This window comes from Heloderma suspectum, chromosome 6 (genome assembly GCF_057233095.1).
Source record: "Heloderma suspectum isolate Gila_16-S chromosome 6, 16-S_ref, whole genome shotgun sequence".
NCBI lineage: Eukaryota > Metazoa > Chordata > Lepidosauria > Squamata > Helodermatidae > Heloderma > Heloderma suspectum.
In genome coordinates this window covers 58,996,258-59,068,193 of record NC_139463.1, presented here as the reverse complement: position 1 = coordinate 59,068,193, position 71,936 = coordinate 58,996,258, and the positions used below count along the sequence as shown (strand labels likewise).

General features: G+C 47.8%; 1 protein-coding gene across 1 annotated transcript; it reads right to left on the bottom strand.

The window, feature by feature from the left end:
- Nucleotides 1-28,841: 28,841 nt before the first annotated feature.
- On the bottom strand, nucleotides 28,842-46,220 carry LOC146340950 (vomeronasal type-2 receptor 26-like). Its single transcript, XM_084808241.1, has 6 exons — nucleotides 45,792-46,220; nucleotides 37,778-38,066; nucleotides 34,172-34,945; nucleotides 33,283-33,492; nucleotides 30,511-30,637; nucleotides 28,842-30,295 (listed from the first exon to the last, which is right to left on the bottom strand). The coding sequence occupies exons 2-6, from the start codon at nucleotides 38,021-38,023 to the stop codon at nucleotides 29,394-29,396; spliced, it is 2,259 nt and encodes a 752-aa protein (XP_084664367.1). The 5' UTR covers nucleotides 38,024-38,066; nucleotides 45,792-46,220; the 3' UTR covers nucleotides 28,842-29,393.
- Between the last annotated feature and the right edge of the window lie 25,716 nt (nucleotides 46,221-71,936).

Here is a 71,936-nt window from a genome sequence, read left to right as displayed (position 1 = left end):
GAGATGGGGGGTGGGGAGAAGAATACTAGGGGGTGTGGGGAGAAGAATGCTATGTATTTGGGGTGAGAGCTTGCTTGATTCTTCCTCTCAGTAGCCACAGTTTTCACTACATGATCATCACAGAAGCACCATTGGTCTCCACTGCTTTTACTCACTTCTTCATGCTCTTTAAGGTTAATGATGGGCATGGAAGAATATTTATGGGGAATGTCTCTATTGGGAACTTTAGACTGGACCAACAGCCCTTCTTCTAGGCTCACCCTTTGCTTCCAGGATCAGACCACTGGGAAACCACCAAGGAACCTTTGATAAGATTGCCAACTCTCAACGATGATGTTACCTGCCATGGCTAAAGATTCAGCAGCCTCTTGCCTCCCCCTGTCAATACATGCTTGGATCCAGATGAGGACACAGCATGTAACGTGTGTGCAATGGAATAGACAGCATTGTAGATGCTGTATCTGGACATGGTCATTTCAAGCATATGGCTCGACAGGTCCCGTACCTTCTCCTCCCCAGTGCAGTTCCTCGATCCCCTCGGAGAGATTCCTCCTGGTTTCAGAAAGTGACAGTTAAATGCGTTTTCCCACCATTTTTGGAGAAAGACATACCCTTGTGGTTGGTGTGGATTTAAGGTCCAGAGAAAATGTGTGAATTCTGGCACATCCCTGCTGTGGAGTCTGAAGTGCAAAGCACCATGGAAGAGTTTGGCCTGGTTTAAATTTTGTCCTTTAGCAGAAGTTTCCCGATGGGCTGTCAGGATCCAAACCTTCCTAAAGGGGGTCTTGGTCTTTTCTTCATGAATAGCCAAGAAGACTCTTAATATGTGTAAAACACTGGGGTCCGCAAAGACAATAATCACTTGGGGTTCAAACCAAGCACTAGGAATAGATCCAGATAGTGCTTGTTGTATAAGGACAGGGTTTGTTGGCTTAAACATGTCAGTGAAGGCCACACAGATGTCCTTCTGCCTGAGCATTGGTGTCAGGGTCTGGATGAAATTTTCACCACTCTCCTCAGTAAAGGCAACCAGACCAATCCAGTTCCAATGGAAATGCAGGAGCAGCCGGACAAGGCCCACATATTGAGCAATTATTGAGCAATTTCGTTACTATCAATCCAGTAGAAGCAAGGAAATTCTGTTCTTTCTCCCTGAACAGGGTCAGCCAAAGCATAACCGAGCTGAAAGACAGATTTCCTTATTAGTCTACTGCAGTGAATTTTGTGCTCCTTTGAAAGCTGACACATTTTCAATGGCATAACCTTCCATGGACTGCTACAACCAACTTCAGATGCATGAAATGTGAGCCAGAAGGCAAACATTCATTTGGAACATAGGCACCTAATATGAAATGAAGCTCTCTTTATGGTCCCCCCTACTGTGGATATTAATCAAAAGTCAGGGCTGCCCTGGAGGTGACCTTGGCACCATGTTGCTATACTGAAGCAATAGGTCTCCTTATAAGGGTGGTGGGGATTTAGGGTCCCCTCCATAGGATAGTTTGGTCAGACAGTTCCATTGTGTGTCAAAATCCATTAGGACACACAAAATGGAAAACGTGACATAATCAGAAAGCCCGTAAGTTCCTCTGCTCCAAACACGTTCTGTTTTCATCCTAAGCCGTGTGGCTAAAAGACTAGCTCTTTTATATGGAAATGTGTCCCAATACATAAGGCATTGACAATTAATGAAATGCAATGACTGACTGCAGCAAAATCAAGAAGGAGTCTTGTGTCACCTTGTTCAAGAAAACAAGTACAGAAGAGGAGCCATGCTGCATCACACCAAATCTCCATCAAGCCCACCATTCTTTTCAAACACTGGCCAACCAGCTGTCAACTGGGAATCCTCCAGGTGGATACAAGTGCAACAGCGCCTTCCGCCCATGTTTTCAAACAACAGGTCTACAGAGGCATACTGCCCCTGATCCTGGAGGAAGCACATGGGCATCAGGACTAGTAGCCATTGATGGCCTTCTCCTCCAAGAATGTGTTATGTTTTCCATCTTCCAGTCCTCTGGTACAGAGGCTGATCTTAGGGACATGTAGCATATTTTGGCTAGAAGATGAGCAATTTCATATATGGGGTTTGTGAGAATGCCAGGATGGATACAATTTGCCCTGGTGATCTATTTGCTTTCAATTTATGTATAAGGTTGAGAGCGTCACCTTTTGTCACCACTATTTGCCTCAGTTCCTCAGACATCCTTCCTGCAAACATCAGTTCAGGCACAGGCATCTGTCCTATATCTTCTGCAGTGAAGACAGATGAAAAGAATTCATGCAGCTTCACCTCAATTTCCTTGTCCTCCTTTAGGAGGAGGTTTGTTTGTGAATCTTTAATGTGTTGCAAGACTCCATTTTTTTCTCCCAATCCAAAGCATTTTCTTATGTAACAGACCCAGTGCTGATTGGGACTAGTCAAACAATAGCCACCTGAGACTCCTGGCTACAACTGAGGTTATCATGGGGCAGGTTAGCCAAGGTCAGAATGCCTCCTACTCTTCCCATCGAAAATCAAGGCAACACACCCACTGCAAGGGGGAAAAAGGCTTCAGAGATTGGCCTCTCCATCCTAGAGTTCCTGAGGTCTGCAGATCCCCCACATCTCTCCCCAAATGAATCCCCTCACCTGTGGGATCTTGAAGATGCCCATTAAGGAAGCAATCTCCCTTGAGGATTTGGAATCGAGACCCCCAATAATGGAGAGCAGTTGATCATGTCTGTGACATTTATAATTAGGAAACATTTGCCCCAACGTGGAGAGGAGAGACAGGCTGTTCAAGTGGATCCATCTTGCGATGTTGCTGTGGTCATAGATGCGAAAACCAAGGGTGTGGTTGGGGAGGAGAATTGTGTCCTTGTGGATCTCCTTCATGGCGAACGCCAAGGCCAGGACTTGCTGGTAGTGCTTGAATATCATCCTGCAGTGATGGGAGTTACGACGGGAGGCGAGTGAAGATACAATATAGTATAAGGTGGGAGGGAGACATTTGTTGCTGCTATGATTATCCAACTGCGAGTCTGAAATGTTTGCTCATCTACTTCAGCTCACCCAGAAATCAACCTTCCCCACGCTGTCTTACATGAAGTCTGCGGAGGGTGGAAGGGTGGGCATTTCTAGGTCACTATGAAACTCTTCACATGAAGCCCAACCATTGTTTCACTCTGCCTACCTCCTTGCACCAAGCAGCCTCTAGGGGCAGGTCACCTGTTCTCCCAGTTCGCAAGGAAGCGGAGATAAGATGGCCCACCCTCCCCAGGTCACCCCCGCCCTGAGCTCGATTCAGAGGAGGAGACTGCAAAGCCAGCTTCTGGCTCAAGACTCTGAAAATTATTTATTCCAAACTCAGTTACAAGGAGGACAGAATCCAGCGACTGCAATGGTGGTGGAACAAAGTATGAAGTGTCCTCCCAACCTATTGGTTGAATGCACAAATCCCAGCTTCCAAAGGCCCCATCTCTGCCTTATACACACGCACACACACACACACACACACACCTTTCCACATATTTCACCTTGCAGCAGCAGATGCAACAGCAGAGGTTGGCTCCCCAAGTCTGAAAATTATAGTTCCCAGGGTTTCTGTGCCACTACCATAGCACCATCGATCTTGCCAGAAAGGGAAAGAGGAATTGTGCTTGGCCTTAGAATGGGGTCATACATAGCTCAGTGCCACAGAGCACATACTTTGCATACTTTGCATGCACAAGGTCCCAGGATCAATGCCCGGCTTCTCCAAAAAAGGCAGGAAAGCTTCCTGACTGAAACCCTGGAGAGCTGCTGCTGCCAGTCAGTGCTGACAATACCGGGCTAGATGGACGAAAGGTCTGACTCGGTATTCTTCAGCTTCCTATGTTGCTATGCAGCCGGAGACGCACCCCCATGGATCTGCTTCTCATTACAGGTTGAAGCCAAATTAGGATCAGCCTGGAAGGAGCCCTCTAAGCTGAGAGCAAAGCCGGCAAACATCGGTCCCAGATCCCTCTTGTGGAAACTTACAAAGCAGAATTGCGGAGTTCTGGTGGTGCTAAATCTCTAAAGTCTTGAGTCTCTTTATAATAATTCATGCCAACCGGTAAATTCCCACCGACAAGGAGGTCTCCGGGGCTGTGATAGGCTTGAAATTCCTTAGGCCTGGTCAAGAGGCAGGTGGTCCTCAGCATCCTCTGGGTGGCCTGAGGCACCATCCAGAGCAGCAGCAGCGAAATCATCAGCGGCACAGAGACACCTTCCCTCCTAGGTCAGCAACCAGGCAGACCCTGAAGAAGAGCTGAATTTACAGGCCTCAGCAGGGGAATTCGAGCGTAGCCAGAAGTGATCAGCCCTCAAGTGATCAGACACCACCCCGCCCCACATGGAAGGGCCCAGGACATATTTATACGAAGCATGTTTTCTCCTGGATGTCTTTGCTATTGCTTGGGTAGGCAGAAATCCATGGGGGTTCATCAAAAATTACTGGCCTTACCACAATTCCAGAGTGGCAAAATAACCTCAGCCTCACAGCACTGAGCTCCCTTTGCACAGTGGAGGGAGGAGGGAAAAGTTTTAATTGCTTTTCTGTGGAGCACACAGGCTCTGTGTGCTCCACAGATTGGACTTGAGTTGTCAAGTTCTGGCCTTGGGCCTGTGTGGAGCTGAGGACCTAAATCCAAGACTGAGTCTGATCTTGTGCCAAAGTTCATTAGCCCAGATAGGTGACTGGGGAAAGGGAGGAGCTGGGTGTGGCAGAGTCGTGCTCAGTGATGCTTGGAGCCACCATAGTATGGGAGCTGTGTGTCTAAGCTTAAATGCATGTTTGTTTCTCTTGCAGGCCGGATGGAAGTTTCTGCGTTAGCTGAACAGTCCATCTGCTAGGTTCTTTTGACAGTTTACATATGATCGTTAAGTTGACATATTGCTGTCTCGGGATTTATCTTTTCCCTCCCGGTTAAAAGATTGTCAAGTTCATTAGTAAAGTTTTCTTGTTCCTACTTCAGCTGTCTCTTCGTGTTACTGGACAACAAGAAACAGCATGTAGGCAATTTGGAACTCCATTTTCCTTTTAATTCCCTTTGGCTGGGGGGGAAATAACCAGTAAACAACCATCAAGGGAGTTTGTCAAGCAAAGCGTACATACATAGAGCACATTAGGGACAGAGTCTGAGATGGGCCCCTTCATGGCCTGGGGAAAGCAGAGACCGGAGGATAGGGATGTCACAGAATTCCGCCATGTATCTCGGTGAGGCTGAACGCCAGTGCATTCGGCCCCCCGAAATCCGTGGTGGAATGAAGCCCCCCTGCCCCCCCACTCCGCTTAAGGCACACAAAATGAGACACCTACCTGCTGCCATTCGCCCTTTTTGCAAATGGTGGCCGCATCAACGGCGACCGTTTGCTTCTTCATTATAGCCGTGATAGGCTACGTAAATACTTATGTAGCCTATCACGCCTAATGCAGGGATGCCATTTGCATCCCTGCTGAAGCCATGATAGGCTAGGGATGTCACAGAATTCCACCACAGATCTTGGTGAGGCTGAATGCCAGTTCATTCAGCCCCCTGAACTCCGTGGCAGAACGTCCTGCCCCCCGCCCCCCCACGTATCTTCCCCGGGATGAGACTTACCTGGGGCGGATCTTCTGGGCAGCGGCGGCTTCGGTGGCAGCTCCGGCTGCCACCGCCACCATTTGCAGTCTTGCAAAAAAAACCCAACAACATTCACGATGTGATAGGCTATGTAAAGATTTACGTAGCCTATCATGGCTGGGTTAAAAAAAAAAAAACACCTGTGTACGCAAACGGCGGAGGCTACAGCCGCCGCCATTTGCGTTCCTTATTTTTGGCAATCTTAATCTACGTAAATATTTATGTAGACTATGACGGCGAAAATAAAGGGGAACACAAATAGCATAGTGGGCGCTATTTTTGTCCCTTTATGATTCGCCGTTTTAGCCTACGTAAATATTTATGCGGTTTTTGGGGTTTTTTTCCCCCAGAGCCCTCTGCGGCTGGAAATCCGGAAATCCGGCTGCAGATGGCTCTGGCCTGGCTGGGCCAGGCTGGCTGCTCCGCGGAGATGCCACGGAGCACAGCTGGTCTACGGCCGCCACCATTTCCATACCTGTGCAGGCTGCCCAGCGGCTGGATGTCTGGGTATAGGCAGCCCTGGCAGGTGGCTCCACAGAATCGCCGCAGAGTGGAGCCAGCTGGAGAGAATTTCGGGGGGCGGGACAGAGCGCCTCCCTCCCCCACGAATGTCACCCTTCGAAATATAAGTGACTTTTGTTCATTCCTACCAGAGGAGAGAGCCATTCTCTTGTCTGAGGAGAAACCATTCTGAGAGAGACTCCTAGGGGGATTACGGAAGGCCAGTGAAGCATGCTAATTCACATGCAGAAGAGGCCTCAGCGCTGAGACACCAAAGGCTAGGGATGTCAGAGAATTCCTCGACAGATCTCGGTGAGGCCGAATGCCAGTGCATTCAGCCCCCGAAATCCGTAGCAGAACTGCCTGCCACCCCCCTGGCACCCGCGGATCCCCCCCGGGATGAGACTTATCTGGGACGGATGTTCCGGACAGCGGTGGCTCCAGCAGCAGCTTCGGTGGTGGCGGCGGCTGGTCTTCCAACCGGCTGCCACCACCGCCATTTGCAGTCTGTTTTTTTTTTTTTTTAACATAGATGTGATAGGCTATGTAAAGACTTACATAGCCTATCACATCTGGGTTTAAAAAAAAAACACGCGTATGCAAATGGCGGCTATGGCCGACACCATTTGCGTTCCTTATTTTTCGCCATCCTAATCTATGTCAATATTTCCGTAGACTAAGATGAAGAAAAGAAAGGGGAATGCAGAAAGCACCCACTACGCTATTTGAGTTCCCCTTTCTTTACTTCGTCTTAGTCTACGTAAATATTGACGTAGACTAAGACGGCGAAAAATAAGGAACGTAGCCACCACCATTTGCGTACGCGTTTTTGTTTTTTTTTAAACCCAGACATGATAGATTTAAAGACTTACGTAGCCTATCACGGCTGAATACAGGGACGCAAATGTATAAAAATAAATATTTGTATAACAATAAATAAATGTATAAAATAAATATTTTATATTTAAATATGCGCATTTTAACTCCTTTTATAATGTAGAAATCAAAGATGGGAAAATGGCGGGTGCTCACCAGACAGGATCATGGTGAGTCCACGAGAGTGTGACGGGCATGAGCAGGCATGAGTGGGGGCGAGCAAGGACAGTGTCTCGGCAGGCGCAGTCCAGGAGTTGCATGCGGGGGGAGCCCGACAAATTCCCGGACCCAGTCAGGCACCCACAACATCCCTACAGAGGAAGGCTTTCACCTACCAAACATCCCCGCACATTCTCCCTCCCCTGGGCAGAGGGGCTCTCATCTCAGCTGTGCATGGGGAAAGAGGAGGGGAGAAAGCCAGATGCTCTTCAGAGCAGGAAAGCGGCTCCTTGACCTCCTTCCCAACTTTGGTGGAAGGCTCAGGAGGCTGGCCGGGAGGTTCTAGTCTCAGCTGGCTTAGGGCCTGTTTCCATGAGGGATTTTCTCTGAACTGACTCTGTGTTGAGGTTGTTCAGGGTATGTGACATTATTGCCATCCAGCAGCCACTCTGGAGTTTATCAGGGAAAAACCGGATTTCCCGAGACTGCTTAAAGTAGGGATGTCAGAGAATTTCTCCATGAATCTCAGGGAGGCCGAATGCCAGTGCATTCGGCCCCCGAAATTGGTGGAGAAGCGGTCTGCCCCCCTGCTCCCCCCGGGACACATTTGCGGATGACACAAAATTGGGCCGGATAGCTAATGCCCTGGAAGACAGGAACAGAATTCAAAGTGATCTTGGAAGATTTCTTGGATATCATCCTGTCCTGTAAGCTTGTCTTCTTCTTACATATCTTGCTGTATTTCCATCTGGGATGAGGCATCTTGTCACTTATCTAATGGCCCATCTGGCCCAGTTATGCTGCTAATTGTTTTATTGCACTCGCTTGAATGTAGGGATGTTAGAGAATTCCATCACTGATTCCAGGGAGGCCGAATTCCAGTGAATTCAGCCCCATGGAATCCATGGCAGAACGAAGCAGTCCCCCCTGCAACCCCATGAAATAGGCCCGGAATGGAGCCTACCTCGTGTTGGCTGTCTGGTGCTCCGCGAATGGCGGCCGCATCTGCGGCCACCATTCGCCTCCCATCGAATAGCGTGATAGGCTACGTAAGTATTTACATAGCCTATCACGGCTAACACTAGGATGCCATTTGGGCCCCTGCGGAGGCCATGATAGCCTATGTAAGTACTTACGTAGCCTATCACAGCAAAAGGCAAGAATGCAAATGGCAGCCACTATGCCATTTGCGTCCCTGTCTTTTCTTTAGCCGTGATAGGCTATGTATATATTTATGTAGCCTATCACGGCAAAACAGAGGGATGCAAATGGCGTAGAGGCTGCCATTTGCGTCCCCTCTCTTGCCGTGATAGGCTACGTAAATATTTACGTAGCCTATGACACCTCAGCGAAGGAACGCAAATGGCGGCCGCTACACCTAAGGATGTCAGAGAATTCTGCCACGGATCTTGGTGAGGCCGAAGGCCAGTGCATTCGGCCCCCCGAAATATGTGGCGGAACGGCCTGCCACCCCCAACCCCCTTGGATCCCCCCCGTAATGAGACTTACCTGGGGCGGATCTTCCCGGCGGCGGCAGCTCCGGCGGTGGCTCCGGTGGCGGCTTCGGCGACGGCAGCGGGCGGTCTTCCGACCGGCTGCCACCGCCGCCATTTCCAGTTAAAAAAAAAAAAACCTAATAAGCTACATAAAGATTTATATAGCCTATCCTGGCTAGGTTTTTTTTTTAAAAGTGATAGGCTATGTAAATGTTTACGTAGCCTATCACGGCTGACTGCAGGGATGCAAACGGCAGCAGCTATGGCTGCCGCCATTTGCGTCCCTGCTAGCCAGCGGCCGGATGTCCGGCTGCTGGTGGAGCCAGCTGGCGGCTCCGCAGAATCGCTGTGGAGCACAGCCGGCCGGACAGGATTCCGGGGGGGGGGGGAGGAACGCCTCCCCCCCAACCATAAACATAATTCGCGAAAGGTAAGTACCTTTCGTACATCCCGACTTCCGACATGCTGCCGCCGACGCCGCCATTTCCACTCTTGTAAAAAAAAAAAGAAAGAAAGAAAGAAAGAAAGAAAGAAAAAGAAAGACGTGACAGGCTACCTAAAGATTTACGTAGCCTATCATGACTAGGTTTAAAAGAAAAAAAAACACGATGTGATGGGCTACGTAAATCTTTACGTAGCCTATCATGGCTGGGTGGGTTAAAACAAAAACAAAAACCGGGTACTCAAATGTAAATATTTATGTATGCTAAAACGGGGAATCAAAAAGGGATGCAAATAGCACACGCTACGTTATTTGCGTTCCCCTTTATTTTTGCCGTCATAGTCTACGTAAATATTTACATAGATTAAGAGGGCAAAAATAAGGAACGCAAATGGTGGCAGCCGTAGCCGCCATTTGCGTACGCGGGGTTTTTTTGTTTTTTTTTTACTGAGAGCCCTCCATGGTTGGAAATCCAGCTGCAGATGGCTCTGGCCTGGCCAGGCCTGGCTGGCTGCTCTGCGGAGCTGCCGTGGAGCACAGCCGGCCACGAAGGATTCCAGGGGGGAGGAATGGAGCACCTCCCCTGCCACCATCACCATAATCCACGAACAGGTACATGACTTTCGTACATCCCTTCGAAAGACACCTTCCGCTCTCAAGCCATAGAACTGCAACATTCTTTATGGCCCCCATGACATCCACTTCAAACCCACCTCTGTAACCCACACGATTGCATCAGCGTGAATGGTGAAGTCCTGGTCAGGCGGAGCTTCCGGATCCACCTGTCCGACTTTGGTGTGAGCTAAAGATTCATTTGGGAAGAAAATCACATTCACAATATCATATCTCTCTCCCTTTTTAAAGAAAGAGACTTCATCTCCAGCACTGTTGTTAAACCGGACATTCCTCAAAGAGGCAAGAATCTGAAATGGAAGAGAGAATTATAAACAGGGTAATTGTGAGTGAGTTCTGGTGTCTTCTGACATTCTGTGACTGCCATCAAGTTAGAGACTTCTTGTCTTTACTCCATTGTTTTGATGAACACTGAAGGTGCATTCAGATGGCTTCATTGGGCAATTGCTCAAATATGCTTGGCCAGTGGTTTGCCCATTTTTCTTTGGTGTCTACTTGCTACAAGCCATGTTCCTCTCTTTGTGTGCGTACAAGAAGTAGTAGAGTGGTGCCATCAAGGCGCACAACACCTGAGGTGTTCTCATGCTGCCTGGCAAGAATGAACATGGGGTAAGGAGGAGGGAGCAGCTGCCTTTTTTTTGCTCCTGGGGATGAGGGGTGCGGAGAAGAATACTATGTAATTGAGGTGAGAGCTTGCTTGATTCTTCCTCTCAGTAGCCGCAGTTTTAAATACATGACTATCACAGAAGCACCATTACTCTCCACTGCCTTTTACTCACTTCCTAGTGCTCTTTAAGGGAGCTGATGGGCATGGAAGGATATCTTTGTGGAATGTCTCTATTGGGATCTTTAGACTGGACCAACAGCCCTTCTCCTAGGTTCACCCTTTGCTTCCAGGATCAGACCACCGAGAAACCACCAAGGAACCTTTGATAAGATTGCCAGCTCTCGACAAGGACGTTACCTGCCATCGCTGAAGATTCAGCAGCCTCTTGCCTCCCCCTCTCAATGCATGTTTGGATCCAGATGAGGACACAGCATGTAACGTGTGTGCAACGGAATAGACAGCATTGTAGATACTGTAGCTGTAACCGGACATGGTCATTGCAAGGATATAGCTCTGCAGGTGCTGTACCTTCTCCTCCCCAGTGCAGTTCCTCCATCCCCACGGAGAGATTTCTCCTGATTTCAGAAAGTCACAGTTAAATGTGAGTCCCCACCATTTCTGAAGAAAGACATCTCCTTGTGGTCGGTGTGGATTTAAGGCCCGGAGAAAATGTGTGAATAATGGCACATCTTTCCTGTAGACTCTGAAGTGCAAAGCACCATGGAAGTCTTTGGCCTTGTATAAATTTTGTCCTTCCGCAGAAGTTTCCCAATGGGCTGTCAGGATCCAAACCTTCCTAAATGGGATCTTGGTCTTTTCTTCATAAATAGTCAAGAACGCTCTTAATATGAGTACAACATTGGTGTCCCCAAAGACAATAATCACTTGGGGTTCAAACCAAGCACTAGGAATAGATCCAAGATATGCTTGTTGTACAAGGAGAGGGCTTGTTGGGTCGAACATGTCAGTGAAGGCCACACAGATGTCCTTTTGCTTGAGCATTGGTGTCAGTGTCTGGATGAAATTTTCACCTCTCTCCTGAGTCAAGGCAACCAGCCCAATCCAGTTCCAATGGAAATGCAGGAGTAGCCGGACAAGGCCCACATATTGAGCAATTTCGTTAGTATCAATCCGGAAGAAAGAAGGATATTCTGTTTTTTCTCCCTGAGCAGGGTCAGCCAAACCATAACTGAGCTGAAAGATGATATTCTTGTTAGTCTACTGCAGTGAATTTTGTGCTCCTCTAAAGACTGACACATTTTTAATGGCTCTTAAAATCTTCCTTGGACTGCTACAGCCAGCTTCAGATGCATGAAGCGCTATCCAGAAGGAAGACATCCACTTGAAACATAGACATCTAATATGAAATGAAGCTATCTTTAAGGTCCCCCCTACTGTGGATATCAACCCAAAACTCAGGGCTGCCCTGGAGGTAACCTTGGCACAGTTTCTAGCCATTGTCCTGAAGAGGCCCATGTCACTATATTGAAGCAATAGGTCTCTTTGTAAGTGTGGTGGGGATTTAGGGTCCCTCCCTAAAAAGGCTAGTTTGGTCAAACAGTTCCATTGTGTGTCCAAATCCATTAGGACACAAGAAATGGAAAACGTGACATAATGGTAGTGGGTCTTAATCAGAAACCTCGTATTTTCCTCTACTCGGAACACTTTTCGTTTTCATCCCAAGATGTGTGGCTGAAACGGAAGCTCTTTTATATGGAAATGTGTCCCAATACATAAAGCACTGACAATTTTAATATTGTTGTGGTTTCAGGTTCCCACAATCACTGGAGGAAGTAATGAAATGCATTAACCGACTGCAGCAAAATCAAGAAGGAGTCTTGTGTCACCTTGTTCAAGAACACACGTACAGAAGAAGAGCCATGCTGCATCACACCAAGGGTCCATCAAGCCCACCATTCTTTTCCTACAGTGGCCAACTAGCTGTCAACCGGGAAGCCTCCAGGAGGACAGAAGTGCAACAGCACCGTCCCGCCCATGTTTCACAGGAACAGGTCTACTTAGGCATACTGCCTCTGGTTCTGGACGTAGCACATAGCCATCAGGACTATGAGCCATTGAGAGCCTTTTCCTCCAGGAATTCATCTAAGCCCCTTTTAAAGCCATCCAAGTTGGTGGCCATCACTACATGTTGTGGTAGCGAATTCCATAGTTTCACTAATCGCTCTGCGAGAAGGTCTTCCTTTTCTCTGTCCTGAGTCTCCAACCAACCAGCTTCATGGGTTGACCCCAGGTTCTAATATTTAGAGAGAGGCAGAAAAATAGCTCCCTATCCACATTCTCCACACCATGCATAATTTTGTACACCCCTATCATGTCTCCCCTTACCCTCCTTTTTTCCAAGCTAAACAATCCCAGCTGTTGTATCCTTCCCTCATGGGGAACAGGGGGAGATGCTCCAGCCCCTTGATCATCTTAGTTGCCCTTTTCTGCACTTTTCCCATCTCTACAGTATCCTTTATTGGCAGTTTTATTCTCAATTCCTTGTCCAAATATGCCAAACATGGAGTTTGCCTTTTTCACAGCAGCCACACACTGGGCTGACACATTCATCAAGCTGACCACCACAACCTCAAAACCTTTTCCATATTCAGTCACCACCAGCTCAGATCCCATCAGGTTATACTTGAAGTTGGGCTCTTTTGTCCCAGTGTCCCAGCTCTTTTGTCACTTTGCATTTGCCTACATTGAACCTCATTTGCCATTTGGATGCCCATTCTCCCAGTTTGGAGAGATCATGCAGATGATGTCTAATGGGTCACTCTTGTCTACACGTCTATTGAAACTCTCAAAGAACTCTAAAAGGTTATTGAGACAGGACTTACCTTAGCAGCAGCCATGCTGATTCTTTTCCAGCAGGGCTTGTCCTATTAGAGGATCGCTAATTTTATCTTTCATAATGCTTTCAACCAATTTACCCAGAATAAACCTTAAGCTAACTGGCCTGAGATTTCCCGGATTGCCTCTGGATCCCGTTTTAAAAACTGGTGTTACATTGGCCATCGTCCAGTCCTCTGGTACAAAGGCTGATCTTAGGGACATGTTGCATATTTTGGCTAGAAAATGAGCCATTTCATACTTGAATTCTTTGAGGAGTCTAGGATGGATAACATCTGGGCCCAGTGAATTTATTTGCTTTCAATTCATCAATAAGGTTGAGAACTTCATCTCTGTTCACCACTATTTGTCTAAGTTCATCAGACTCCATTCTTGACAACATCCGTTCAGGCACAGGTATCTGTCCTATATCTTCTGCAGTGAAGACAGATGAAAAGAATTCATGCAGCTTCTCTGCAATCTCCTTGTCCTTCTTTAGGAGGAGGTTTGTTTGTGAATCTTTAAGGTGTTGCAAGACTCGATTTTTTTCTCCCCATCCAAAGCATTTTGTTATGTAACAGACCCAGTGCTGATTGGGACTAGTCAAACAATATCCACCTGAGACTCCTGGCTACAACCGAGGTTATGACGGGGCAGGTTAGCCAAGGTCAGAAGGCCTCCTGCTCTTACCATCCACAATCAAGGCAACACACCCAAGGCATGGGGGAAATGGCTTCAGAGATTGGCCTCTACAGCTCAGAGTTCCTGAGGTCTGCAGATCCCCCACATCTCTCCCCAAATGAATCCCCTTACCTGTGGGATCTTGAAGATGCCCATTACAGAAGCAATCTCCCTCAAGGATTTGGAATCGAGACCCCCAATAATGGAGAGCAGTTGATCATGTCTGTGACATTTATAATTAGGAAACATTCACCCTGACGTGGAGAGCAGAGACAGACTGTTCAAGTGGATCCATCTTGCGATGTTGCTGTGGTCATAGATGCGAAAGCCAAGGGTGTGGTTGGGGAGGAGAATTGTGTCCTTGTGGATCTCCTTCATGGCGAACGCCAAGGCCAGGACTTGCTGGTAGTGCTTGAATATCCTGCAGTGATGGGAGTTATGACGGGAGGCGAGTGAAGATACAATATAGTATAAGGTGGGAGGGAGACATTTGTTGCTGCTATGATTACCCAACTGTGAGTCAGAAATGTTTGCTCATCTACTTCAGCTCACCCAGAAATCAACCTTCCCCACCCCTGTCTTACATGACATCTGTGGGGGGTGGAAGGGTGGGCATTTCTTGGTCATTATGAAACTCTTCACATGAAGCCCAACCATTGTTTCACTTTGCCTTCCCTCCTTGCACCAAGCAGCCTCTAGGGGCAGGTTCTCCTGTTTGCAAGGAAGCAGAGATATAATGGCCAGCCCTCCCCAGGTCACCCCCACCCTCAGCTCAATTCAGAAGAAAAGGAGACTGCAAAGCCAGCTTCTGGCTCAAGACTCTGAAAATTATTTATTCCAAATTCAGTTACAAGGAGGACACAATCCAGTGAGTTCAGTGTTGGTGGAACAAAGTATGAGGTGTCCTCCCAACCTATTGGTTGAATGCACAAATCCCAGCTTCCAGGTTCCCCTTCTCTGCGTTATACATACACACACCCTTTTGATATTTCGCCTTGCAGCAGTAGATGCAACAGCAGAGCTTGGCTCCCCCAGTCTCTGGACATTATAGTTCCCAGGGTTTCTGTGTCACTACCATAGCCAGACAAGGAAAGAGGAATAGCGCTATGGCTTAGAATGGGACCATACATAGCTCAGAGCCACAGAGCACTGGCTTTGAATCCTTTGCATGCAGAGGGTCCCAGGTTTAATGCCCGGCTTCTGCAGAAAAGGTAGGAAAGCTCCCTGACTGAAACCCGGGAGAGCTGCTGCTGCCAGTAGGGATGGCGGAGAATTTCTCCCCGAAACTTTGGGGGGCCGAGTGCCAACGTGTTTGGCCCCCCGAACATGTTTCGGGGAGAAATTCTCCGCAGCTCCCCCACACCCCGCACCCCCCCCCCGGGACAGGACTTACCTTTGCCGAATGTCCCTCCCGGCGGCGGGTCCGTCCGGCCGTTTGGTGGGTCTTCGTCCGGGGCGGCAGCGGCAGCCGGTCTTTCGACTGGCTGCCGCCGCCGCCATTCCAATAAAAGGAGAAAAAAAAAACTCCCCCGTGATAGGCTACGTGACGATTAACGTAGCCTATCACGGCTACATTTGCAAAGTCAGCCGTGATAGGCTACGTAAATTGTCACATAGCCTATCACGGGTGACTTAAAAAAAAAAAAAAGCGCGTACGGATAATGGCGGCCTCCATAGGGAGCCGCCATTCCCATTCCTTATTTGGTCACTGTAGTCTACGTAAAGGTTACGTAGACTATGGCGAAAATAAGGGCAATGCTGTAGTCTATGTAAAGACATGGTCTGAATCCAAGGAGCGCCTCCCCTCCCTGGCACGTGTGAAAAGGAGCAGGGGCAGGGGCATCTTGTTTTCCTTGCTTAACTTGTGCCATACTGTTTCTTCGCAGCCCCCTGGAAAGCTATGACTTACTTCTGAGTAGACATAAGAGTGGGCTGTAAGTCTGCAACCCTCGGCACACTTACTTGGAAGTAAGCCCCGTTGAACTCAATGAGGTGCTCTGAATCAACAGGGGACCTTGATTCTGAGCTCAGTGTGGTGTGGGATCAGATCTGTCTCCCTCCGTTGCAGGGCGGAATTTGACCCTCTTCTCCCTCCCGTCGATAAATGTGCTCAAGCATTTACGTGGCGGAGAGGTGGTTTGAATCCAGGGAAGTCCCTCCTCGGCAAGCCCCGACGCAGCGAGTTTTTCCTCTCTTGGAGAATTCCAGAGTGTGATCATGGTGCTCCTGTTCCATCGGCTGGAGAAAATACCACATTCTTTGCGGCTGGGGAAAACCCCGGATAGGCTGGGGGGAATGGTGGGAGATGCCCTAGAGGTTCCCGTCATCACCTAAAGAGCCCGCAACCGTCCGTGGGGGAGCCATCTCAGTAGCAGGATAAAAGCCCTGTGTGAAGAAGCCCTTCTGCTCTCCCTACCACCCCGTAACATGTCTTCGCCTCCTATGATGTGATATGGGCACAGGAGAACATTTGCTCTCCACGCAGACCCACACGCTGGCAGCAGCACTAACCAACTCTGTGGAGCTGCCTTCCCCACCCTAGCAGCCTCTACTTGTGTTGGACTACAGCTCCCATCAGCCCCTGCACGGTCCGCATTGTCTCTCTGGATGATTTTACATGTGTGTTGTCAACTTCTCTTCAGGCCAACCCAAGACTGGCAACCCCCCTGTAGGTGCTGGTGAAGGGAGTGGAGCAAAAGACACTGAGTCGGCTCAGAAGCCGTCTTCTTCCCAGGCAGAGCATCGAATTCCCATGACACTTTTTGACACGGACTGGCAATGTTTCCCCGGGGTAGGGAAGCGACTTTTTCCCAGCCCTGCCTGGAGATTGGGGACTGAACTGTGAGGACTTCTCTGCAATGTGGGGCCTCTCCCATGGAGCTACAGCCCATCTCGGTCAGTGGTTAATTGAGCAGTGCCTGGATGTTGCTTCTATGCTTAATACATCAGGAAAACAGTATCGGCTTGTGCTCTGTATTCCCGTCAAGGAGAGGAAGGCCTTCACCAAGCAAACATCCCAGAGCATTCTCCCTCCCCCTGGATCCTCTGAGACAGCAAGAGAGTATCTGACTTCCCATGAGATGGTATATTGGAAAGCTCTAGAAGGACTGAGGGGGTCTTCTTTATGGGGGATCTCCATTCAGTAAAAGCCAGCCCCTTAGAAGAGACTGATGGCTGGTGTGTGTGTGAGAGGCTCCATTTCTGTTGTTAGTGGCCTCGCCAGCAAATCATGAAATGACCTCGTGCCTGGTAATTCCCTGGACCCATGTTTTAAAAGACGGTAACTTCCATCTCAAAAGCCCAAGATGTTTGAAACCAGTCAGTCTATTCAAGAAAAGAGATTAAAGAGTTGTTCACATTTTGGAGGACAAAGAAGTGAGATAGGACTAGGGATGGTGGAGAATTCCTCCACGGATCTTGGTGAAGACGAATGCCAGTGCATTCGGCCCCTTAAATCTGTGGTGGAACGAAGCCCCCCGCCCCACCACCCCGCGAAATGGGCCCAGAATGGAGCCCCCAACCCACTACAGGTGTGCGAAATGGAGCACTTACCTGCTGCCGTCTGTGCCGACTAGTGAATGGTTCACATTTTGAAGGACAAAGACTGAGATAAGATCATAAGAACATAAGAAGAGCCACGCTGGATCAGACCAAGGGTTCATCTAGTCTAGAATTCTGTTCAAATAGTGGCCATCCAGCTGTTGACCAGGAAGTCATCCAACTTAGTGCCATCACTACATCCTGTGCTAGCAAATTCCATAGCTGAACTATGTGCTCTGTGACGAAGGCCTTCCTTCTATCTATCCTGAATCTCCCACCAATCAGCTTCACAGGATGACACCGGGTTCTAGAATTTTGAGAGACAGAGAAAAATGTCTCACCATCCATACTCTCCACACCATGCATAATTTGGTAGACCTCCATCATGTCTCTCCTTACCCTTCTTTATCCCAAGCTAAACAATCCCAGCTACTGGAACCTTCTCTCACAGGGACGATGCTCCAGCCCCTTGATCATGTTAGCTGCCCTTTTCTGCACTTTTTCCAGGACTACCATACCTTTCTTTAGGTGTGGTGACCAGAACTGTACACAGTATTCCAAGTGTGGTTTAGCCAAGGCTAGATAAAACTATTCAGGTTGCCTGACAGGGTGCCAACTGACCAGATGTCCTAGGGGTACTGTGCATCTGTATCAGCAGAGGGTTTGTCACAGACACACTGTTCTTCACTTGCTCCTCATTGCTCCACCATCCACATATTAGATGAAGTGGTTTCACCTGCTGGCAGGATAGGGTGTGCTTTCCAGATGGACGGCTCCTGGCACTATCAGTCCAAAGTAGGGATGTACAAAAGTCACTTACCTTTTCGAAGGGTGACATTCATGGCGGGGGGAGGTGCTCCATCCCTCCCCCCAAAATTCTGGCCAGCTGGCTCTGCTCTGCAGGGATTCTGCGGAGCCGTCAGCCGGCTCCACCAGCGGCCGGACATCCGGCCGCTGGCTAGCAGTGACGCAAATGGTGGCGGCCATAGCTGCCGCCATTTGCGTCCCTGCAGTCAGCCATGATAGGCTATGTAAATGTTTACGTAGCCTATCACGGCTGATTTAAAAGAAGAAAAAAAATCCCGCACGTACGCAAATGGCGGCGCCCATGTTTGTTCTTTTCTTTTAAATCAGCCATGATAGGCTATGTAAATATTTACGTAGCCTATCACAGTGTTTTTTAAAAAATCTAGCCATGATAGGCTATGTAAATCTTTACGTAGCTTATCACTTTTTTTGTTTTTTTTGTTTTTTTTAACTGGAAATGGTGGTGGCGGCAGCCGGTCGGAATACTGGCCACCACAGCCGCCGCTGCCAAACCGCCGCCGCAGCCGCCGCCACAGCCGCCACCAGGAAGATCTGCCCAAGGTAAGTCCTGTCCCGGGTGGGGTGGGCGGGCAGACCGTTCTGCCATGGATTTCGGGGGGCCGAATGTGCTGGCATTCGGCCTCCCTGAGATCCGTGGTGGAATTCTCTGACATCCCTAGTCCAAAGGCCTTGTGCAGCTACTTGGTTCTTTCCCCCAGAATGGGTGTTTGTGGAGGGAAAAACAAGACAGACGTAGCGCTGGGAAACACAAGAGAGTGACAAGTGGAAAATGGCAATGTCTGAAAACCTTCTCAAACCCTGTGAATGAGGCCTGGCAATTGCATACTGAAAGCCTTCTTGGGTGGCAGTTTGGAGACCCTGATTCAATAGAATTCAGTTCTCTTCATGGTCCTATCACTTTATGGAGATAAGTCCTGTTGTTGATCTGTTCATCTGATAATATAAGATCGAGCTGTATTTTCAAATCTCCTCAAACCATTTTGATAAGGAATGGTCAGGCTGGGTCAGATATGTCAGAACATGATCTGCAGACAACGTGGCTTTTATCTGACTCGTATTTGTCTTGGTACCGTGTATGTGGGGCAAGCAGTGGAATGCAATAGCAGGTGGTCTGATGCCAAGGGAAACCAATAATGGTAAAAGGGAATAATTCCGTCTTCTCATTGGTTCTTTGTTCATTAAAATATCTGGTGCTGAATATAGTTTTAACAAATTGGGATGCAGTTCCCATAAAATGAAATAAACCAACAAAGAAACAAGAAAACATTCCACTCAGTCAAATGCCTTAAATTGTCGTTTAACAATTTCTCTGTTAAAAAAAAAAATGCTAGCAAGTGGTTAATCCATGTAATAAATTGGGCTGCAGCATTTTTATGTGCAGCCACCCCAACTCTGAACAGTGAGACATTTCAGGGGTTCCAGCCCTTAGGCATGGTTCATTTTATGTAGAAGGAGACTAGGGGTGGACGAAAGTCACTTACCTGTCCTTGAAGATTTCCCACGGTGGGGGGGAGGCGCTTCGTTGCTCCCCCCGCGAAGTTCAGGCCGGGGGAGGAGGCTTCCCGCCTCACCCGGCCGAAATTCAGGCCGCGGGGGAGGCTTCCCGCCTCGCCCGGCCGAAATTCAGGCCGGGGAGGAGGCGCCTCGCCTCGCCCGGCCGCGAACTAAACAGTTAAAAAAAAATGCCCCCGTGATAGGCTACGTGACAATAGCGTTGCCCTTATTTTCGCCGTAGTCTACATAAACATTTACGTAGACTACAGTGACCAAATAAGGAATGGGAATGGCGGCTCCCTATGGGGGCTGCCATTATCCATACGCACTTTTTTTTTTTTTTAAGTCACCAGTGATAGGCTAAGTGACGATTTACGTAGCCTATCACAGCTGACTTTGCAAATCTAGCCGTGATAGGCTACATTAATCGTCACGTAGCCTATCACAGAGGCTTTTTTTTTTCTTTTATTGCAATGGCGGCGGCGGCGGTCGGTCGAAAGATCGGCTGCCGCCCCCGCCCCTGACGAAGACCCGACGAACCGCCGGCCGGACCCGCCGCCGGGAGGGACATTCGGCAAAGGTAAGTCCCGTCCCGGAGGGGGGGCAGGGGGCGGGGGCAGAGAATTTCTCCCCGAAACTTGTTTGGGGGGCCGAACACATTGGCGCTCGGCCCCCCGAAGTTTCGGGGAGAAATTCTCCGCCATCCCTAGAAGGAGACCTCTGTGATTGACATGTTATTTCTGCCTAAATACAGGGTGAGCATAAGGTGATGAACCACAACATTAGCACTCCAACAGGGCCCTGTTCCCCTTCCAACATCCAGGAGAACACATAAGTCCAACAGGATATACTGCAGAGAGCAAAGTCAACCCTCTACCTCCTTTTCGGATCCACTTACTGCACAGACTGTCCAAGACACACAGGAGCTTTGCTGGTTTCTATTCTCACACCAAAGGCAATCAGGATATTCCTCAGGGAGAGAGAAAGAGAACAGTCACCCTCCTCCAGAAGAGTCCAGTGCGGGGAAAGAAAAGATGAGTTGCGCCACTTCTGCCCACCAACAATGTCTTGGCCCATCCCATCTCCCATTGAAACACACCAACAGAAGGCTGCGGACTATCATCTGTCTAGGGGTGAACGAAAGTCACTTACCTTTTCTCGCAGCTTTTTCGCGGTGGGGGGGAGCGCTTCGCTGCTCCCCCCGCGAAGTTCAGGCCGGGGGGGAGGAGGCTTCCCGCCTCGCCCAGCCGAAATTCAGGCCGGGGGGGGAGGCTTCCCGCCTCGCCCGGCCGAAATTCAGGCCGGGAAGGAGGCTTCCCGCCTCGCCCGGCCGCGAACACGAAAGTAAAAAACAAAACAAAAAAATGTCCCCTGATAGGCTACGTGACGATTCACGTAGCCTATCACGGCTAGATCTGGAAAGTCAGCCGTGATAGGCTACGTGAATCGTCACGTAGCCTATCACGGGTGACTTTAAAAAAAAAAAGCGCGTACGCGAATGGCGGCCCCCATAGGGAGCCGCCATTCGCGTTCCTTATTTAGTTGCTGTAGTCTACGTCAATGTTTACGTAGACTACGGCGAAAATAAGGGCAACGCAAATAGCGTTGCCCTTATTTTCGCCGTAGTCTATGTAAACATTAACGTAGACTACAGCGACCAAATAAGGAAGGGGAATGGCGGCTCCCTATGGGGGCCGCCATTATCCGTACACACTTTTTTTTTAAAGTCACCCGTGATAGGCTACGTGACGATTCACGTAGCCTATCACGGCTGACTTTGCAAATCTTGCCGTGATAGGCTACGTGACGATTCACGTAGCCTATCAGGGGACGTTTTTTTTTTTTCTTTCATTGCAATGGCGGGGGCGGCAGCCGGTCGAAAGACCGGCTGCCCTCCCACCCCGCTCGAACACCGGACGAACCGCCAGCCGGACCCGCCGCCGGGAGGGACATTCAGGGAAGGTAAGTCCCGTCCCGGGGGGGGGCGGGGGGCAGGGGGGCGGAGGATTTCTCCCTGAAACTTGTTCGGGGGGCCGAACACGTTGGCGCTCGGCCTCCCGAAGTTTTGGGGAGAAATTCTCCGCCATCCCTACATCTGTCCCTTGTTGTGTCATTAAGAGGGGTTGCCTCCAGGCATCTACACTGCCTAAGGAAATCTTAGAACCAAGACTTACACAGTTGGGAGGGAGTTTCTCTTTGCGCTCAGAGTGTTTGGGCGAAAAAGTATCCCCAAAGGTAATTCAGACCAACCCCAACCCTATAAATAATATTAAAGCCTTCCAGAACTTTAAGCTAACAAACAAAACACCATTCCTTCCAGTCAGTATAAAAGTATACAGCAATACAGAAGTGAACTAGAAGGTTTTATTTTAAAATAAAACAAATTGGGATCACAATAAATCCTGTGGGAACAAATAGGAAGCTGAATTGTGAGTGATTGACTGGAAGATGTATTAGCAGGGTGTTTTTTTAAAAAACAATGTATTGTAATCACAGGTTCCTCTCCTTATTAGGTGATCTTTACAATTGAGACTGGGCCTCAGGAGAATAATGTAACATTTGGGAAGGAAGATGCAACTGAGGAGACCAGTCCTGGAGGCCAAGATGGAGAAGATTTCCACAGCCACCATGGACTTCCCTTTGGTGCTCAAGTAGGTGGGCACAAAGGAAACCCAAACGCTGCAAAACCCCAGCATGCTGAAGGTGATAAACTTGGCTTCATTGAAGCTGTCGGGCAGTTTCCTTGCTAGGAAAGCCACCATGAAGCTAACAAGAGACAGGAAACCCATTTAACCCAAGACAGTTGAAAACCCGGTGACTGAGCCTTTGTTGCATTCCACGATGATCTCTCCAGGCAGGGAATGGAAGTTTACATTTAGGAAAGGTGGACAGGTCATCAGCCAGAAAGTGCAGATCACGGCTTGGATGAGGGGGCAGGCTAGGACAATGGAGTTTGTCAGTTGTCTCCCCAAGAGTTTTCTGGCCGTGTTTCCTGGCTTGGTGGCCATGAAGGCCAGAACTACCATGACAGTTTTTGCCAAAAAGGAAGAAATCGCAACAGAGAAGATGCTGCTGAAAACACTTTGTCGCAGAAGGCAGGTGAGCTTTGTGGGTTGGCCAATGAACAGGAAGGAGAAGAGGAAGCAGAGCAGGAGGGAGATGAGGAGGACATAAGTGAGATCTCGGTTGTTGGCTTTGACAATTGGGTGTTAAGCTAAAATTTGCCCCAGTGTCTCTTGATAGGAAAGGAAATGGATCTTCTTGGAGATACACTGGCCTTGGTTCTTGTTTGGGTGTTGATCTTCTGGGCATGGGGCACAGCGAGCTGCATCTGGAATGAGCAACAACGATTGAAATATCGCAATCATGACACGATGTTCATTATGTGGAACCTTGTTCAGCCCTCAAGGACAGGAATGGAAATAGCCATTCTCTACCTTACTGTACACCTTTTATTGTTTTCTGTTTAAGTTTTGGCCATCAGAATACCAGAAACAGAAAAGGTACAAAATGCTACTTTTTCTCCCCACATGATCCCCCACCCCACCCCTAGGGATGTACAAATCCCCTACTTGCCAGTCTGGGGGGGGGGTCTGCATGGGGATGGATTCGACCCATTCCTTCCCCCGGAATCCTCACCAGCCGGCTCCGCTCCATGGCGACTCCACGGCGTGCTCAGTGCCGTGCAATATCGCTGAGCACTCACTGCAGGAAGGGATCCAGCCACAAATGGCATCTGCGACGCCATTGGCATCCCTGTTTTTCATGTGATAGGCTATATATTTGTATTCACATAGGTATTTTAGTAGCCTATCGCATGAAAAAAACAGGGACGCAAATGTCGTCCACCATGTAAATGGCGTCCAGGACCCTTCCTGCAGTGAGTGCTCAGTGATACGGCACAGCAATGGCGGCTGTCTCGCTTGCTGTAGGGAGCTGGCTGGCGAGGAGGATCCAGCTCCACTCGGGTCTGGTGGGACGTGGAGGTAGGTGGACCCATTCCACCATGGACTCCGGATGCCCGATTAAAAAAAAAATCCAGCCACAATGGAGTCTGTGGTGGAATATTCTGCCATCCCTACCCACCAGCCACCCCTGTTCCTGTGGCATATGCCCTGGTTCAGAGGTTCTCTCAAGATAAGTTACCAATATGAAGGGTTACCTGATGAACCATACATATACAGAACCCTTTCCAAACCATCTTAGAGCAAGCTGAATCCTTCACTCTCAAGATGGGTGATGCCAGACTCTATTTCTTAAGCAACACTCTCAGACAAGATTTGTCTTTTTTTGTCTTTTCACTACAAAGGTATCAGCATAGCAGCACTCGGGATGGCAGAGAATTCCGCCACGGACTGAAATGGGGTCAAATTCCCTTCAGTCTGTGCCACGGAATCCTCTGCGGAACGGTACCACGAGGTCCTGCGGAGCCAGCAGTCATGCGGCTTTTTTTTGGTCATCCGCACAGAGTGGCGAAATTTTCATAAATAAAAACGCAAGGTAGTATATTCCGATAATAAATACGTATGTTTTTTGTTTTTTTTAATGAATTGTGCTCACCGCCTTGTTTGTCGGTGTTCTTTTTCAATTGAAATCCTCCGTCTCCGTTTACTTTCAGCCAAAACACTTCCTCCTCCTTTGGGCTTCCCAAAACAAGGCTGCCCTGGGTGTGCCTGAGTGATGCACTCTTTGTTTAAAGCAACGCTGTTTGACAGAAAGAAAGAAAGAAAGAAAGAAAGAAAGAAAGAAAGAAAGAAAGAAAGAAAGAAAGAAAGAAAGAAAGCTTTCAAAATGTCCATGCCAGTCTGGAGCCCAGCACGAGGTATTATTCCCCCTGCTAGGCTTTCTAATTCCACATCCAGCATTGTTGGTGACGTTGTGAGGCTAAAATGGAGAGGAGAACCAACTCTGTGCCTGTCTACTCAGAAGTAAGTCTTACTGAGTTCAATACGACTTACTCCTACACATGTCAGCACCCCACTTGCTCCCAGCTCAGCTTTTATTTCCACATCCAGCTAATTATCAAACCCACCACGCTATTTGTGGTCCCCTTTCTTTTTGCCGTAATAGCCTATAAATATTTACGTAGGTTAAGACGGCGAAAAAAAGGGAACGCAAATGGTGGCCACCGTAGCTGCCGCCATTTGCGTCCTTTTTTTTTTTGCTTGCCGTGATAGGCTACATAAATTCTTACGTATCCACATCCAGCTCATTAGCAAAACTGTTAGTTATCTCACTGGGTGACTTTGGGCTGGACTCTCACCACTACACCACACTTCTGTTATGAAACTCATGAATAAAAAGAGACAGTATAATGGAAAGTTCTTACTGAAGCAGTCACACTTGTACAAATGCAGCATGAAGGGAAAGGTCAGCAACCTTCTCTTTGTTTGAATAAAAAGCACACTCTGCACATGCTCAGGGAATGGACAAAATGAGGAATAAACATACCAGGGAATATGAAAAACTATATTCTTCCATTATGTGTGTGTTTGTGTGTGGGGGGGAATCTCCCTCCATCCAGCTGTTCCCTGGAAACCCTCCCCCCTTCACCCAAGGGTCTTCTAAGATAACTAACAGGAGGTCTGATAATGAACTGGATGTGGAAATACAAAGCTGAGCGGAGAGGAGAACCAACTCTGTGCATGTCTACTCAGAATTAAGTCTTACTGAGTTCAATGCAACTTACTCCTACACATGTCAGCACCCCACTTGCGCCCAGCTCAGCTTTTATTTCCACATCCAGCTAATTATCAAACCCACCACGCTATTTGTGGTCCCCTTTCTTTTTGCCGTAATAGCCTACGTAAATATTTACATAGGTTAAGACGGCGAAAAAAAGGGAATGCAAATGGTGGCCACTGTAGCTGCTGCCATTTGCATCCTTTTTTTTTTTTTTTTGCTTGCCATGATAGGCTACATAAATTCTTACGTAGCCTATCACGGCCTCCACAGGGACGCAAAAGGCGTCCCTGCCTTAGCCGTGATTGGCTACGTAAGTATTTACATAGCCTATCACGGCTTAGATGAAGAAGCAAATGGCGGCCGCAGGGTGGCCGCTATTCGCAAGTCAGCGCAGACGGCAGCAGGTAAGTGCTCCGTCCCGCATGCCTTTCGTGGGTTGCGGGGGCAGGGGCTTTGTTCCACCATGGATTTCGGGAGGCCAAATGCACTGGCATTCGGGCTCACCGAGATCCATGGCAGAATTCTCTGACATCCCTAGCTGCTGGTCAATGGCGATCCTGGGAGGCCCATACTTTCGTATGTGTAGGATAGCCCAGCTCGCTTTACTGTTTTGCTCTTGAGATGTGTGCCTTGGTGTTTGGCATTTCTGGTTTTGCTTAGAGTTTTGTACCTTGCTTGTAATTTCTTTGACAACCGACCACCTCTCCCTCTCCCTTCCTCTTTGTTCCTTCCCCCAAAAACATTTTTACCCAACTTCCAGTTGGTGTCTTGTGTCCTGAATAACTTCAGTGCTGACTACAGTGCCTATTGGCCTGGAACGGAGCTCCTGGGTTAATTTAAGGGAATCTGGTGGCCGTGTTTGGCCTGGTCTACCTTGCTGGGTTGTTGGAGTGAAACCAGCAATCCTTCACAATCCCTGAGAGAAAGCTCCTCAAAAAAGGATTAATTTGCTATTTCACAATGCATCGCCATCCTATAAAAAAACACACACAGATTTACAGCACAGCCTTACAGTATATTGGAGACATCACCTCTAATCTATCGCTAGAGGAGGCAAGTGACCCATTGGAGCCCATACAATGGATCTTCCTTTTTAAATATATATTCTCTTTGGGGGCAGTATGTTAATTGCTGCCTGTAGCTGCCTAGTGTTAGGACCTACTGACAAGGGGTTTTCTTCCTGATCCTGAGTGAATAAATCCACTTCAGCCTTCATTAATGCTAGCATTTGTTTCAGGAGAACAAAATTCATTTAAATTTAAATACCTAACAGCCTGCCAGTCTTCAGGGCTTTGCTTTGGTAGCAACCAAGCAGAGGGCTGAGGGTTTTTTTGGAGCATAACCAGTTGACAGCTTCAAAGTAACTAGCTCCTTGGAGGACCAAAACGTCTCCTGGTCTTGAATGTCAACTGAATGGCTTGGAGACATGGAGAGTGCCTAGAAGAAGGCAGATCTTGACGAACAACTCACGTTCGAAGCTGATTCTCCAGTGGTGAAAAAGAACTCACAATCTTATTCTATTTGGAGGTGGGCAAGAGATCATGATCTCCAGGATGACTGATTCATTTAGATTTTCTCATTTAAAAATAAGACAAGTTATCTGTCAAGCTAGAATTGTAAAATGATACAACTAGTTGGAAAACAATGTTTTTAAATTGTTAAGACAGTTATCAATATCAATAATGAGTAAAAATTGAAAACACAACAAAAACTAAAAATCAGTATCTAAAAGCTCAGAATAAAATTATTTTTCCCAGCCTGCCTCAAACACCACTAGGAGATTCCTTTCCCACAATGATAAAAATTGAGAGTCCAATATCCAATGTAAACCTTTTAATCCCCTCTCGTGGAGCCCGAGTCGGGCTTTGTCAGTCCATTCTCTGCATTTTTTTCTCTCCTTGAAAAAATGAAAATCGCCTGCAGTGATGTGTTGATACTATGACAATGTCAGAAGACTTAGTCAGTAACGTCATCCATTCATTCATACGCGGTTCTCTTCTCTTCTCAGTGCTGTTGTGAGGAAACACTAGAGCACTTTTCTTTTCAATATGGTTGAGGGATCATCCAAGCAGCAGTGCTGGATCCAACCTGTAAGCAGGGTGAGGGACCTCTAAGTAAACCCCAAGTGTAACTTTTCCAATACAAACTCCATAATTCGAGAGTCTAGCGAGGTGTTGAAACTGCTGAGTGAGATGTCAAGCAAGGTGATAAAAATGGTGAAATTAATTGAAGCATTAAAACAAATGGCGGCGCCCAAAAAGAACGCTACAACTCAAGGCACCATCTTGTTTTCTAACCAGCTCTCTCTCACACAATGAACCGAACACAGGCTGGTCTCCCCCTCCTCCACCCCTGTCACTGACCAGAGATTGATGGGTTAAGGTCAGCTCCAATTTGGCAGCTAGAGCCTGAGGCAGTAAATTGGTGTCCAAAATATGGGTGTTTGAATACTGCCTTATATCTCTTAGTTAGATGCATCTCTGGCAAAAATACGACCTCTGGAGAGTGCTTTGTAATTTCTGTTGTAACCCTTTTCCTTTTAACATCTGTGCTGCCTGACCACATTCTCACACACACAGAGGTCCCAGAAACACACCACTAAACTTCTGCTGCTGGTTGGGCTTCTCCTCCACACGGCAGTGATTCCCCTGCCCACCACACCCGCACATTCCGAGGTCCACATGATGAGACACCCACAGACTTGCATTATGCAAATAAAAATATTTTTAAAATAAGGACATGGCATTTTAAAAATCAGTTCCATCAACGATAGTGGAAAGGAATAGGAAAATATCAGTCTCCAAAATAAGGAGCCTATTCTATTGTTCACAAATGATGGGCACCAAAGGGAGCCAACACAGGCTTTCAGGAACACTATTGCATGACTTAGTTTTTTCTTCTTTTTTCTGTTATATTTAACCAATCTCCCTGAAATTTTCCGGTGATGTAAAACAAGCATGTCTTTCTGGCACCTGCAAATTTCAGGAAGGATGGTGAAATCTATTCGATTTTATAAAGCTTAGAACAACCCACCTGCCTGATTTCCATTCCACATTACGGGACCCTGTTTTGTCCCTGACACCTTATCTAACAGGAGCCACAACCGGGCCTGCTATAATGAGGAGGTGCATTGCTATTTTTCCAATGTTCAATAAAATGTCCCTGATTTTGAAGGAATCTGTTACACTGTTGTCTCCTCTCTCACCCTACCTTTCCATTTTTCCACAACAGCATATTCATACATTTTACATTCCAGCTCTGCAAATATGGATGTCACTGACATTGACCATAATGTGTTCTTGCTGCTAGTATAACTCCCTCTAAAAGTGAGCTCTGCGGGCAAGTGCCAACAACAACCAAGCCACAACGGGGCTCCTGAGAAACAAGAGAGAAGGATCAGCATTCTGGAAGGAAACTGGTTTGCAGAAGTACTGAAACATGAACACAATTTATTTTATTAATTTTCATTTAGCATTACATTTATATCCGGCCATGTTTCCTCTCTGAAGGAACTCAAGTTCCAAATGCCTCAACAGCGGCCAATAAAATGAAATGAAACCTATCCTCCCCAAGACCAATCCAGTGAGCAGAATGGAGAATGGCATGGAGGAGAGAAGAATGTTCTCCTTATAGGGGAAGTTAGATCCGTACAATTTAGAGTATCTATGAAGTGAGCCTAATCCTGAACCAAACTGCAAGTCTCTGTTGTACCTATAATGCATGATATGTAACACCAATTCCTGATAGTGTGATGGCATGATTTTTTAAAGAAATTATATGGTTGAAAGATATCTAGGAGCAATATAATGCCATACAGACAACCTTTAAGTCCATTTCCAGTTGACTGGGAAAGAGCAAAAGCCCAGTGTGAAAAGGATCCTGTAGCTTAAGGAATAACTCAGCACCTTCAACAATGTTATTGGCCTTCTTGCACATGTACTTGACAGGAAACTAGAGTAGCAGGGCATGTTTCAAAGTGATAGACACCCTAAGTCCTTCTCCTGATTACATGATCTTTACAGTTGAGACTGGGCCTCAACACTATAATGTAGCATTTGGGGAGGAAGATGCAAGCCAGGAGACCAGCCCCAGAGGCCAAGATGGAGAAGACCTCCACAGCCACCATAGACTTCCCCTTGGTGCTCAGGTAGGTGGGCACAAAGGAGACCCAAACACTGCAAAACACCAGCATGCTGAAGGTAATAAACTTGGCTTCGTTGAAGCTGTCAGGCAGTTTTCTGGCTAGGAAAGCCACCATGAAGCTGACAATGGCCAGAAAACCCATGTAACCCAGGACACTGTAAAACATAGTGACTGAGCCTTCATTACATTCAACGATGATTTCTCCAGCCAGGGAATGGAAGTCCAAGACTGGGAATGGGGGAGAGGTCACCAGCCAGAAAGCACAGATAACTGTTTGGATGAGGGGACAGGCCAGGACAATGGAGTTTGGTAGTTGTCTCCCCAAGAGTTTTCTGGCCATGTTTCCTGGCTTGGTGGCCATGAAGGCCAGAACCACTGTCACAGTTTTTGCAAGCACAGAAGAAATGGCAATGGAGAAAATGATGCCAAAAGCAGTTTGACGTAGAAGACATGTGACCTTCGTGGGGCGACCGATGAACAGAAAGCAACTGAAGAAACAGAGCAGGAGAGAAAGGAGGAGGACATAGGTGAGGTCTCGGTTGTTGGCTTTGACGATGGGCGTGTCACGGTTTAGAATGAAGGTGGCCAACACTACAGATGTAATGAGAGAGAGGAAGAGAGCCAGAGAAGCTAAAATGAACCCCAGTGTCTCCTGATAGGAAAGGAAGTGGGTCTTCTTGGGGAAACAGTGGTCTTGGTTGCTGTTTGGGTGTTGATCTTCTGGGCACGGGTCACAGTGATCTGCATCTGGAATGAGCAAAAGTATCTCAAACATGGCATACATGTTCTTTTTGTACAGACAGTGCAGGCCACAAAGAAGGAGACGGAAATCTCAGTTCCCTAGCTGACTGTCCATATAAGCGTGCAGCCTTAAATGGCCGTGTCTTCTCCTTGCGCATGATCTTCCCATGCTAACCCCGGTATGCTCTGCAATTGAACAAGGTTCTCAATGCTTGAGCTACCTGTACGGTTAGAAATCGTCCCTTCTGGGCAACGGTCACATCTGTAGCAGCAAACTGGCTTCCCCTCTGGAACTTTTCTCTGGTGCCCTGGAGAGCACCGTTCCACACACCTCGCAGAGGGAGGCACCTAAACGGGGAGACAGAAATAGTTGAGGTTTTACACGCAATGGATGTTGCACCAAAATAGGACAGAGTTACTCAACAGAGTTTTCCAATACACAATGGATAGGATCTAGGGATGGACAAAAGTCCCTTACCTGTCCTCGAATCTTGCTTCGCGGTGGGGGGGAGGCGCTTCGCTTCTCCCCCCGAAGTTCATGCGAGGGGGGGGAGGCACCCCACCTCGCCCAGCCGAAATTCAGGCCAGGCGGGAAGCACCCCATCCCTCGCTGGCGAAATTCAGGCTGGGTAGAAGCGCCCTGTCTACCCGGCCGCGAAAAAACAAACAAAAAAAACCCACCCCCCTGATAGGCTACGTAACGATTAACGTAGCCTATCACTGCTAGATTTCCAAAGTCAGCCGTGATAGGCTACGTAAATCATCACGTAGCCTATCACAGGTGACTTTGGAAAAAAAAAAGAAAAAAGCGCGTACGCAAATGGCGGCCCCCATAGGGAGCTGCCATTTGCATTCCTTATTTGGTCCCTGTAGTCTACGTAAAGATTTACTAAGACTACGGCGAAAATAAGGGCAACGCAAATAGCGTTGCCCTTATTTTCACCGTAGTCTACATAAATCTTTATGTAGACTTCAGGGACCAAATAAGGAACGCAAATGGCGGCTCCCTATGTGGGCCACCATTTGCGTACGTGCTTTTTTTTTTCCCCAAAGTCACCCGTGATAGGCTATGTGACGATTAACGTAGCCTATCACAGCTGACTTTGGAGATCTAGCCATGATAGGCTATGTTAATTGTTACGTAGCCTATTACGGTTTTTTTTTTACTGCACTTGTATGGCGGCGGCGGCAGCCGGTAAAAAGACTGGCTGCCGCCCCCGCCCCTGGCGAAGACCCGACGAACCGCCGCCGGGACCCGCCTCCGGGAGGGACATTCGTGAATGGTAAGTCCCATCCCAAGGAGGGGGGGTGGGGGAGTGGAGGAGAATTTCACCGCCGATTTCGGGGGGCCGAATGCATTGGCACTCAGCCCCCTGAAGTTTCGGGGAGAAATTCTCCCCCATCACTAATAGGATCACCAGTTTAGAAAGTCTGAATCTTTTCTGGATTTCTGCAGGTTACTTAGAATCATCGTAATGGAAGCTGATGGAGATATACATGTTCATACGGATGCAAAAACATGAAGCTGCCTCCTCCTGCATCAGACCCTTTCTCTCCTTCTCTAGGGATGCTGCAGAAATCTTCCATAGACCCCAGTGAGGGGTCCGCTACACCACTTGCATCCCTGCTATTTGATGTGATAGGCTATGTAAATCTTACGTAGCCTATGGTGTGAAAAAACAGGGACACAAACGGCGTATTTGCGTCCCAGCTCCAAAGTCCCTGATGTGGTTTTGGAGGTGGCCGGCAGCTCCCCAGAGTCAATGCAGAGTGGGGCAGCCGGCGAGGATTCTGGCGGAGGAGGAACGGATCGATTACCCCCGGTGGCCCGCCCGCAGACAGCAAGGTAAGGGATTCGTACATCCCTATACGTCGCCCACTATTGTCTGCTCTGAGTGGAAGTTGATCTCCAAACTTTAAGACCGGGGCCTTTTTCCAGCCATACCTGGAGATGCCAAGGACTCAAAGTGGGAATTTGCATGCCAAGATCGTTCTTTCTCACTGGACAAGGACCCCTTTCTGCACTCAATAGGCCTTTGGTCTCATCTAGAAAGTAGGGATGGCAGAGAATTCCACCACGGATCACGGTGAGGCCAAATGCCAGTGCATTTGGCCCCCTGAACTACGTGGCAGAAAGGCCTGCCGCCCCCCCGCCCTCACATGGTTCCCTCCCGGGATGAGACTCACCTGGTGCGGATCTTATGGGCGGCGGCAGCTGCGGTTACGGCTTCGGGGGCGGCGGCTGCAGCGGCCGGTCTTCCGACAGGCTGCCACCGCCGCCGCCATTTCCACTCTTGTAAAAAAAAACAAAAGAAAGAAAAAGAAAGACGTGATATGCTACGTAAAGATTTACGTAGCCTATCATTACTAGGTTTTTAAAAAACACACTATGTGATAGGCTATGTAAATCTTTTCGTAGCCTATCATGGCTGGGTGGGTGAAAACAAAAACCGCGTACTCAAATGTAAATATTTACGTAGGCTAAAATGGGGAATCAAAAAGGGAGGCAAATAGCGCCCGCCACGCTATTTGCGTTCCCCTTTATCTTCCCCACCATAGTCTACGTAAATATTTACGTAGATTAAGAGGGCAAAAATAAGGAACGCAAAAGGCAGTGGCTACGATTCCCTGTTTTAGCCTATGTAAATATTTACATTTGCATACGCGGTTTTTGTTTTTGTTTTTTACCCAGAGCCCTCCGCGGCTGGAAATCTGGCTGTGGATGGCTCTGGCCTGGCCGGGCCTGGCCGCCTGCTCCGCGGAGCTGCCGCGGAACACAGCCAGCCGCGGAGGATTCTGGGGGGGAGGAATGGAGCGCCTCCCCGCCGGCGAGGATTCCGGGGGAAGGGACGGAACGCCTTCCCCGCCACCATCAACATAATCCACGAACAGGTAAGTGACTTTCATATATCCCTACGAAAGACACCTCCCGTTCTCAAGCCATAGAAATGCAAAATTCTTTATGGCCCCCATGACATTCACTTCAAACCCACCTCTGTAACCCACAAGATTGCATCAGTGTGAATGGTGAAGTCCTGGTCAGGCGGAGATTCCGGATCCACCTGTCCAACTTTGGTGTGACCTAAAGATTCATTTGGGAAGAAAATCACATTCACAATATCGTATCTCTCTCCCTTTTTAAAGAAAGAGACTTCATCTCCAGCACTGTTGTTAAACCGGACATTCCTCAAAGAGGCAAGAATCTGAAATGGAAGAGAGAATTATAAACAGGGTAATTGTGAGTGAGTTCTGGTGTCTTCTGACATTCTGTGACTGCCATCAAGTTAGGAGACTTCTTCTTTTCTTTACTGCATTGTTTTGATGAACACTGAAGGTGCATTCAGATGGCTTCATTGGGCAATTGCTCAAATATCCCTGCCCAGTGGTTTGCCCATTTTTCTTTGGTGTCTACTTGCTACAAGCCATGCTCCTCTCTTTGTGTGTGTACCAGAAGTAGTAGGGTGGTGACATCAAGGCGCACAACACCTGAGGTGTCCTCATGCTGCCTGGCAAGAATGAACATGGGGCAGGGGGGGCAGAGAAGCTGCCTGTTTTTTGCTCCTGGAGATGAGGGGTGGGGATAAGAATAGTATGTATTTGGGGTGACAACTTGCTTGATTCGTCCTCCTCAGTAGCCACAGTTTTAATTACATGATTATCACAGAAGCACCATTGCTCTCCACTTATTTTTATTCACTTCCTAGTACTCTTTAAGGGAAATGATGGCCATGAAAGACTATCTATGGGGAATGTCTCTATTGGGACCTTTAGATTGGACAAAAAACCCTTCTCCTAGGCTCAACCTTGGCTTCCAGGATCAGACCACCAAGAAACCACCAAGGGACCTATTATAAGATTGCCAACTCTCCACGAGGACGTTACCTGCCATGGCTGAAGATTCAGCAGCCTCTTGCCTCCCCCTCTCAATGCACGTTTGGATCCAGATGAGGACACAGCATGTAACGTGTGTGCAACGGAATAGACAGCATTGTAGATATTGTAGCTGTAACTGGACATGCTCATTGCAAGGATATGGCTCTGCAGGTCCCGTACCTTCTCCTCCCCAGTGCAGTTCCTCCATCCCCACAGAGAGATTTCTCCTGATTTCAGAAAGTCACAGTTAAATGTGAGTCCCCACCATTTCTGAAGAAAGACATCTCCTTGTGGTCGGTGTGGATTTAAGGCCCGGAGAAAATGTGTGAATAACGGCACATCCTTCCTGTAGACTCTGAAGTGCAAAGCACCATGGAAGTCTTTGGCCTTGTATAAATTTTGTCCTTCCGCAGAAGTTTCCCAATGGGCTGTCAGGATCCAAACCTTCCTAAATGGGATCTTGGTCTTTTCTTCATGAATAGTCAAGAACACTCTTAATATGAGTACAACGTTGGTGTCCCCAAAGACAATAATCACTTGGGGTTCAAACCAAGCACTAGGAATAGATCCAAGATATGCTTGTTGTACAAGGAGAGGGCTTGTTGGGTCGAACATGTCAGTGAAGGCCACACAGATGTCCTTCTGCTTGAGCATTGGTGTCAGTGTCTGGATGAAATTTTCACCTCTCTCCTGAGTCAAGGCAACCAGACCAATCCAGTTCCAATGGAAATGCAGGAGTAGCCGGACAAGGCCCACATATTGAGCAATTTCATTAGTATCAATCTGGAAGAAGGAAGGAAATTCTGATTTTTCTCCCTGAACAGGGTCAGCCAAACCATAACCGAGCTGAAAGAAGGATTTTCTTCTTAGTCTACTGCAGTGAATATTGTGCTCCTTTGAAGGCTGACATGTTTTTAATGGCTTAATCTTCCATGGACTGCTACAGCCAGCTTCAGTTGCATGAAGCGCTATCCAGAAGGAAGACATCCACTTGAAACATAGACATCTAATATGAAATGAAGCTATCTTTAAGGTCCCCCCCCCCACTGTGGATATCAACCCAAAACTCAGGGCTGCCCTGGAGGTAACCTTGGCACAGTTTCTAGTCATTGTCCTGAAGAGGCCCATGTCGCTATACTGAACCAATAGGTCTCTTTGTAAGTGTGGTGGGGATTTAGGGTCCCTACCCAAATAGGATCGTTTGGTCAAACAGTTCCATTGTGTGTCCAAATCCATTAGGACACATGAAATGGGAAACATGACATAATGGTAGTGGGTCTTAATCAGAAACCCCGTAGGTTCCTCTACTCGGAACACTTTCCGTTTTCATCCCAAGATGTGTGGCTGAAACACAAGCTCTTTTATATGGAAATGTGTCCCAATACATACAACACTGAGAAATGTTGTATTATGGTGTGTTCAGGTTCCCACAGTCACTGGAGGAATTAATGAAATGCATTAACCGACTGCAGCAAAATCAAGAGGGAGTCTTGTGTCACCTTGTTCAAGAACACGCGTACAGAAGAAGAGCCATGCTGCCTCACACCAAGGGTCCATCAAGCCCACCATTCTTTTCCCACAGTGGCCAGCTAGCTGTCAACCAGGAAGCCTCCAGGAGGACAGAAGTGCAACAGCACCGTCCCGCCCATGTTTCCCAGCAACAGGTCTACTTAGGCATACTGTCTCTGGTTCTGGACGTAGCACATAGCCATCAGGACTATGAGCCATTGAGAGCCTTTTCCTCCAGGAATTCATCTAACCCCCTTTTAAGGCCATCCAAGTTGGTGGCCATCACTACATGTTGTGGTAGCGAATTCCATAGTTTCACTATACACTCTGCGAAAGGTCTTCCTTTTCTCTGTCCTGAGTCTCCAACCAATCAGTTTCATGGGATGACCCCAGGTTCTAATATTTTGAGAGAGGCCGAAAAATAGCTCCCTATCCACGTTCTCCACACCATGCATAATTTTGTACACCTCTATCATGTCTCCCCTTACTCTCCTTTTTTCCAAGCTAAACAATCCCAGCTGCTGTATCCTTCCCTCATGGGGGACAGGAGGAGATGCTCCAGCCCCTTGATCATCTTAGTTGCCCTTTTCTGCACTTTCCCCAGCTCTACAATATCCTTTATTGGCAGTTTTATTCTCAATTCCTTGTCCAAATATGCCAAACATGGAGTTTGCCTTTTTTACAGTGGCCACACACTGGGTTGACATTTTCATCAAGCTGACCACCACAACCCCAAAACCGTTTACATGTTCAGTCACCACCAGCTCAGATCCCATCAGGTTATATTTGAAGTTGGGATTTTTTGTCCCAGTGTGCATCACTTTGCATTTGCCTACATTGAAACTCATTTGCCATTTGGATGCCCATTCTCCCAGGTTGGAGAGTTCCTTTTGGAGCTCCTCACAATCCCACTTTGTTTTAACCACCAGAAATAATTTGCTGCCATCGGCAAGGATGGACACTGCACTGCACACTACTCATTCCAGACCATTTATGAACATGTCGAAGAGCATTGGTCCCAGTACAGAACCTTGTGGGACCCCACTATTTACATCCCTCCATTGGCAGAATTTCCCATTTATTCCCATTCTCTGCTTCCTGTTATTAAACCAGTTACGCATCCATAAGAAGAGCCGTCCTCTTCTTCCATGACTGCTAAGTTTGCTCAGGAGTCTTTGATGAGGGACTTTGTCAAAAGCTTTTTGGAAGTACATGCAGACAATGTCTAATGGGTCACTCTTGTCTGCACGTCTATTGAAACTCTCAAAGAACTCTAAAAGTTTATTGAGACAGGACTTACCTTTGCAGCAGCCATGCTGATTCTTTTCCAGCAGGGCATGTTCTATTAGAGGCTCGCTAATTTTATCTTTCATAATGCGTTCAACCAATTTACCCAGAATAAACCTTAAGCTAGCTGGCCTGAGATTTCCTGGATTGCCCCTGGATCCCATTCTAAAAATTGGTGTTACATTGCCCATCGTCCAGTCCTCTGGTACAAAGGCTGATCTTAGGGAAATGTCGCATACTTTGGCTAGAAAATGAGCCATTTCATATTTCAATTCTTTGAGAACTCTAGCATGGATACCATCTGGGCCTGGTGAATTTATTTGCTTTCAGTATATCCATAAGGTTGAGAACTTCATCGCTGTTCACCACTATTTGTCTCAGTTCATCAGACTCCATTCTTGACAACATCCGTTCAGGCACAGGTATCTGTCCTATATCTTCTGCAGTGAAGACAGATGAAAAGAATTCATGCAGCTTCTCTGCAATCTCCTTGTCCTTCTTTAGGAGGAGGTTTGTTTGTGAATCTTCAAGGTGTTGCAAGACTCGATTTTTTTCTCCCCATCCAAAGCATTTTGTTATGTAACAGACCCAGTGCTGATTGGGACTAGTCAAACAATATCCACCTGAGACTCCTGGCTACAACCGAGGTTATGACAGGGCAGGTTAGCCAAGGTCAGAAGGCCTCCTGCTCTTACCATCCACAATCAAGGCAACACACTCACTGCATGGGGGGAAATGGCTTCAGAGATTGGCCTCTCCAGCTCAGAGTTCCTGAGGTCTGCAGATCCCCCACATCTCTCCCCAGATGATTCCCCTTACCTGTGGGATCTTGAAGATGCCCATTACAGAAGCAATCTCCCTCGAGGATTTGGAATCGAGACCCCCAATAATGGAGAGCAGTTGATCATGTCTGTGACATTTATAATTAGGAAACATTCGCCCCGACGTGGACAGCAGAGACAGACTGTTCAAGTGGATCCATCTTGCGATGTTGCTGTGGTCATAGATGCGAAAGCCAAGGGTGTGGTTGGGGAGGAGAATTCTGTCCATGTGGATCTCCTTCATGGCGAACGCCAAGGCCAGGACTTGCTGGTAGTGCTTGAATATCCTGCAGAGATGGGAGTTATGACGGGAGGCGAGTGAAGATACAATATAGTATAAGGTGGGAGGGAGACATTTGTTGCTGCTCTGATTACCCAACTGCGAGTTTGAAATGTTTGCTCATCTACTTCAGCTCACCCAGAAATCAACCTTCCCCACCCCTGTCTTACATGACATCTGCGGGGGGTGGAAGGGTGGGCATTTTTGGTCATTATGAAACTCTTCACATGAAGCCCAAACATTGTTTCGCTCTGCCTACCCTCCTTGCACCAAGGAGCCTCTAGGGGCAGGTCACCTGTTCTCCAGTTCACAAGGAAGCGGAGATATGATGGCCAACCCTCCCCTGGTCACCCCCACCCTAAGCTCGATTCAGAAGAGTAGGAGACTGCAAAGCCAGCTTCTGGCTCAAGACTCTGAAAATCATTTATTCCAAACTCAGATACAAGGAGGACACAAACCAGTGAGTTCAGTGTTGGTGGAACAAAGTATGAGGTGTCCTCCCAACCTATTGGTTGAATGCACAAATCCCAGCTTCCAAGTTCCCCTTCTCTGCGTTATACATACACACACCCCTTTCCGCATATTTCGCCTTGCAGCAGTAGATGCAACAGCAGAGCTTGGCTCCCCCAGTCTCTGGACATTATAGTTCCCAGAATTTCTGTGTCACTACCATAGCCAGACAAGGAAAGAGGAATCGTGCTCCTGCTTAGAATGGGACCATACATAGCTCAGAGCCACAGAGCACAGGCTTTGTATCCTTTGCATGCAGGAGGTCCCAGGTTCAATGCCTGGCTTCTCCAGAAAAGGTAGGAAAGCTCCCTGACTGAAACCCTGGAGAGCTGCTGCTGCCAGCCAGTGCTGACGACTCCGGGCTGGATGGACCAAGGGTCTGACTCGGTATACTGCAGCTTCCTATGTTGCCATGCAGCCGGAGAAGAACCCCCAGGTCTCTGCTTCTCATTACAGGTTGACGCCAAATTAGGATCAGCTTGGAAGGAGGCCTCTAACCTGCAAGCAAAGAAGGCAAACATCTGTCCCAGATCCCTCTTGTGGACACTTACAAAGCAGAATTGCGGAGTTCTGGTGGTGCTAAACCACTAAAGTCCTGAATCTCTTCATAATAATTCATGCCAACGGGCAAATTCCCTCCGACAAGGAGGTCTCCAGGGCTGTGATAGGCTTGCAGTTCCTTAGGCCTGGTCAAGAGGCAGGTGGTTCTCAGCATCCTCTGGGTGGCCAGAGGCACCATCCAGAGCAGCAGCAGCAGCAGCGAAATCATCAGCGGCACAGAGAGACCTTCCCTCCTAGGTCAGCGACCAGGCAGAACCTGAAGAAGAGCTGAATATACAGGCCCCTGCAGGGGAATTTGAGCGTAGCCAGAAATGATCAGCCCTCAAGTCATCAGACACTGCCCCGCCCCACATGGAAGGGCCCAGGACATCTTTATATGAAGCATGTTTTCTCCTGGATTTTGTTGTTTTTGGTTGGGTGGGTGGAAATCCATGGGGGTTCATCAGAAATTACTGTCATTTCCACAATTCCAGAGTGGCAAAATAGCCACAGCCCCACAGCACTGAGCTCTCTTTGCACAGTGGAAGGAGGAGGGAAAAGTTTCAACTGCTTCTCTGTGGGGCAGACGGGCTCTGAAATTGGACTTGAGTTGTCAAGTTCCAGCCTTGGGCCTGTGTGGAGCTGAGGACCTAAATCCAAGATGGAGTCTGATCTTGTGCCAAAGTTCATTAGCCCAGATAGGTGACTGGGGAAAGGGAGGAGATGGGTGTGGCAGAGTCATGCTCAGAGATGCTTGGAGGAACCATAGTATGTGAGCTGTGTGTCTAAGCTTAAATGCATGTTTGTTTCTCTTGCAGGCCGGATGGAAGTTTCTCTGTTAGCTGAACAGTCCATCTGCTAGTTTCTTTCGACAGTTTATATATGATCGTTCAGATAACATATCGCTGTCTCGGGATTGATCTTTTCCCTCCCTGTTAAAAGATTGTCAAGTTCATTACTCAAGTTTTCTTTTGTCTACTTCAGCTGCCTGTTCGAGTTACTGGCCCACAAGAAACAGCATGCAGCCAATTTGGAGCTCCATTTTCCATTTAAATCCTTGTAGCTATGGGGGAAATAACCAGTAAAGAACCATCAAGGGAGTTTGTCAAGCAAAGCATACAGATATAGAGTACATTAGTGACAGACTCTGAGATGGGCCCACTCCGGGCCAGGGGGAAGGAGAGACCAGAGGAGAGAGACTCTGAGGGAGGATTACGGAAGGCCACTGAAGTGCGCTACTTCGCATACAGAATAGGCCTCAGTGCTGAGACACCGAAGGCCTAGTGCTACTCTTCCGCCTCTCCTTAATGGATCTCCCTCAGACGGAGCATTGAGAAAATACTGGGGGGTTGAAAGATAGAGACAACGATGTCTGGACCTCCTGTAAAAATTCAGGGACTGAGGCAGTGTTGCACAAAATGCTAGTTTCACCCCCTGGAGGCTGGTCCAATTTGCCCCAAAGAGGAGAGTCAACTGCAGGCTGGGTCCAAGTCGATTTTATTGTTTGCAAACAGTTCGACAAAGGAGCCCACGCTCAAAAGCAGAGTCGACCCTGGGCGACCCCCGCGCTACAGTTTTATCACTTAGCCTGCATTCCTCAGCCAACGTGTTACTTTTGATTGGTTGCCAGCGGTTTGCTTAGCAACCTTATCTTAGGGTTACTGTCTGCTCATTCCAGGCATGCGCAGCTCTTACAGTACTACGTGCTGCTTAAGACACATACAATGGCTTTTAGGTTACATTTTTACTACAATTCCCCCCTCAAAAGGCTTTTCTCAAATTTATACTCTCTTTGGTCCAGCGGTGGACTACACCCTTAAAGGCACAAACTATTATCGCTGTGGCATTGACGGTTTTCTCTAAACAGCAAGTGAGGCCTAGGATGCCTTTGTTCTAGCTACTAGAATGTTGACAACAAAAACACTTTTTTTTTTAACTTTTGGAACTCAGTTTTGTTCCGTTCATCAGGAACCCTTGAAATGAGAGCACCCTCTTTCTGTAGAGCTACTTGATTCCTTTCAGGGGTTCATTATTCCAATGGTGACCTTCAGGTGGGTCAGCTTCCGGTGTGACCCTCTCTGGTGCAGGTGATGCCTTTATTCAATGTGATGAATCCACTTTTTCCCTTTAGCGACTTTTATAGCAATGGGAGTGGTATGTAGGATCTGAAACAGACCCTTCTGCTCCTTGGTAGGTGGTTCACCTTTCAAGGACTGGATTAGCACCCAATCGTTGGGATTGAGATTATACACTGGAGCATCTAAAGGCCAGGATTGGTGCGGTGTCGCAAACCTGTGAAAACAAAACAGACTGCAAAGCAGTAACATAACCTTGAATCTTAAAACTCTTACTTCTAAATTCACATGTAAGCTATCAGCCATAGGTAATATCCAAGGTGGGCGCTTATAGAACGTTTAAAGGGTGTCAATTTAATACTTCCCTTGGGGGTGCACCGTACTCGAGTCAAGGTGATTGGCAAGGCCTGTGGCCCTTCAACTTAATCTTTAAACAAATTCTAGTGAGCATTGTCTTTAAGGCGCGGTTCATCTTCTCAACTTGACTTGTGGATTGAGGTTTCCAAGGGGGGTGTAGCTTCTAGTTAATTTGTTATGCCTGGGCCACTACTTGCGTCACTTGTCCAACAAAATGGGGCCCCTGATTTGATTAACTCTCTTTAGGTAACAGGAACCTAGGGATTACTTTTTAACAGGATCTTGGCTACTGTCTGTGCAGTGCAGTCAATTGGTTTTATCATTACTAGCAGGTACCGACAGCCAAGAGTCTGGGGCAACTCTGAAAAGTCAATTTGAAATCTCTGAAAAGGATAGTAAGCACATGGGCAACTTCTCATTTGAGCTGGGGGCTCAAACATTTTTGAATTGTTTTTGAGGCACAAAGGGCAGTCAGCCACTGTTCTCAGGTCTTGGTCTAACCTGAAGGAGGTGCTATCTGCCTCGGGCGCACCCAAAATCGGGGTGTTAAAGGGGGATGATCCCTTTATTAGCTAACCATAACTTTTGAACTTCTCAATGAGCGGCTTCAAGCCTGCACAGGTGGCTTTCTTCAGAGGATATTGCCTCACGCACACAGGGCTCTCCCTTTTTAAAAGAAGATTTTAACTGGTGTTATGCATTTGCTCGGGCAGGGGTTCTGTCTGCCCACACACATGGATCTACATTCTCTAAAATCTCAGTCTCTTTGGCCTCTGACACAATCTCGACTGCTTGAAGGGCCATCTGCTAATTTGAGCCCTGCATTATTGGCAGCTGTACTACAATCTGATTATCACGGAAGAAGATTTTAGCTTGCAGTTTTGTTAACAAGTCCTGCTCCAAGAGGGCAACCAGATGTGCAGATGAAACTACAAAGGCATGTTCCAGTATGTTATTTCCAGTCTTCGTGAGGAGGGGCTTACACACGGGCAATTTAGTTTTTTTTTTTCTCTCTTTAATTCCTTTTACAGTTACATGCTTTCCACTTTCTCTCGCCGGGGGGGCTTCACAGGGATCATAGAAAATGTGGCTCCAGTATCTACTAGGGCCTCACAGTCCCTGCCACCAACCCTTACTTTTACCTTGGGATTCTCCCGAGCGTTTGTTCGTAGGGTAGTGGCCTTTCAGCTAGACTCCCCCCCAGCCCCGGAGGACCCTGCCCGCGTTTGGCAGCCTTCAGGGTGAGTCTCTTTTCTCTTCTCTTTTAACTATGGACAATCTTTCTTCCACTGTCTCTTCTCTCGGCAGTACACACATTTATTGAACCCCGGTCGGCCCTTTCCTTTTCTGCCCCCCCTCCTCTGGTCACTTCTGTGCTCTCAAGCTGTGGTTTATATCTCCGCCCATGGTGGCTGCCAGCATTGCCTTTTCCTTTTTCCAGGAATGGCACTCTTTTCATGTGCTCTCATGTGCACCATAGCTCTACAAACTTCATGATCTGGGGTCTGATAAGGCTAAAGCAGGCGGTGATATTAAGGCTTGCTTCAATTTAAGAAAAGCCTTTTTTATTTTAATTGTCCACTTCTAGTGGGTAATATTTTTGTTAAAGCTTCATACGGGGGCTTCGCCCCTTTTTATGGCTACTATAGCCTCCCTCTTGTAACAGGCACACTTATATTTTGGCTTGCCTGTTCTGCAGATCATGTTTCAAATTCTCTGTGCCATGCACCAGTTTTAACTCTTTGTCTTCTCTGCAAGTTAGGCTGTTTGCCATTGCTTCGACAGAGACTCACTTGCTTAGATCTTCTTACTAATCTCAACGACACACATTTGGGATAAGCTTTCTTTCTTTTTGAAGCCTTTTTGTCTGCTACTTTCTTCTGCCTTCTTTTATACCTTTTTCATATCATTAAAATCTAACACCATGACTGGAAAACATTTGTTTTGTATAGTAGGGCATGGTGGAGCAGATCTAACCATTATACTCCTCCTCTGACTGCATGGTCAGGGCCCATCAAAATCAAGGGAAGGGCATTTTCATACATGCAAAGAGTTCCAAGCCACCATTTTTGCATCGGCAACTCCACACTGCATGAGTTTTGGCAGAGCGTCAGGTTTTCCTCTGAGCAAATGGAACGTTAGAACAGTTCAGATTTTGAGAAAGAGCTGGGACACATGGGGCAGGAACTTTCTCAGGCTTCAGAAACACAGCTGGGCTTAGAGGTATCACAGGAGAGTGGGGGGCTCTTTCCCTTTCACCTCTTAAGTTAAGAGAATTTGCTGCCCCCCTTTTAAAGGGAAACTAACTTCCGTAGTTTCTCTTTGAACTTTTTGAAGGCTGTTTCCTTTGTAGTCTGTGAATCTCTAGCAATTCGTATCTGTATGCTTCATTAGGGTAAATGAAATCAAAGCCTTGGAAATCATAGAATTATAGAATAGTAGGGTTGGAAGGGGCTTACAAGGCCATCGAGTCCAACCCCCTGCTCAGTGCAGGAATCCAAATCAGAGCATCCCTGACAGATGGCTGTCCAGCCTCGTCTTGAATGCCTCCAGTGTGGGAGAGCCCGCCACCTCCCTAGGTAATGGGTTCCATTGTCATATTGCTCTAACAGTTAGGACGTTTCTCCTGATGTTCAGCTGGAATCCAGCTTCCTGTCACTTGAGCCTATTATTCCGTGTCCTGCACTCTGGGATGATCGAGAAGAGATCCTGGCCTTCCTCTCTGGGACAACCTTTCAAGTACTTGAAGAGTGCTATCAGATCTCTCAGTCTTCTCTTCTCAAGGCTAAATATACCCAGTTCTTTCAGTCAAATGCAGTTTTTTATCTGAGTGTTGAAATCACAAATCAAACTGTACACTGAGCTGATCACAAACAAACACACAATCTACAACAACGGGAGTTTAAGGCTATGACAAGCCTCACAGTACTTTTTATGGCAAGTCTTTAACTGTCCAAAGTTCCAGTCCATGTGCAGAGTGCCTCTAACAAAGAAGGCTTTGGGCCATAAAGAAGGGATGTTTTTAACAAAAGCTCTGTGTCTCTTCATCAGTTCGAATGGGGAAGGTGTAACCTTACACCTCTTCTAGATTCCTCCACACATAAGAACAGAGCAGTGCTGCTCAGCTTTCCAGCTGTGATGCTTTTCTTGGTTTTTGTTTTTTGTGTGTGCAAATCTCACTCTTTTGTCAGGTCCTCACAGACACCTTCCAGCCTCACTGCTTGCTAAGGCTAAACCAGCCACGGTGAAGGGGGGTTAGGCAAGTCCCCCTTGGCTCTGCTCTGAGTAGGCTGACAGAGATAAGCTTACACAGACCCTGATATTTTGAGAACTTGCTCTGTCTTTTTTTCTTGATTTTGCCACAGTCTTTAAGATGTCAAACAAATCTCTTTCTTCAGAAGTTGCAACTTTTTTCAACTGCTTTTGCTTCTTTTAACAAACTTGGATATGGTGGCAGAAAACTGTCTCTGGAGGGCCCCCTCCCTCCCCCAACAACCTCTCCTCCCAACCTAACAGACCGAATAAGACCGGGGGAGCTCAGGGCACCTTGGGCAGGGTCTCCCAGTCTTCAAGCTCCTTCCGTGGGGCTTGAATCAGGGGGAACAGGGGCTTTGGGCTTCACCTCGGAGCATACCATCATGACTTTACAATATTGAACTTTATATTCAACCTTTTCTCGCCTTCAGTGGATTTTGGTTGGCACTTATCCAAATGCTGATAACCTCACTTTCCCTGAGGCAAATCTATCTCACTACTTGATTCAGACACCACTGGGGTCTCTTGCCCCTGCGGTCCTTTGCCAGTAACACATTTACACATTTACACTTCTGTAACTAAGGGGGATTCTTTCCGCACCAATTCAACCAACCATCAATATAGGCGAATTGATCCCATTGCCCATTATTCACCACATTTTTATATACAGCATTTACAAGATTTACATCAAAGGATCCTATGTCTGGCCAACTAATTCCAAATGCTGGCCAGTCCAGTTGGCAAAATAAGGTCAATTTACCCTTGGCCATCTTAATTCTAAAATCTCTTTTGAACTTCCTAAAGTTCCTGAGCATGCATCCCAAGGGAGTGGCAGAGCTTTTTAAATGGGAGCTACCCGACCCCATTGTGCCTACCTCTGTTTGAAACCATACACGGAGCCTGACAAACCTCAGACGCTTACACAGAGTCTGACAAACCTCAGACGCTCTGAAGGCAACTCAAACAGAAAGACAGAAGGGAAATCAAATACTTACTCTGCCCAGCACCCTAGTGCCGTCTCTTCAGACCCATTCAGCCTGGTTGACTCAATCAATTGAGTCCACGCCTTTAACCTCCTGGGTGTCCCGACCCCCGTTCTCTGGTGCCGTGGCAGACCTCAAAGGCGGTCCGGCGCGCCCCACAGGCACCTTTGCCGGTTCTGTCGTTTGACCCCAGGGTGGTCCAAGGGACTCCTGGCTGCTCGTCAGTTTGTTGCACAAAATGCTAGTTTCGCCCCCTGGAGGCTGGTCCAATTTGCCCCAAAGAGGAGAGTCAACTGCAGGCTGGGTCCAACTCAATTTTATTGTTTGCAAGCAGTTCGACAAAGGAGCCCACGCTCAAAAGCAGAGTCGACCCTGGGCAACCCCCGTGCTACAGTTTTATCACTTAGCCTGCATTCCTCAGCCAACGTGTTACTTTTGATTGGTTGCCAGCGGTTTGCTTAGCAACCTTATCTTAGGGTTACTGTCTGCTCATTCCAGGCATGCGCAGCTCTTACAGTACTACGTGCTGCTTAAGACACATACAATGGCTTTTAGGTTACATTTTTACTACAGCAGGATGACGGCACAAGGAAAGCCTCATCTGGAAGCCCACTTCTCTGCTTTGCTTGGATTTTTTAAAAAGGGGACCGGCCCCCCTCATGTTCTTTTGTCCCAAGTAGGAGGATTTTCCAGCTTAAAATGGAGAGACGGGGGAGCTCTTGGTGGCGCAATGTGTGCAGAATGACTGGTTACAGCTGAAGGCACAGAGCTGTCGGCTCTCTTCACACCCGGCAGTTCATCCCACTACAAACTGGTCCTTTGGATTGCGGACCCTTTCTAGGATTTGGACTGGCCTTGTATACGGGCATCTTTCCTAGCGTGTCCCTCTGCTCTGTCCCTTTTCATGGCTGCACGGAAAAATCAGGACAGAAGGCTGATCGGTGGATCCTTTGGATTCCCCAGCAGGAGGGAAGTCGGGAGCCCTTCCCGTGGCCTTGACAGTGGAGGGAGCCCCCCTTCCGGACGCATTTCCTCGGGTCCTCATGGTGCTGCCACAGGAGGCTTCCCATCTACTGGTTTCTTCCCAACGACAGTGCAAGGTGGGCTAGGAGAGGACATAGCGGCTGGCTGGCTTCCCCATCGTACGGATGTTTTCACAGGCATGAGTGCAAGTCCACTCAAAGGCTGGGTGGACGTACATGCCAACCCGCACAGGTGTCTGCCTCACCTTCTTTCCTGCCCTCCAAGATGGTGGCCACTCAGAAGACATGGTTTGAATCCGAGGAGCGCCTCCCCTCCATGGCACGTGTGCAAAGGAGCAGGGGCAGGGGCATCTTGTTTTCCTTGCTTAACTTGTGCCATACTGTTTCCTTGCAGCCCCCAGGAAAGCTATGACTTACTTCGGAGTAGACATAACAGCGGGCTGTAAGTCTGCAACCTTCAGCACACTTACTTGGAAGTAAGCCCCACTGAAGTTAATGGAGTGCTCTGAATCAACAGAGGACCTTGATTCTGAGCTCAATGGGGTGCAGGATCAGATCTGTCTCCTTCCATTGCAGGGCAGAATTTTACCCTCTTCTCCCTCCCGTCGAGAAATGTGCTCAAGCATTTACATGGCAGACACGTGGTTTGAATCTAGGAAGTCCTTCCTCAGCAAGCCCAGACACAGCGGGTTTTTCCTCTCTTGGAGAATTTCAGAGTGTGATCATGGTTCTCCTTTTCCATGGGCTGGAGAAAATACCACATTTTTTGCGGTTGGGGAAAACCCCGGATAGGCTGGGGGGAAAGGTGGGAGATGCCCTAGAGGTTCCAGTCATCACCTAAAGAGGCCGCAACCATCCATGAGGGAGCCATCTCAGTAGCAGGATAAAAGCTCTGTGTGAAGAAGCCCTTCTGCTCCCCCTGCCACCCCGTGACATGTCTTCGCCTCCTATGATGTGATATGGGCACAGGAGAACATTCGCTCTCCATGGAGACCCACACGCTGGCAGCTGCCCTAACCAACGCTGTGGAGCTGCCTTCCCCACACTGGCAGCCTCTACTTGCATTGGACTACAGCTCCCATCAGCCCCTGCATGGCCAGCATTCTCTATCTGGATAATTTTACATATGTGTTCTTAGCTTATCTTCAGGACAACACAAGACCTGGCAATCCCCCTGTAGGTGCTGGTGAAGGGAGTGGAGCAGAAGACAATGAGCAGGCTCAGAAGCCATCTTCTTCTCAGCCAGAGCATTGCATCCCCATGATACTTTTCAACACGGACCGGCAGTGTTTCCCCAGGGTCTCAGGAAGGGGCTCTTTCCCAGCCCTGCCGGAGATGTTGGGGACTGGACTGTCTGGCCTTCTCTGCAACGCAGGGCCTCTCCGCTGAGCTGCAGCCCGTCTCGGTCAGCGGTTAATTGGGCAGTGCCTGGATGTTGCTTCCATGCTTAATACATTAGGAAAACAGTAGCGGCTTGCGCTCTGTATTCACGCGGGGGAGAGGAAGGCCTTCACCAAGCAAACGTCCCGAGCATTCTCCCTCCCCCTGGGCAGAGGGGCTCTTGTCTCAGCTGTGCAAGGGGAATGAGGAGGGGAGGAATCCAGATGCTATTCAGAGCAGGAAAGCGGCTCCTTGACCTCCTTCCTTACTTTGGTTGAATGCTCAGGAGGCTGGCAGGGGTTGGAGGTTCTAGTCTCAGCTGGCTAAGGGTAGGGATGTACGAAAATCACCTTTTTGCAGCTTGGCTTTGCGGTGGGGGGGGAGGCACTTCGCTTCTCCCCCCGAAGTTCAGGCAAGGGGGGGGAGTCGTCCTGCCTCGCCCAGCCGAAATTCAGGCTGGGGGGGGAGGCGCCCCTCCTCGCCCGGCCGAAATTCAGGCCGGGGAGAAGCACCCCGTCTCCCCGGCCGCGAAACAAAAAGTGGGAAAAAAAACACATGATAGGCTACGTAACGATTAACGTAGCCTATCATGGCTAGATTTCCAAAGTCAGCCATGATAGGCTACGTTAATCGTCATGTATATTTTGGCCACCTAATGTGAAGAGAAAACTCCCTGGAAAAGACCCTGATGCTGGGAAAGACTGAAGGCAAAAGGAGAAGGGGACGGCAGAGGATGAGATGGCTAGATAGCATCACGGATGCAATGAATATGAACTTGAGCACGCTCCGGGAGAGAGCGCAGGACAGGAAGGCCTGGCGTGCTATGGTCCATGGGGTCACGAAGAGTCGGACACGACTGAACGACTGAACAACAACAACAACACCCTATCACGGGTGACTTTGGGGGAAAAAAAAAAGCGCCTACACAAATGTCGGCGCCCCATGGGCGCAGGCATTTGCGTTCCTTATTTTGGCACGTCTAGTCTACGTAAAGATTTACGTAGACTACGGCGAAAATAAGGGCAACGCAAGTATCAGCCCAAAGGCCTCGTGCAGCTACTTGCTTCTTTCCTCCAGAATGGGTTTTTGTGGAGGGAAAAATAACACAGACGCAAAACAAAAGAGGGTTACAAGTGGAAGATGGTGATGTCTAAAAACCTTCTCAAACCCTGTGAATGAGGCCTGGCAATTGCGTACTGACAGCCTTCTTGGGTGGCAGTTTGGAGACCCCGATTCAATAGCATTCAGTTCTCTTCATGGTCCTATCACTTTATAGAGAGAAGTCTTTATTTATTTATTTATTTATTTATTATTAAATTTATTAATCGCCCATCTGGCTGGTCACCCAGCCACTCTGGGCGATGTACAACAAACAATAAAAACAGTTTAAAACAATGTTGTTGTTCTGTTCATTTGATAATATAAGATGGAGCTGTATTTTCAAATCTCCTCAAACCATTTTGATAAAGAATGGTCAGGCTGGGTCAGATATGTTAGAACATGATCTGAAGAAAATGTGGCTTTTATCTGACTCGTATTTATCTTGGTATTGTGTATGTGGGGTAAGCGGCGGAATGCAAGAGCAGGTGGTCTGATGCCCAGGGAAATGATGCTCAAAGGGGACAATCCTGTCTTCTTATTGGTTCTTTGTTCATTAAAATATCTGGTGCTGTATATACAGCTTTAACAAATTGGGATGAAGTTCCCATAACTTGAAATAAACCAACAAAGAAAACAAGAAAACATCAAATGCCTTAAATGGTCTTTTAACAATTTGCCTGTTAACAAAAAATTCTAGCAAGTGGTTAATCCACATAAAAAATTGGGCTGCAGATTGTTATGTGCAGGCACCCCAACTCTGAACAGTGAGAAGTTTCAGGGGTTCCAGCACTTAAGCATGGTTCATTTTCCATAGAAGGAGACCTCTGTGATTGACATTTTATTCCTGCATGAATACAGGGTAAGCATAAGGTGATGAACCATAACATTAGCAATCCAACAGGTAGGGATGTACGAAAGTCACTTACCTTTCGTGGATTCTGTTTATGGTTGGGGGGGAGGCATTCCATCCCTCCCCCCGGAATCCTCGCCAGGGGAGGAGGCGCTCCGTTCCTTCCCCCGCCGGAATCCTGGCCAGCCGGCTGTGCTCCGCAGGGATTCTGCAGAGCCGCAGGCTGGCTCCGCCAGCAGCTGGACATCTGGCTGCTGGCTAGCAGGGACGCAAATGGCGGCGGCTGTAGCTGTCGCTGTTCGCATCCCTGCAGTCAGCCGTGATAAGCTACGTAAAGATTTACGTAACCTATCACTTTTTTTTTTTTTAACTGGAAATGGCGGCGGCGGCAGCCGGTTGGTAGACCAGCCTCCGCAGCCGCTGCTGCTGCACTGCGGCCGGAGCCACTACCTGAGCCGCCACCGCCAGGAAGATCCACCCCAGGTAAGTCTCGTCCCAGGGGGGCGGGGGGGGCAGGCCGTTCCGCCACCGATTTTGGGGGGCCGAATACGCTGGCATTCGGCCTCCCCGAGATCCGTGGCGGAATTTTCGTACATCTCTACCAACAGGGCCCAGTTCCCCTTGCAATGTCCAGGGGAACCTGGGATGTCAGAGAATTCTGCCACGGATCTCGGTGAGGCTGAATGCCAGTGCATTCAACCCCCCGAACTCCATGGCGGAACGGCCTGCCACCCCCCTGCCACCCCACGGATCCACCCCGGGACAAGACTTACCTGTGGCAGATCTTCTGGGCAGCGGCGGCTCCGACGGCGGCTCCGGCAGCGACGGCTGGTCTTCTGACCAGCTACCGCCGCCGCCATTTCCAGTCTTTAAAAAAAAAAAAAAGACGTGATAGGCTACGTAAAGATTTACATAGCCTATCATGGCTAGGTTTTAAAAAAAAAACATGATGTGATAGGCTACGTAAATCTTTACGTAGCTTATAATGGCTGAGTGGGTAAAAAAAAAAAATGCATACACAAATGGTGGTGGCTATGGCCACCGCCATTTGCGTTCCTTATTTTTAGCCATCTTAGTCTACGTAAATATTTATGTAGACTATGACGGCGAAAATAAAGGGGAACGCAAATAGCGTAGTGGGCGCTATTTGCGTCCCTTTTTGATTCGCCATTTTAGCCTATGTAAAGATTTACATAGGCTAAAATGGTGAATCAAAAAGGGACGCAAAACCGTACATGGGTTTGTTTGTTTTTTCCCCCAGAGCCCTCCACGGCCAGAAATTTGGCTGAGGACGGCTCTGGGCTGGGCTGGGCCTGGCCGGCTGCTCCGCGGAGCTGCTGCGGAGCACAGCCGGCCGTCGAGCGTTCCGGGGGGGAGGAACGGATCGACTCCCCCCCATCGAGGATTCCGGGGGGAGAGACGGAGTGCCTCCCCCCCATTGAGGATTCCGGGGGGAGGGACGGAATGCCTCCCCCCCCATCAACATAATCCACAAAAGGTACGTCACTTTTATACATCCCTAAGGGGAACCTCTGAGTACAACAGGATTTACTGCAGAGAGCAAAGTCAACCCTCTACCTCTTTTTCAGATCCCCCTATGGCACAGACTGTCCTAGACACACATGAGCTTCGCTGGTTTCTATTCTCACACCAAAGGCAATCAGGATATTCCTCAGGGAGAGAGAAAGAGAACAGTCACCCTCCTCCTGAAGAGTCCAGTGAGGGGAAAGAAAAGATGAGTCGCGCCACGTCTGCCCACAAACAATGTCTTGGCCCATCCCATCTCCCATTGAAACACACCAACAGAAGGCTGCGGGCCATCATCTGTCCTTTGTAGTGTGATTAAGAGGGCTTGCCTCCAGGCATCTACTCTGCCTAAGGAAATCTTAGAACCAAGACTTTCACAGTTGGAAGGGATTTTGAATCTCTTTGCACTCAGAGTCTTTGGGCTGTAAAGTACTCCCAAAAGTCATTCAGACCAACCCCAACTCTATAAATAATATTAAAGCCCTCCAGAACTTTAAGCTAACAAACAAAACACTATTCCTCCAAGTCAGTATAAAAATATACAGAAATACAGAAGTGAACTAGAAGGTTTTATTTTAAAATAAAACAAATTGGGATCACAATAAATCATGTGAGAACAAATAGGAGGCTGAATTGTGATTGATTGACTGTAAAATGAATTAGCAGGGAGTTTTTTTAAAACAATGTATTGAAATCACAGTTTCCTCTCCTTATTAGGTGATCTTTATTACCTTATTAGGGGCGCCGCCATTTGTGTTCCTTAGTTTGGCACGTCTAGTCTACGTAAAGATTTGAGTCCCTTTGGTGCTCAAGTAGGCGGGCACAGAAGAGACCCAAACACTGCAAAACCCCAGCATGCTGAAGGTGATAAACTGGGCTTCACTGAAGCTGTCGGGCAGCTTCCTTGCTAGGAAAGCCACCATGAAGCTAACAAGAGACAGGAAACCCACGTAATCCAAGACCGTGTAAAACATGGTGACTGAGCCTTCATTGCATTCCACTATGATCTCTCCAGGCAGGGAATGGAAGTTGACGTTTAGGAATGGTGGAGAGGTCATCAGCCAGAAAGTGGAGATCACAGCTTGGATGAGGGGGCAGGCCAGGACAATGGAGTTTGTCAGTTGTCTCCCCAAGAGTTTTCTGGCCATGTTTGCTGGCTTGGTGGCCATGAAGGCCAGAACTACAGTGACAGTTTTTGCAAAAATGGAAGAAATTGCAACAGAGAAGATGATGCTGAAAACACTTTGTCGCAGAAGACAGGTGAGCTTTGTGGGTTGGCCAATGACCAGGAAGGAGCAGGGGAAGCAGAGCAGGAGGGAGATGAGGAGGACATAAGTGAGGTCTCGATTGTTGGCTTTGATGACTGGTGTGTTACGGTGTTGCGTGAAGGTTGCCAGTACTAGAGATGTGATCAAGGAGAGGAAAAGAGCTAGAGAAGCTAAAATTTGCCCCAGTGTCTCTTGATAGGAAAGGAAGTGGATCTTCTTGGAGATACACTGGTCTTGGTTCTTGTTTGGGTGTTGATCTTCTGCGCATGAGGCACAGCGAGCTGCATCTGGAATGAGCAACCACAATTGAAATATCACAATCATGACATGATGTTCATTATGTGGAGCCTTGTCCAGCCCTCAAAGATGGGATGGAAAGAGCCATTCTCTACCTTACTGTACACCTTTGATAATTTTCTGTTTAGGTTTGGCCATCAGAATACCCGAAACAGAAGAGGTACAAAACGCTACTTTTTCTCCCCACATGATCCCCCACCCCACCCCTAGGGATGTACAAATCCCCTACTTGCCAGTCTGGGGGGGTTCTGCAGGGGGAGGGATTCAACCCGTTCCTCCCCCCAGAATCCTCGCCAGCCGGCTCCGCTCCACCGTGACTCCACTGAGTGCTCAGTGCCGTGCCGTATCGCTGCAGGAAGGGATCCCGCCGTACTCACTGCAGGAAGGGATTCCGCCGCAAATGGCATCTGCTACTCCATTTGCATCCCTGTTTTTTCATGCGATAGGCTACGCATTTGTATTTACATAGATATATGTGTCGCCTATCACGTGAAAAAACAGGGACACAAATGGCATCCACCATGTAAATGGCGTCCAGGACCCTTCCTGCAGTGAGTGCTCAGTGATACGGCACAGCAATGGCGGCTGTCTCGCTTGCTGTACGGAGCTGGCCGGCAAGGAGGATCCAGATCCTCACGGGTCCGGTGAGAGGCAGAGGTAGGTGGACCCGTTCCGCCATGGACTCTGGAGGCCGGATTAAATAAAAAATCCTGCCACGATGGTGTCCGTGGCGAAATATACTACCATCCCTACCCACCCACCACACCTGTTCCTGTGGCATATGGCCTGGTTCAGAGGTTCTCTTGAGATATGTTACCAGTATGAAGGCAATGCTGTGTTACCTGATGAACCATACATATAGAGAACCCTCTCAAAACCATCTTAGAGCAGGCTTAATCCTTCACTCTCAAGATGGGTGATACCAGACTCTATGTCTTAAGAAACATCTCAGACAAGATTTGTCTTTTTTTGTCTTTTTACTCCAAAGTTGTCAGCATAACAGCACTAAATACAAGAGCTTCTGCATGCATGAATTCAAACATTTCTAGTATCCAACATCATGGGAACTACGGATCAGACAGCCTCATATCAATCCCTGGGAAAATTCTAGGGATCTACGAAAGTCACTTACCGTTTTGCGAATTGTGGTTGTGGCGGGGGGAAGGCGCTCCATCCCTCCCCCCGGAATCCTCGACAGGGGGGGAGGCGCTCTGTTTCTCCCCCCCCGGAATCCTCGATGGCTAGCTGTGCTCCGTGGTGGCTCTGCGGAGCAGCCGGCCAGGGCTGTCTGCAGCCGGATTTCCAGCCGTGGAGGGCTCTGGGGGAAAAAAAGAAGTGTGTACACAAATGGCGGCAGCTATGGCTGCCGCCATTTGCATCTCTGCTGCCCAGCAGCCGGATGTCTGGCTGCAGGCGGAGCCAGCTGGCGGCTCCACAGAATCCCAGCAGAGCGGAGCTAGCCAGGCAGTATTCCGGGGGGAGGGACGGAGTGCCTCCCTCCCACCGCGAAGCAGATCCACGAAACAGTAAGTGACTTTCCTACAACCCTACCATGTGTCATTGTGTACACCTTTCTCCTTTCTCCTCTTAGTCGCCTTCTTTCCAAAGATAAACAATCCCAGATGTTGTAACTCCACGCTGCCTTGGAGTGCGGGCTCAGAGGCCGGTTTCCGGGATCCAACCTATCCCTGGCCACCTAGCTGCTGACTAGTGGACATAGGATTGCACCCTGAGTGACATCAGGATCTGGATTAGAATAGAGTTCTGAATAAAATTGCACAAAAAAAGCGAAAAAAAGGGGGATGCGGATAGCACCACTACACTATCTGTGTTCCCTTTTTTTCACCGTAATAGTCTATGTAAATATTTACGTAGGATAAAGCAGTGAAAAATAGAGAACATAAATGGTGGCCGCCATAGCCGCTGCCATTTGTTAACGCATGTTTTTTTTTTTTGCCTGCCGTGATAGGCTACGTATTTACGTATCACGGCCCCCGCAGGGATGCCAAATTCTCGGCCATCACTAGTTCTCAGGGAACTGAACCATCCATGGCCACCTAGCTGCTGACTAGTGGCCATCAGATTGAGCCCTTGGTGACATCAGGATCTGGGTTAGAATACAGTTCTGAATAAAATTGCACAAATTGATTACTGATCTGTATAGTCCCAAAAACCAATGAGTTCCATTCTTCCATTCCATTCTACAAGTTCCATTCTTCTTTGTGAAAGAAGATGGTAATTTTTTGCCCCACCTGATTTGTTGTGTTTCATTTCCAGAAGTTTTATTTCGGACAAAAGTGTTTATTTTTTTCGTATTGTAATCCTCTGAATTGCTGTCAATCGGATAAAGGTGGGGAGGTAGAGGAGGAATAAACAGGAGGCCGCGGTGGGCTATAGAGTCCTAAGGCGGTCTAAGAGGTTGGTTCCCGAGATCCAACCTATCCCTGGCCACCTAGCCACTGACTAGTGCCCATAGGATTGCACCCTTAGTGACATCAGGATGTGGATTAGAATACAGTTCTGAATAAAATTGCACAAATTGATTACTGATCCGTGTAGTCCCACAAACCAATGAATTTTGATTGCCTTTAATTGAGCAAATAATATTTCTTAGATTGCAGCATTTCAACTCATAGGCTAGCAATTTAGAGCTTCTATCCCCAAATACATAATATTTTTGTTGAAGGCAAACGAGCGATGTCGAAATCTTACCTACTTCAAGGGCTTGACGTTCCATTCCTTTTTGTGAAGGAAGACGGTAATTTTTTGCCCCACTTGATTTTTTGTGTTTGTTTTCCAGGAGTTTTATTTCTGACAAAAGTGTTTCTTTTGAAACTATCTAAGAAAGTCCAAAATGGCTACAAGTTGGGGTGTACGAAAGTCACTTACCTGAACCCGAAAGTTGATTCGCGGTGGAGGAGAGGTGCTCTGTCCCTCCCCCCGAAGTTCTGGCTGGGGAGAAGGCGCCCCGTCCCTCCCCCCAGAAATTCTGGCCGGGGGGGTTGTGTGCCGTCCCTCCCGCCACGAATCCTGTCCTGCCGGGACGCAAATGGCGGCAGCTGTAGCCGCCGCCGTTTGCGTCCCTGCAGTCAGCCGTGATAGGCTACGTAAATATTTACGTAGCCTATCACAGCTGAGTGGGAAAAAAACACGTGCATACGCAAATAGCGGCGCCCATGGGCGCCGCCATTTGCGTACGCGCAGTTGTTGTTGTTTTTCCCCACTCAGCCGTGATAGGCTACGTAAACATTTACATAGCCTATCGCAGTGTTTTTTAAAAATCTAGCCATGGTAGGCTACATAAATCTTTACGTAGCCTATCATGGTTTTTTGTTTGTTTGTTTTTAACTTGGAAATGGCGGCGGTGGCAGCCGATCAAAAGACCGGCCGCCGCAGCCGCAGCTGCCGAACTGCCGCCAAACCGCCGCCGGAGCCGCTGCCGCCAGGGACATTCGCATAAGGTAAGTCCGGTAAGGTAAGGTAATAAGGTAACTCACAAACTTACTGTGTTTGGAAGTGGGCAAGAGATCATGATCTCCAGGATGACTGATTCATTTAGATTTTCTCATTTAAAAATAAGACAAGTTATCTGTCAAGCTAGAATTGTAAAATGATACAACTAGCTGGAAACAATGTTTCTAAAATGTTAAGACAATTATCAATATCAATAATGAGTAAAAACTGAAAACACAAGAAAAACTAAAAATCAGTATCTAAAAGCTCAGAATAAAATAATTTTTACCAGCCCGCCTCAAACATCTTCATACTTTTTACATTCCAGCTCTGCATATATGGGTGTCACTGACTTTCGTCATGACTGATCATACTGTGTTCTCGCTGCTAGTATCACTCCTAGTATCACTCTAGTATCATAATGTGTTCTTGCTGCTAGTATCACTGCTAGTATCACTCTAGTATCACTTGCAGTGTGATGGCATGATTTTTAAAAAAATTATATGGTTGAAAGATGTCTAGGAGCAATATAATGCCATACAGACAATGTTTAAGTCCACGTCTAGTTGACTGGGAAAGAGCAAAAGCCCAGTGTGGAAAGGATCCTGTAGCTTAAGGAATAACTCAGCACATTTAACAATGTTATTGGCCTTCTTACATGTGTACTTGACAGGAAACTTCTCTGCTTTGCTTGGATTTTTTAAAAAGGGGACCGGCCCCCCTCACATTCTTCTGCCCGAAGGAGGAGGATTTTCCAGCTTAAAATGAAGAGACCATTGTTTGATCCAGTAACCTCTCTTTTGGACTGTGGGAATGCTGTGGACATCGTATACCTCAACTTCAGCAAAGCTTTTGACAAAGTGCCCCATGTTATCCTGATGAGCAAACTAGCTAAAAGTGGGCTAGATGAAGCAACCATCAGGTGGATCCACAGTTGGCTACAGAATCGGACTCAAAGAGTGCTTCTCAATGGGATCTTATCCAACTGGGGAGAGGTAACGAGTGGGGTACCACAGGGCTCAGTCCTGGGTCCAGTGCTCTTCAACATTGTCATTAATGACTTGGAGGAGGAGGTGCAGGGAATGCTGATCACATTTGCAGATGACACAAAATTGGGCCGGATAGCTAATGAATTGGAAGACAGGAACAGAATTCAAAGTGATCTTGGAAGATTTCTTTGATATCACCCTGTCCTGTGAGCTTGTCTCCTTATTAAATATCTTGCTGTATTTACCATCTGGCCCAGTTATGCAGCTAATTGTTTTACGGTACTCTCTTTAATGATGCTAAGTGAAACACACTACCATACTTTTAACATGGGCGCCTTCTTATCTGGATTTTTTCTTTACTGGTAAAAAGGTTCTAATGATCCATCTCTAATTGCCCAGCACTGCTATCTCTCAGATGGCAAACCCCAGAGATGAGACACTTTCACTACTCATGAGTCAGAACGCTCAGCTGTGTTGCATTAGCCATTGGGATCTCATCTGTAATTCCAGAATTCTCTTGGAGGCATCGGACTACAGAACTTCCTAACTGGGCAGCAGGGCTGAGATGATGCAGACAGGAAAGTTTTGCCTGATCTGCCACAGTACCAGACTTGTGCTCAATACTCTGCAAGGAAGAAAATCACAAATTCTCCAACTAGGCATGAAAACCTGGCAAATTTAAGAACTCAGTCATGCTCAGTCACCTGCAGTATCTTCTGAATGGGCAAGGATATAGGGAAAGTACTATCCCTCATCATCTTGATATGACAAAATGTCCTCTGAGGAGCTGTGTTGGTGCAGAGGCTGGGGAACAGATTGCAAGAATCACTACAGATAAAAGGGAGAAACCGTCTGATATTGGAGAAGGGGCGGATGGACTCACCCGAGTCTGAGGCTGCTGGGCCCATGAGACGCTGCCCCTGCTGCCCACCCACCCAAGCCTGGCCACCTGAGCCCTGGTCCAGGAGTGCGCTGCAGCTGCCCACTCCCCCATGTGAGCCACCATTTTGATGCAAGGGGGCTCTAATTTCCATATATCTAGTATTGTGCACAACGGTGGCTGTAAAGGGCCATTTCCACAACAAGACAGGCCTCTAATGTTGTGGAAATGGCCCTTTCCAGCCACCATTGTGTGCAACATTAGATAACTGAAAGTCTAGAGCCCCCATCTTGCTCTAAAATGGCAGTTCGCTTGGAGGACAGGAAGCCCCCAGGCACAAGCAGGTGGGTCTGGCACAACCCAGGGGCTCTCCAAGCCAGGTTTGGGGGCAAGTGGGGCGGGGGACTACAACAGACTCTCAGACCCAGTTGGGCACCCACAGTATCCCTGCATTGGAGTAACGTCCTCCAGTTGACATAAGGATGACCAACCACCTGCCCTAATCAATGTTCTGTCCCAAACAGATTTTCTACTTTTGAGTATTAGTAATTTCCTAGGAGTCCTTCTTTTACTACTTGAATAGGTTTCTTGAGGATGTCATGAATACTTTGCACTTGGGGTGGACGAAAGTCACTTACCTGTCCTCGAAGCTTGTTCGCGGTGGGGGGGAGGCGCTTCGCTGCTCCCCCCGCGAAGTTCAGGCCAGGGGGGGAGGCTTCCCGCCTCGCCCGGCCGAAATTCAGGCCAGGGGGGAGGCTTCCCGCCTCGCCCGGCCAAAATTCAGGCCAGGGAGGAAGCGCCTCGCCTCGCCCGGCCGCAAACTCAAAAGTTTAAAAAACAAAAAACGCCCCCGTGATAGGCTACGTGACGATTAACATAGCCTATCACGGCTAGATCTGCAAAGTCAGCTGTGATAGGCTACGTTAATCATCACGTAGCCTATCACGGGTGACTTTAAAAAAAAAAAGCGCATACACAAATGGCGGCCCCCATAGGGAGCCGCCATTCGCGTTCCTTATTTGGTCACTGTAGTCTATGTAAATCTTTACGTAGACTACGGTGACCAAATAAGGGACGGGAATGGCGGCTCCCTATGGGGGCCGCCATTATCTGTACGTGCTTTTTTTTTTTTTTTTTAAGTCACCCGTGATAGGCTACGTGACAATTTACGTAGCCTATCACGGCTGACTTTGCAGATCTAGCCGTGATAGGCTACGTTAATCATCACGTAGCCTATCATGGGGGCATTTTTTTTTTCTTTTATTGCAATGGCGGTGGCGGCAGCCGGTCGAAAGACCGGCTGCCGCTCCCGCCCCGGACGAACACCCGCCGAACTGCCGGCCGGACCCGCCGCTGGGAGGGACATTTGGCAAAGGTAAGTCCCGTCCCGGGGGGGGTGCGGGGGGGGTGCGGAGAATTCCTCCCCGAAACTTGTTCGGGGGGCTGAACACGTTGGCGCTCAGCCCTCCGAAGTTTCGGGGAGAAATTCTCCGCCATCCCTACCTTGCACAGAAGTAAACAACAGAGGTATTTGTAGAGAAAATCATCCTAGAGGAAATCGCACATGTCCCCTTGTCTATGACCTTCCCCCTGTCCCCACTTCACTCTTACCCCAGTAAGGTCTGCAGTTTTATATGGCTCTCAAAGTCGGAGGTACCTGTGGAGTTAGAAATCGTCCCTTCAGGACAATGGTCACATCTGTAGCAGCAAACCGGCTTCCCCTCTGGAACTCTTCTCCGGTGCCCTGGATAGCACCGCTCCACACACCTCACGACGGGCACCTCCTGAAAGAAAAAAGGCAAACGGTAGAGGATTTCCACGTGGCAACAACTGCACTGAATGTAGCTACTCAACAGAGTCTCCCATTACATGACGGAGGTAATTATGAGTTCAGGAGGTGATGGGAAATACGTGGTATTGCTGCCTCTTATTACAAACGCAGTTTAGCAGAGACAGGCAAAGCAGAATGCGGGTTTGCCAGTCCCACAGTCACATGAAGGCTAAAGAACATATAGCAGCCATACTCTTCCTTTAGTTAAGAAATAGAACAGCTTTACTCACACGTCATCTTGCATGTAATGCATGCACAGCTTGCAGTTTCAAACCAAGGGTTTGTTCCATCATTTTCTCTGTGTTCAGGCAGGAGAGAGAGCAAGCCAGGTGCACTCCCAGCAATGGAGAAGGGCGGGGGGGGGGGTAGGGGAGGAAGAAACAGGAGGCCGCTGGGGGCTATAGAGTCCTAAGGCCAGCTATGTCGATGCGTTAACTAGCTAAATGCCGAATTGCCCCCTTCCTTTAACTTGTAGACAAGGTTGCAATATCCCCAACAGGAGGGCCAAATCTCTCAGAACCATCATAAGAGAGGCTCCTCTGGGAGTAGGGATGGCGGAGAATTCCACCAGGGATCTCGGTGAGGCCGAATGCACTGGCATTCAGCCCCCCGAAATCCGTAGCAGAATGAAGCCCCTGCCCCCCAATCCACGAAAGGCGCACGGAACAAAGCCCCCACCCCCCAACCCACGAAAGGCATGCGAAATGAAGCACTTACCTGCTGCCGTCCGCGCTGCCTTCGAATGGCGTCCGCCCTGCGGCTGCTATTCACTTCATCATAGCCGTGATAGGCTATGTAACTACTTAGGTAGCCTATGACGGCTAACGCAGGGATGCCTTTTGCGTCCCTGCGGAGGCCGTGATAGGTTACGTAAGTATTTACGTAGCCTATCACAGCAAGCAAAAAAACACACAACCCGCGTACACAAATGGCGGTGGCTACGGCAGCCGCCATTTGCGTTCCTCTTTTTTTTGCTGTAATAGCTTACATAAATATTTACGTAAGCTAAAACTGTGGAAAAAAAGGGAATGCAAATGGCAGCTGCCGTAGCCACCCCCATTTGCCTATGCTTTTTTTTTTCTGACAGCCGTGATAGGCTACGTAAATTCTTACATAGACTATCAGGGCATCCTGGCTGGATGCAAAGGACAGCCGCTATGGTGGCCGCCATTTTCGTCAGCAGCAGCCCATCCGTGGCTGGAACTCTGGCTGCAGACGGCCCTGGCCAGCTGCTCCGCAGAGTGGCTGTGGAGCGGAGCCGGCCAGAGAGGATTCCTGGGGGAGGGACGGAGCGCCTTTCCCCCACCACGGATGCCCCAGCGTGGAACCAGGGAGGTGTTTCGTACATCCCTATCTGGGAGACACCAACTGTAATGCGAGAACCAGCTGTATCCTGGTGAGGCTAAGGGGACAGGGAGCCTCCACTCAGCAAATCCCTTGCCTTCCCCATTATATCAGCAAGATCATCCAATCCACTTTCCCCCTCAGTGCGGAGAGAGAGAGAGAGAGAGAGAGAGACGGTGCTCTATAACTCTCTCTGCACAGAGAAGGCGACCTCTGTCCTGCCGCGTTCATGTTCCAACTGGGGTGTAAGGCGGACCCCGGAACATTCCCTTCAATGACACCTCTGTCGCCCACGCAATTGCCTCAGGGTGAATGGTGAAGTCTTGGCCTGGGGGAGCCCCTGCATCCACTCCCCCAACTTTCACAGAATAAAAAGATCCATTTGGGAAGAAGATCCAGTTCAAGATATCCCATCTCTTGCCAGTTTCAATGAAAGACACTTCATCTCCAGCGCTGTTGTTAAAGCGGATGCTCCTCAAAGAGGTAAGGATCTGAAAAGCAAGAGACACTTAGAAAATGAGGGAAATTGTGAATGAGTTCTGGCATCTTCCTAGGGATATACGACCTAGGGATGTAGCCATAGCCGCCGCCATTTGCGTCCCTGCAGTCAGCTGTGATAGGCTACGTAAATGTTTACATAGCCTATCACGGCTGATTTAAAAGAAAAAAACCCATGCGTATGCAAATTTGCGTTCCTTATTTTGACACATCTTAGTCTACGTAAACATTTATGTAGACCACGGCGAAAATAAGGGGAACGCAAATAGCGTACCGTCTACATCCCTGAGAGTGCCTAGCAGAAGGCAGATATTGACTAACAACTAACGTTTGAAGCTTATTCTCCGGTGGTGAAAAAGAACTCACAATCTTACTCTGTTTGGAGGTGGGCAAAAGATCATGATCTCCGGGACCACTGATTCATTTAGATTTTCTCAAAAATCAGACAAGTTATCTGTCAAGCTAGAATTGTACAATGATACAACTACCTGGAAAACAATGTTTCTAAATTGTTAAGACAATTATCAATATCAATAATGAGTAAAAATTGAAAACACAAGAAAAACTAAACATCAGTATTAAATCAATATCTAAAAGCTCAGAATAAAATTATTTTTCCCAGCCCCCCTCAAACACCACTAGGAGATTCCTTTCCCACAACGATAAAAATTGAGAGTCCAATATCCAATGTCAAGCTTTTGAGCACCTCTCATTGACCCCGAGTCGGGCTTAATCAGTCCCATTCTCTGCAGGGGGGTATCAGCTTCTCTTTGCAAAAATAGAAATCGTGTGCAGTGATGTGCTGATAGTATGAGAATACCATGATAGATTCCCTTCAAATGGTCAGAAGACTTTGTCAATAACGTCATCCATTCATTCATATGAGGTTCTCTTCTCTTCTCAGTGCTGTTGTGAGGAAACACAAGAGCACTTTTCTTTTCAAAATGGTTGAGAGATCACCCAAGCAGCAGTGCTGGATCCAACCCATAAGCGTGGTGGGGGAGCAAGTGTAACTCTTCCACTACAAACTCCATAATTTGAGAGTCTAGTGAGGTGAAAAGACTGTTGAGTGAGGTGTCAAGTGAGGTGATAAAATGTTGAAATTAACTGAAGCATTAAAACTAACGGCGTTGCCCCAAAAGAATGCTGCTACTCACGGCGCCATCTTGTTTTCTAACCAGCTCTCTCTCACACAATGAACCGAACGCAGGCTGGTCTCCCCTCCTCCACCACTGTCACTGATCAGAGGCTGCTGGGTTAAGTTCAGCTCCAGTTTGGCAGCTAGAGCCTGAGGCAGTAAATGGTTGTCCAAAATATGGGTGTTTTAATATTGCCTGAAAACATCAGTCTCTAAAATAAGGAGCCTATAGTTTTGTTCACAAGTGATGGGCACTAAAGGGAGCCAACACAGGCTTTGAGGAACACTTTTGTATGACCAAGTTTTTTCTTCTTTTTGCTGTGACCTGCCCTTTCTCCCTCAATATTTCACCAATCTCCTTGACATTTTCAGGTGATGTGAAACAAACATGTCTTTCTGGCACCTGCAAACTTCAGGGAGGTTGGTTAAATCTTTTCTATTTTAAAAAGCTTAGAACAACCCACCTGCCTGATTTCCATTCAGCATTACTGGACCCTGTTTCTACTGACGCCTTATCTAGCAGGAGCCACAACCGTGCCTCCTATGACAAAGAGGTGCATTGTTATTTTTCTAATTTTAAATAAAAGGTCCCTGATTTTGAAGGAATCTGTTACACTGTTTTCTCCTCTCTCACCCTAACTTTCCAATTTTCCACAACAGCATATTCATACATTTTACATTCCAGCTCTGCAAATATGGGTGTCACTGACATTCCTCATGATTGACCATGATGTGTTCTTGCTGCTAGTATCACTCCCTCTAAAAGTGAGCTCAGGGGGCAAGTGCCAACACCAACCAAGCCACAATGGGGCTCCTGAGAAACAAGAGAGAAGTATGAGCCTTCTGGAAGGAAACAGGTTTGGGGAAGTACTGGAACATGAACACAATTTATTTTATTATCTCCACAATGTTTCAATAAAATGAAATGATATCCTCCCCAAGACCAATCCAGTGAGGAGAACTGAGAATGGCATGGAGGAGAGAAGAATGTTCTCCTTACAGGGGAAGTGAGATCCTTACAAATTAGAGTATCTCCAAAGTAAGCCTAATCCTGCAATCATACTGCAACTCTCTGTTGTACCTATAATTCATGATATGTAACACTCATTCCTGATAGTGTGATGGCGTGATTTTTTAAAGAATTATATGATTGAAAGATGTCTAGGAGGAATATAATGCCATACAGCCACCATTTTAAGTCCACTTCCAACTGACTGGGAAAGAGCAAAAGCCCAGTATGGAAAGGATCCCATAATTAAGAAATAACTCAGCACATTGAACAATGTTATTGGCCTTCTTGCACATGTACTTGACAGGAATCTAGAGTAGCAGGGCATGTTTCAAAGTGATAGACACTCTAAGTCCTTCTCCTGATTACATGATCTTTACAGTTGAGACTAGGCCTCAGCACTATAACGTAGCATTGGGGGAGGAAGATGCAAGCCAGGAGACCAGCCCCAGAGGCCAAGATGGAGAAGACCTCCACAGCCACCATAGACTTCCCCTTGGTGCTCAGGTAGGTGGGCACAAAGGAGACCCAAACACTGCAAAACACCAGCATGCTGAAGGTGATAAACTTGGCTTCGTTGAAGCTGTCAGGCAGTTTTCTGGCTAGGAAAGCCACCATGAAGCTGACAACCGCCAGAAAACCCATGTAACCCAGGACAGTGTAAAACATAGTGAATGAACCTTCATTACATTCGATGATGATTTCTCCAACCAGGGAATGGAAGTCCCAGACTGAGAATGGGAGAGAGGTCACCAGCCAGAAACCACAGATAATAGCTTGGGTGGGGGGACAGGCCAGGACTATGGAGTTCGTTAGCTGTCTCCCCAAGAGTTTTCTGGCCATGTTTCCTGGCTTGGTGGTCATGAAGGCCAGAAATACTGTGACAGTTTTTGCCCACGTGGAAGAAATGGCAACTGAGAAGATGATGCCAAAAGCAGTTTGATGTAGAAGGCACGTGACCTTCTTGGGGCAACCAATGAACAGAAAGCAGCAGAAAAAACAGGGCAGGAGAGAAAGGAGGAGGACATAGGTGAGGTCTAGGTTGTTGGCTTTGACGATGGGTGTGTCAGGGTGTAGAATGAAGGTTGCCAACACTACAGATGTAATCAGAGACAGGAAGAGAGCCAGAGAAGCTAAAATGAACCCCAGTGTCTCCTGATAGGAAAGGAAGTGGGTCTTCTTGGGGAAACAGTGGTTTTGGTTCCTGTTTGGATGTTGATCTTCTGGGCATGGGTCACAATGATCTGCATCTGGAATGACCAAAAGTATATCAAACATGGCATAGATGTTCTTCATATGGGGACAGTGCAGCCCACAAAGAAGGAGATGGAGATTCCATGGCTTACTGTACATATAAGTGTGCAACATCCCTTTTAGTAATTTCTCTTTATGTTTCAACAACATATTGCATAAGACCAGAGCCAGGAAAAGTACAAAATGCTCCTTTTCACCTGTGTAGGATAGCCCACACTAGCAGACCCATGTTCAATATTCTGCAAGAAGAAAAACCTGAAGTCTGTAACTAGAAATTGAAAACTGTTATGTGTAAGAACTACGGATGTACGAAAGTCACTTACCTTTTACGTAATTTGATTCGCGGTGGGGGAGAGGCAACCTGTCCGTCCCACCATGAATCCTGGCTGGCCGGGTCTGCAAATGGCGGTGGCCATAGCCACGTTTGTGTCCCTGCAGTCAGCCGTGATAGGCTACGTAAATGTTTACGTAGCCTATCATGGCTGAGTTAAAAAAAAACTCAATTGCGTCCCCCTTATTTTCGCCGTAGTGTATGTAAATGTTTACATAGACTAGATGTGCCAAAATAAGGAATGCAAATGGCCCATGGGCGCCGCCATTTGCATAGGTGCGGGTTTTTTTTTTTTTTAACTCAGCCGTGAAAGGCTACGCAAAAATTTACATAGCCTATCACGGTATTTTTTAAAAATCTAGCTGTGATAGGCTACGTAAATCTTTACATAGCCTATGACTTTTTTAAAAAAACAAACTTGGAAATGGCGGTGGCAGCAGCCGGTCGGAAGACCGGCTGCCACAGCTGCCGCCGCCGTACCACCGCCGGAGCTACTGCCGCCTTGGAGATTCGCCCAAGGTAAGTCCTGTCCCGGGGGGGCGGGGGGGGCAGAGAAATTCTCTGACATCCCTAGTAAGAACATCAACACAGCCTGTCACCTGCAGTGCCTTCTGAATGGGCAAATAAAGAATGAATGAATAAATAACTTTCTGTCATTTGCTTCAGATGATGCACTTTCTTCAGAGGAGATGTGTTGGTGCAGAGGCTGGGAAATAGGTGACAGAAATCAATATAGTTTAAACAGCACTTTCCTTGACACTGGAGTGTCATGCTCCAGTTGCTACTAGGGATGTACGAATCCCTTACCTGATTCCGATTTGGTGGATCCACAGTTGGCTACAGAATCGGACTCAAAGAGTGCTTCTCAATGGGATCTTCTCAAACTGGGGAGAGGTAACGAGTGGGGTACCACAGGACTCAGTCCTGGGCCCAGTGCTCTTCCACATTTTTATTAATGACTTGGAGGAGGAGGTGCAGGGAATGCTGACCAAATTTGCAGATGACACAAAATTGGGCGGGATAGCTAATACCATGGAAGACAGAAACAATGTTCAAAGTGATCATGATAGACTGGAGTGCTGGGCAGAAAACAGCAGAATGAAATTTAATAAGGATAAATGCCAAGCGAGAAGGATCTTGGAATTGTTGTCGATCACAAGCTGAATATGAGCCAACAGTGTGATGTGGCTGCAAGAAAGGCATATGCTATTTTGGGCCGCATTATTAGGAGCATAGCTTCCAAATCCCAAGAAGCACTAGTTCCCCTGTACTCAGGACTGGTTAGGCCTCATCTGGAGTCCTGTGTCCAATTCCAGGCACCACATTTTTAAGAAGGATGCAGACAAACTGGAGAGGGTTCAGTGGGGGGCATAGGGCTGTCAGACAATTCCGCCACAGACTGAAATGGGGTCGAATTCCATAAGACCATAAGAACATAAGAAGAGCCATGTTGGATCAGAGCAAGGGTTCATCTAGTCCAGCATTCTGTTCACATAGTGGCCATCCAGCTGTTGAACAGGAACCCACAAACAGGACAGGAGTGCAACAGCACCCTCCCACCCATGTTCCCAGCCACCGGTGTACAGAGGCTCACTGCGTCTGGTTCCTGAGGTAGCACATAGCCCTCCAGACTGGTAGCCATTGACAGCCTTCCCTCCAGGAAGTTCTCTAACCCCCTTTTAAAGCCATCCAACTTGGCGGCCATCACTACATCCTGTGGTAGCGAATTCCATAGCTGAACTATGTGCCGTGTGAAGAAGTCCTTCCTTCTATCTACCCTGAATCTCCCACCAATCAGCTTCATGGGATGACCCCGGGTTCTAGTATATTGAGAAGGGAGAGAAATAGCTCACTATCCACATTCCCCACACCATGCATTGTTGTGTGCACCTCTATCATTTCTCCCCTTACTCAACTTTTTTTCAAAGCTACATAGTCCCAGATGTCATAAAATTCCTCATAAGATCCATTCCTCATGGAGAGGCATCGAGACAGGCAAGATGCTCCGGGGGGCACTGTGCATTCAGATCAGCGGAAGGCTTGTCACAGACACACCGTTCTCCACCTGCCCCTCATTGCTCCACCATCCACATGTTAGATGAAGTGGTTTCGCCCGCTGGCAGGAGAGGGTGTGCTCTCCAGATGGACGGCTCCTGGCACCATCAGTCCAAAGGCCTCATGCAGCTACTTGGTTCTTCCCTCCAGAATGGGATTTTGTGGAGGGAAAAACAAGACAGACACAGCGCTGGGAAACACAAGAGGGTTACAAGTGGAAGATGGCAATGTTTGAAAACCTTCTCAAACCCTGTGAAGGAGGCCTGGCAATTGCGTACTGAAAGCCTTCTTGAGTGGCAGTTTGAAAACCCTGATTTGATAGAATTCAGTTCTCTGCATGATCCTATCACTTTATAGAGATAAGTCCTGTTGTTGATCTGTTCATTTGATAATATAAGATCGAGCTGTATTTTCAAATCTCCTCAAACCATTTTGATAAAGAGCAGTCTGGTTGGGTCAGATATGTCAGAATGTGATCTGCATACAATGTGGCTTTTATCTCACTTGCATTGATCTTGCCGTAAGAGGTGGAATGCAAAAGCAGGTGGTCTGATGCCCAGGGAAACCAGTAATGGTAAAAGGAGACAATCCTGTCTTCTCATTGGTTCTTTGTTCATTAAAATATCTGGTGCTGAATATACAGCTTTAACAAATTGGGATGCAGTTCCCATAACATGAAATAAACCAACAAAGAAACAAGAAAATATTCTACTCAGTCAAATGCCTTAAATTGTCTTTTAACATTTTGTCTATTAATAAAAAATTCTAGCAAGTGGTTAATCCACATAACAAATTGGGCTGCAGATTTTTATGTGCAGGACCCTCAACTCTGAACAGTGAGATGTTTCAGGGGTTCCAGCACTTAGGCATGGTTCATTTTCCATCGAAGAAGACCTCTGTGATTGACATTTTATTCCTGCATGAGTACAGGGTGAGCATAAGGTGATGAACCACAACATTAGCACTCCAACAGGGCTCTGTTCCCCTTCCAATGTCCAGGGGGACCCCTGAGTCCAACAGGATTTACTGCAGAGAGCAAAGTCAACCCCCTACCTCCTTTTTGGACCCACTTATGGCACAGACTGTCCGAGACACACAGGAGCTTCACTGGTTTCTATTCTCACACCAAACGCTATCAGGATATTCCTCAGGGAGAGGGAGAGAGAAAGAGAACCATCACCCTCCTCCAGAAGAGTCCAGTGAGGGGAAAGAAAAGATGAGTCGCGCCACCTCTGCCCAACAACAATGTCTTGACCCATCCCATCTCCCGTTGAAACACACCAACAGAAGGTTATGGGCTATCATCTGTCTCTTGTCACGTCATTAAGAGGGGTTGCCTCCAGGCCTCTGCCTACTGAAATGTTAGAACCAAGATGTACACAGTTGGGTGGGATTCTGAATTTCTTTGCACTCAAAGTCTTTGGGCTGTGACGTACCCCCAACGGTCATTCAGACCAACCCCATCCCTATAAACATATTAATGCCTTCCAGAACATTAAGCTAACAAACAAAACACCATTCCTCCCAGTCAGTATAAAAATATACAGCAATACAGAAGTGAACTAGAAGGTTTTATTTTAAAATAAAACAAATTGGGAACAGAATAAATCCTGTAAGAACAAATAGCCAGCTGAATTGTGATTGATTGACTGGGAAATGAATTAGCAGGGAGTTTTTTAAACCATATATTGTAATCACAGGTTCCTTCTCCTTATTAGGTGATCTTTACAATTGAGACCGGGCCTCAGAAGAATAATGTAACATTTGGGAAGGAAGATGCAACTGAGGAGACCAGCCCTGGAGGCCAAGATGGAGAAGATTTCCATGGCCACCATGGACTTCCCCTTGGTGCTAGGGTAGGTGGGCACAAAGGAGACCCAAACACTGCAAAACACCAGCATACTGAAGGTGATAAACTTGGCTTCATTGAAGCTGTCGGGCAGTTTCCTTGCTAGGAAAGCCACCATGAAGCTAACAAGAGACAGGAAACCCATGTAACCCAAGACTGAGCCTTCATTGCATTCAATAATGATCTCTCCAGGCAGAGAATGGAAGTTTACATTTAGGAATGGTGGAGAGGTCATCAGCCAGAAAGTGCAGATCACAGCTTGGATGAGGGGGCAGTCCAGGACAATGGAGTTTGTTAGTTGTCTCCCCAAGAGTTTTCTGGCCATGTTTCCTGGCTTGGTGGCCATGAAGGCCAGAACTACCGTGACAGTTTTTGCCAAAATGGAAGAAATTGCAACAGAGAAGATGAGCTGAAAACACTTTGTTGCAGAAGACAGATGAGCTTTGTGGGTTGGCCAATGAACAGGAAGGAGCAGGGGAAGCAGAGCAGGAGGGAGATGAGGACGACATAAGTGAGCTCTCAGTTGTTGGCTTTGACAACTGTTGTGTTACGGTGTTTAATGAAGGTTGCTAGTACTAGAGACATGATCAAAGAGAGGAAAAGCGGTACAGAGGCTAAAATTTGCCCCAGTGTCTCTTTGAAGGAAAGGAAGTGGATCTTCTTAGAGATACACTGGTCTTGGTTCTTGTTTGGGTGTTGATCTTCTGGGCATGGGGCACAGAAGATCATGACACAATGTTCATTATGTGGAGCCTTGTTTAGCCCTCAAAGATAGGGATGGAAATAGCCATTCTCTACCTTATTGTACACCTTTGATCATTTTCTGTTTAAGCTTTGGCCATCAGAATACCAGAAACAGGAAAGGTACAAAATGCTACTTTTTCTCCCCATATGATCCCTCCCCCATCCCCCACCCCTGGTCCTATGGCATATGCCCTGGTTTAGAGGTTCTCTCAAGATATGTTACCAGTATGAAGGCAATGCTGTGTTACTTGATGAACCATACATATAGAGAAACCTCTCAAAACAATCTTAGAGCAAGCTTAATCCCTCACTCTCAAGATGGTTGATACTGGAGTCTATTCTTAAGAAACATCTCAGACAAAATTTGTCTTTTTTTGTCTTTTTATTCCAAAGGTATCAGCATAACAGCACTAAATAAATAAGCTTCTGCATGCATGAATTCAAACATTTCAAGTATCCAACATCATGGGAACTACAGACGAGTCAGTCTGACATCAATCCCTTAGGGATGTCAGAGAATTTTGCCACGAATCTTGGGGAGGCCAAATGCCAGCGCATTCGGCCCCCCAAAATCGGTGGCGAAAAGGTCTTCCCCCCTGCCCCCCTCCCCAGGATGGGACTTACCTGGGGCCAATTTTCCTGGTGGCAGTGGCTCCAGTGGCGGTTCGGCAGCAGTTCGGCAGCAGTGGCTGTGGCGGCCGGTCTTCTGACAGGCTGCTGCCACCGCCATTTCCAGTTTAAAAAAAAACAAAAACGTGATAGGCTACGTAAAGATTTACGTAGCCTATCACGGCTAGATTTTTAAAAAATACCGTGATAGGCTACGTAAATGTTTACGTAGCCTATCACGGCTGAGTAAAAAAAAAAAAAAACCCACGCGTACGCAAATGGTGGTGCCCATGGGCGCCGCCATTTGCGTTCCTTATTTTGGCACGTCTAGTCTACGTAAACATTTACGTAGACTACGGCGAAAATAAGGGGAACGCAAATAGTACAGACGTCTACACTATTTGTGTTCCCCTTATTTTCGCCGTAGTCTACGTAAATATTTACGTAGACTAGACGTGCCAAAATAAGGAACGCAAATGGCGGCGCCCATGGGCGCCACCATTTGCGTACGTGCAGTTTTTTGTTTTGTTTTTTACTCAGCCATGATAGGCTATGTAAACATTTACGTAGCCTATCACGGCTGACTGCAGGGACGCAAACGGCGGTGGCTATGGCCACCGCCATTTGTGGACCTGGCCGGGCCAGGATTCGGGGGAGGAATGACGGAGCGCCTCCCCCCCCCGGCCAGAATTTCAGTGGGGAGGGACAGAACGCCTCCCCTCCCAGCCAGATTTTCAGGGGGAGGGACGGAGCGCCTCCCCCCCACC

What these genes read in the sequence shown, in the direction of transcription:
- LOC146340950 (XM_084808241.1), bottom strand. Translation starts at nt 38,023, where the DNA reads ATGAAGGAGATCCACATGGACAGAATTCTCCTCCCCAACCACACCCTT. An exon ending in CAATCTTGTGGGTTACAGAG is followed by an intron (nt 30,638 to 33,282) that starts GTGGGTTTGAAG and finishes CTCCCCGTTTAG; the next exon opens with GTGCCTCCCTCTGCGAGGTG. An exon ending in GACGATTTCTAACCGTACAG is followed by an intron (nt 30,296 to 30,510) that starts GTAGCTCAAGCA and finishes TGCTCATTCCAG; the next exon opens with ATGCAGATCACTGTGACCCG.